The following is a 60,948-nucleotide window of genomic DNA, read 5'->3' on the forward strand; positions in this document are numbered from 1 at the left end:
AGGGTCGAACAAAACGCCGAGGTTCCTGACTGGCTTTGAGAGGTGGAGAGTGCAGCCTTGGATGCTGATGGTGTCAGCGCCTGAGGTGCGGAGGCGCTGACGTGAGCCAATCAGGAGGGCCTCGGTTTTTCGCACGTTGAGCTGAAGAAAGTTGTCTCTCGTCCAGGACTCGATGTCGGACAGGCAGGCTGTCAGGACATCGGTGGTCGTGGAGTTGAGAGTAGAGGAGGAAAGGTAGAGTTGGGTGTCATCCGCATACATGTGGAAGTTAACTCCATGTCTGCGGATGATGTCACCGAGGGGGAGCATATAGAGGGTGAAGAGGAGGGGACCGAGGATAGAGCCCTGAGGGACACCACATGAGACAGTACGGGGGGTGGAGGAGAAGCCATTCGTTGAGACAAAGTGAAGACGGTGAGAAAGGTACGACCTAAACCATTCAAGGACAGTGCCTTGAAGGTTGAGGTGGGAGGACAAGCGGTGGAGTAGGATAGCGTGGTCGACCGTATCGAATGCTGCCGATAGGTCGAGGAGAACGAGGAGACAGAGGGAGCCCTGGTCACAGATGGTCAGGATATCATTGGTGACCTTGACCAGGGCAGTTTCTGTGCTATGGGCAGCACGGAAACCTGACTGAAGGGGTTCGAAAAGAGAATGGGTGGAAATGGGTGGAAAATTCTCCTGGTCTCCCCTCTAGTTCTTTTACAAATTATTTCAAGTCTGTGTCCTCTGATTACTGACCCACCCACCAGAGGACACAGATTTAAAACAACTGGTAAAAGTTTTCCCCTTTCAACTCTATCAAAACCGCTCATAATTTTGAACACTTCAATTAAATCTGCCTATGTCCTTCTGCAGTCTGCTACTATCCTCCTCGCTGTTTATAATAAATATAATAATAATCCTGATCATCGTCTTTGAGACGTCTCAAAGTGCTTCACAGAATACACTGTAAAGTGAATTGACTGTATATTTTGTGGGTGAAACGCAGCAGCACATTGTGACACAAACAGTCACGGACTGAAACGTTTACTACTTTTGCAAGTTTTGCGTCATCTGCGAACTTTAAAAATTCGAAGTTAAAAAAAAAAACATGTTAAAGAGAGCAGTGGTCCTAACACTGCCCCTTGGGGGACACTGCTGTGTACCTCCCCCCAGTCTGAAAAACAGCCTTCACCGCCACCCTCTGGGATGTAATCCATCAGCACCAGTTGGACCACTTTGCTGGGCGGGGCGGGGCCGCAGGTGGGCGGGGCCGCAGGTGGGCGGGGCCGCAGGTGGGCGGGGCCGCAGGTGGGCGGGGCTGGAGTGATTGGCGTGCGAGTGGTGCCTGCTGGGATGTGTAGTTGGCTTCCGGTCGCACTACATCTCCCAGCACGCCCCGCGACAGGCGCCCTGCCGCTCTCACTGACTGGGCCTCAGGCGCGCGCCGACACACACACACACGCGCGCGCACACACACACACGCGCGCGCACGGAGCCGAGAGTGACCGAGACCCAGTGAGGGGGGTGTGGGGGCGGTGCCGCTGTCTGTGCCGCTGTGTCCAGAGGCCCGTGTGCAGAGAAGCCCTGGAGCAGAGGAGAGGAGAGGTGAGGAGGGCCGCCCGCTCAGGGCAGCTCCAAACAGGCTGACAGCCCAGGCTGTGCGAGAGGGGAGGGAGGGCAGAGGGACTCACAGGGAGGGAGGAGAGAGGAGAGAGGGAGGGAGGGAGGAATTAATAATAATAACACTTGCCTTTGATATAGCACCTGATCACGTCTTCCCGACGTCTCAAAGCGCTTCACAGCATAGACTGCTAAGTGAATTGACTGTATATTTGTGGGCGGAACGCGGCAGCCAATTGCGCACAGCAATGTCCCACAAACAGTCGTGCATTGAAAATGACCAATTTATTATTGCTTTTTGGTTTTGGAGGGATTATCATTAGGCTCTGTGTGGAGTAAGGAAACTTGCCCAAGGTTTCGCCCTGAGCCGCCGGGGATTGAACTCTGGTCTATCGCTCGCAAAGCGAGCGCTCTAACCACTGAGCTACGGGACTCCATGGGGGTGAGAAGGGGATGGGGGGCGAGGGAGAAGGAGTGAGAAAGAAGAAAAGGGAGAGAGTGATTGAGGAGGGAGGAGGAGGGAGAGGGTGATTGAGGGGGGAGAGGGTGAGAAAGAGGGAAAGGGAGAGCGTGATTGAGGAAGGAGGAGGGAGAGGGTGATTGAGGGGGGAGAGGGTGATTGAGGGGGGAGAGGGTGATTGAGGGGGGAGAGGGGGATTGAGGGGGGGGAGGGTGATGGAGGGGGGAGAGGGTGATTGAGGGGGGAGAGGGTGATTGAGGGGGGAGAGGGTGGCTGACACTCGAATACCGTTCTGGAGAGCGCTCCAGAAGATGCTGTCCTTCGAGATGAGATGTTAGAGAGAGAGGGAGCTGAGGAAATTTGGGTGCCCTGTGCATGTATGTGCTTAATTCTAATAATGATTCTTGTGTTGAATATAGTGCCTTTCATGGCCGGCAGATGTCTCCCAAGTGCTTCACAGGATTTATTGTAAGTGTACTGACTGTGGAGTCTCAGCCTAGATTGTGAGTTCAAAATCCTGCCGTCAGCCATAAACTCACAACCTCTGAGTCCGAGGCAAGAGTGCCACCAACTACCGTGTAGCTTTGATGAGAATAAAAACATACAGAAGTGCCATCCTTTGGGTGAGTTTGCTAAACTTAAGTCCCTGACTGCCTGTTCAGGTGGACATTTCAGATCAAACTATTCAAAAAGAGAAGGGAGCATCTCCTGGCCAACAATTGTCCAGGTCAAATTGTTCATTCAGTTCAGAGTTTCTTAGTTATCATAGCTATGTGCAAATTGACTGCCACGTAATTTTGCCTACAAAATACAGTCACTAGACTCAAGAGTACAAGTCCTGCAAAGTAATTTGAGACTTCTAGACAATGTGATAAGGTGCTATAACAAATGCAAAGTAATAATTATTATTATAAATGTCTCGAGAATTGTGAATGGTATTATTTGAATAAGGTTATTGTACAAAAGCTGACATGTTCTTCCTTGATCTGCTCAAGAGATGAGTCACTGTGGAAGAATATCTTGAAAAGACTTAGGCTGGTGGAATTCTGTAGTGGCAGTGTCTAGTGACCTGTTTGTTTCCTGAGAAGGCAGATGTTCTGTTACTTGAAATCTGCAGGGAACGTTGATGTGATCAGTTCCCTATTTTCAAATAAGTAACAGATTCTACATTACTGGGGAGTGTGTATGCAGAACTTGGGGTGGACTTGGCCAGGCAACAAATTTCCCTCATCTCCATCTTCCTTTTCCTGCCCCCTTTTTGGGGGCATTTTATAAACCAATATGTTTACATTTAAAATATCGTGTGCATGCATTTTTATTGTTTCATTCAGTAGTTCCTGATCTATAAATGAAGAGAATTAAGTGAATGAAAACTGAGCACTTAGGAACAAGGGCTCCCCCTGATGGAACTGCTGGTATTTTAATTGGCAATATCCTACCACAAAGAAAACAAAACTCCACTGTGGGACTCTCAAGCCAGGGAGTGGGGACAGTTAAACCGTTTTCCAGTTAAATGCATTCACAGCACAATTACAGGCAAATTTGTTAAAGTATTTTGGTGAAAACAGGTTTGCCTGTAGCTTGGACCTAGTGTGCGTCCACAACAACAACTTGCATTTAAATAGCATCTCGGGTCTACTATACCAGAAGCACAGTGCACCCAGACCAATAACTTGATTTCCTGTGCACTGTACAATAGGGTGGGGAATTACAGTGTGGTGTACACACCAAACCAAAAAGTTAACGTTCAGCAATAATAACAAACATCTCCTAATTCTAACCAGCTAAAACTGCATAGCATTGAGAGCACTGTCGGGCAAGCTTTCCCACTGTTTGTCCAGTTTGGAACTACCCTACCGTAAGGGCTTTGGCTTTCAGGGAGCTAAGTGGGAATGAGTGAGTACTGCATTACCAAACATGTCATCTTGAAGCCAGGTTCCATTTCTCTCATTAGACTCCTAGCTTTTTAAAAGTCTCTTGCGCACTGAAAATCATATCCTTGTATGTTTGTGCTCATCAACACTGGCCCTCACTGTTAGTGCATTTAGCTGTTTTTCATTCAATTTGAGCCAAACTTGCAAATTATTTCCTCAGATCAGGTACTGGATTCTTTAAACTGGGAGTTTGCCATTTGTGTGTGGGATTAGTAATCGAATCCCTAACTACTGCTCTAAATTTGACCAATTTCACAAGTAAGAGCAAGCACAGAAATAGGATTAACTTGTTTTAGGTTCAAATTATCGAACTGTTGGCTTCTTTAACTATGTAGTCAATATCTGCCTCTTTATTTTTGTGTCAATTGACCTGGGCCAGTAGAAAATTGCAGAAACATTTGCAGTGCATTTGACAAATTGAAATTGAAAATGCGGAGAAATCCGCAGCTGGTATTTCTATCGTGGTTCACTCATTAGTGGGTGAGTAGCGGAGGAGGTCGTGAGGAGGGAATTCCATGGACAAAGTGCGGCCGCACTTTTCTATTGGCCCTGTTTATGACATTTGGACAGCTTTTGGATGAATTAAGAGCAGAAGGGAGTGGAGGAGGGGACAGACAAATATGCACATTTCTTACTCATTTTTGTTGACCGTTTCACCTTATTGATAGAAGCAAACTAGTCCAATCCTTTTATATGTTGAAAAAAATCATCTTAAACAGAGCGCTAATTTATGAATTGAGACACAATACAGTACACTAATACAATTTATACTTATATAGCCCCTTTCATGTCAGGAGTATGTTTCAAACATACCTACAAAAGCTACTAAAGTGATGTCCTCAGACCATAAAGATGATTGTCCAGCCAGTAAAGTGAATTGTGCTCACAGCAACATGATAGCTGTACCTGTATTGCTCGCCTGCGCTCATTGCCATTGTCTGTTATGCTTGTGCACATCAGACATAAAAATTTAGAGAAAATTTTAACCTATGCTTCTGTGTAAAATATTTATTTATTCTCGATTTCATTTTTAAGTCTTAAATTTGGTGGAAGGTTGGTGGTTTAATGCATTACCAGGTGGTGCATTCGAATGCTGAGCACATAATTACAGCAACAGGTATCAGTGTAAACAACGTGTTACTCGAGTCATTACTAATTACTATCAATGTTTTTTATTTTATATTGTTAATCCACTTTTGTACACCACATATTGATGCATCCTCTTTCATTTACCTAGCAATGAGTTAATTGTCTACGGATACAGCTTTTGTGACTGCTAATCCTTCCTGTAAAGAGCTATGTGACTGGTTGTGGGTTTTACACAACAATGTTTGTTCAGTTGGTCTTGTGCCTGCTTATTTTCGACCTGGAAGGAATATATGTTCTTACTGCTTTAGAACACTAACCTTTAACTCCTGAAACCTGAGTTTGGATCCAGTGCATGTTGATTAGATAGTTAACTCAGTGGATGAACCAGGGCGTAAAATTTATTGATAATAATGATGATAAAACGTATAATCTTTGCATTTGCTGAAGTGCCTTATCAAGTCGAAACATCTCACAGTGCTTCACAATAAATATTATTGAATGTGTATTTGTAGACGAGCTGAACGGGGATAAATCAAGTAGATATCTTGCAAAATTGTAGCTGGATATTATGAGCAAGCACAAGCTGGTGAAATAGAAAATGTCATAACAGAGTGAATTGGTATTGCTAGAAAAGGAATCGGATTAGGCTTGAGATTCCTGTGAAAAGAATTATCCTTGATATAGCACCTTATCACGTCATCGAAATGTCTCAAAAGTGCTACAAAGTATTTGTCCCAGCTCGTTTGCCCTCCTCTGCCTACCCTCTCACTCCTCGCCCATCCTCTCCTCTAACGCCAACTGCGAGGAGATACTGAACTTCCTCAAAACCAAAGTTGAGGGGATCTGCTCAGCTGCCTCTGCCCTTCCGACTACTACCCTCCCCAACTCCCCCTCACACCCTGGCCCCTACCCATCCCTCCCTCCACACCTTCGAACCGGTCTCATCCTCCTCTCACCACCACTATAATCCGTGTGAAATGGACCACCTGCTTCCTCGACCCTTTCCTTACCTCCCAGCTCCTCCTCCTTGCCTGACTACTCACAGACATCATAAATCTCTCCCTGTCCACTGGCAAACCATTCCTACCCCTTTAAATATGGCCGTCATTACTCCTATCCTTAAAAAAACCTTCCCTAGAACCATCCCTGTGCTCAAAACTACTGCCCCATCTCCAACCTCCCTTTCCAAGGTCCTGGAACAAATTGTTGCTTCCCAGCTTCGCTCCTTCCTCTCCCGCCACTCCCTTCACAAACTCCTACAGTCGGGTTTCCGTGCCACCCACAGCACAGAAACACCTTTAGGTCAAAGTGACAAATGACATTTTGTCCATCTGCGACCAGAGCTCCCTCTGCCTCCTCGTCCTCCTGGACCTCTCTGCTGCCTTTGACACCGTCGACCACTCTATCCTCATCCACCTCCTCTCCTCTCACCTCAACGTATCTGTCCTTGAATGGTTCAGATCCTACCTCTCATACCGTCTACACTTTATTTTCACAAACGGCTTCTCCTCTAGGCCCCGCACCATCTTGTGCGGGGTTCCTCAGGACTCTGTCCTTGGTCTCCTCTTCTTCAATATCTATATGCTCCCTCTTGGTGAGATCATCCGCAGACATGGTGTCAACTTCTACATCTATGTAGATGCCCAACTCTACCTCTGTGCCTCCACCCTTGACTCCAGGACCAATACCGTCCTGACAGAATGTCTGTCAGACATCAAGTCCTGGATGAGAGCTAATTTTCTACAGTTGATCGTCAACAAGACGGAGGCTCTCCTGATTGGCTCCCGTCAGCGCCTCCACACCTCAGGCACTGACAGCATCACCATCCATGGCTGCACACTCCACCTCACTGAGCCAGTCGGGAACCTTGGGGTCTTGTTTGACTCAACTATCCTTTCTACCCCACATCCATGCCATGACCTGCTCTGCCTTCCCCCACCACTGCAGCATCACCTGGCTCCGCTACTGTCTCACACACAGGCCACTCATACACACAATCATAACATTCAGGTTCAATCACGCAAACTCCCTGCTTGTCGGCCTCCCCAACTCCTCCCTCCATAGGCTACAGATCATCCAGAACTTCGCAGCGCGCGTCCTCTTCCGCACCAGGCTCTGTGACCCTAACACCTCCATCCTCGCCTGACTCCACTGACTTCCCATCACACAGAGGATACAGTACAAAATCCTGGTCCCCACCTTCAAAGCTCTCCATGGCCGTGCTCCTGACTACTTCTACGACCTCCTAAGCCCCTACCATCCTGCCTGCTCCCTCCGCTCAGTGGACTCCAGTCTGCTTCACATCTCCTGCCTCGCCCGCACCACCGTTGGTGGGTGGGTCTGCAGCCACTCTGCCCCCACCCTCTGGAACCCCAACCCGCAGTCCCTCCGCCTCATCCCCTCCCTTGCCTCCTTCAACACTTGTCCCAAGACCCTCCTCTTCAACCATGCCTTTGGTCACCTTCCTTACCCCTCTGCCCTCCACCCTCCCCGATTCTGACCCCCAACTCGGGTCCAAAACACTGATTGTCCAGCGCCTTGGGACATCCTTCTCACATGAAAGGCGCTATACAAGTGGAATTTTGTTTGTTGTTGTCCATTTGTTGCTTCATCTAGAGTTGTAAATGTTCTTATTTTTCAGGATCGACCTTGGAGAGCTCCGACTTCCTTTGAAGGTTCTGAAGCAGTCCTCTTCCCATCAAGCATGGTAATCCTCGACAAACAGTCGCCACTCTTTCTACTGAGAATGTTTGGTTCCATTTGACTTATTGGGATTTGTTGAAAAACTGTAAAGATGGGTGACTCTATGTAATTGGATCAGCAGCAACAACAGCTTGCGTTTATACAGCTTCCTTCCTGCAGGGTTGAGTTTCGGAGCACTCAAATAAAACAGTCATTGACACATGTTAGCCAACTGCTGTAGCAGATTAGAATCAATGCCTTTTTTCCACTGTGTTTGACCTTGCTCTGAGGCAGGCTCACTCTTATCAGCAAACCAAAACTCAGTTTGCGTAAGTTGCTTCCAGCAGCAGAATGAAAAGGAGCTTCACAAGAGCAAAATAAGTGATGATGATCCAGGTATCCATGTAAAGGCCATGCTAACATCATATGTTTTGAGCACCTGTGGAGCATTTAAACGTTTTTTTTCTCAAACCCCAAATATGTAATGGAACCGAGTAAACATCCAGGAGTAAAGTTGCCCCTACCGTTCTTTCAATAGAGGTCAATCAGAATAAAAAAACCTTCCTAAGTTCTCACATGTGCAAAGTGAAAGATAATGTCTTGCCATTTACAGGCACAGAATGTAAAAGCTGAATCCCAGGGTTTCTGAATGTGCTATGGAGCAAAACAAAAGTTTTAGTGCCTTCACTTTCTGTCATTCTGGCACGATAATATAAAAAGCATCAATATTGCAATCTATATTTTAGAAAGTTTGAGGTGGTGTGAGAGCACCTGGGTTGGTGTGCTAGATATGGAGGCAGGCAGGGGAAGGAAACAATGCATTTGGGTCTCAACGAGAAACAAAATGTTGGCGTTATGTATTTTGTTTAAGAGGAAGTTAGTGTTTATCAGCTGTTTGGTACAATGTGAGAGGGGAAATCTCCAGGCAGACTTGTAGAATAATAATAATAATCCTTGCATTTGATATAGCGCCTCATCACGTCTTTGAGACGTCTTGAAGCACTTCACAGAATATAATGCAAAGTGAATTGACTGTATATTTTGTGGGCAAAATGCGGCAGCCGATTGCGCAAAACAGTGTCCCACAAATAGTCGTTGATTGAGTGACCAAGATAATATTTATTTGTAAGGGATTATTACCCCTGGAAAAGCGATCCGCCAATCGACTAACAACCGGGTTCCAACTTACTGTTAGGTAAACAGAGGCGTATGGAGTAAGGAAACTTGCCCAACATTTCGCCCTGCCCCGGAATCAAACCCAGGTCCTCTCGCTGGTGAGGCGAGTGCTCTGACCACTAAGCTACAGGAAACTGAGTCCAAAGAAGCATTAAGTTTTTCTTCTTAAATTGCAGTGATGGGAGGAGCGACGAACAGTAAACCTTTTACTGCAGTACCACTACAGTGTATATGTTCTACCATTGGATGTTCTTCATTTAATTGGTTTTAGCTGTGATTCCAAAATAAAGTTCTTTCACAGAAAGTTTTGTATCTGTTTTGCCAATGAAAAAGTCCTCTTATTTCTTTATTACAGCAAATATCTAGCTTCATTTTATTTCACATGAAATGCTGCACTAATTTGCTGCTCACCATATCAAAAAGAGAAAACTGACTACAGATAGACAGTTCACTGCTGTAATGTTGGAACAATCAATAAAGTGACCTAAAGTGACCCAAGTTGAAGTGACCCAAATTAACTGGACAGAATATAGGGATATGAAAATTCATTCCTGGCAAATGATATTGCTTAATTGAATTTGACCTAAATAGGTCAAATGTCTTTTAATCTCTGAAAATAATGTATAACTTATATAGCAAAGGATAATATATACAACATAAAAACTGACCTGAAAGGTTGACGGTCTACAACATTTATATTTCCCATAATTTACAGAAAATTTGAATCTGACTCGATCTTTGTTGATAACCTGATAAAATGAATTGACTATTTGTAAATCTTTATTTAGGTACTTTACTGACATTTATAAACAGTAGAGGAATTGTTTAAACTTTTTTTGCTATTTTCTTTCTCAAATATCAACAGGTATTTTCTACAGCCAAGAGACAACGGCAAGCCAGTGAAACCAGCTGATTTGGGTTCATTAAAGCTGAATATTGTTTATACTGACAACCATGTTTTCCTTTCACATTTCTGTGATCCTTTGAGAGATCTTTTATTGAAGTCTCCAGATGTTGAGGTAGGACTTGCTCTGTGACTAATGCATGCTTTCTAAACTTACCTTAGTGATCCTCTGTCTAACTTTAACTTAAAGTTGATACGCTTTGGAAAGATGCCTTTTGTATCTGCCCAAATGCATTTGAACTATGTGAAGATAACAGCATGTCGACACAAAGGCTAATAGCAAAGGATTTTAGCAGCACATCAGAAGCAAGAGGATAGTTAAAAGAGGGATAAGACCACTGTGGAGTCATAGTAAAGTAAGAGAAAATTCAAGTTTCTTAACTAATATTTACAGAAAAGGGGGTGAAGATGCAGATTTCATTTGTTACTTGGGACGAAAAAAAGTCCTGCTGAACGATGGCCAATAAAGTGTTCTTGTGGTTTGTTTTATCCTTTTATAGGTTATTTATATTTACAGAAATTGAAAGTTTCAGATTGCAATGCTGGAGCATTTAGTTTTTACTCAAGAAACAGATTTTTTCTTAATTTTAAATTTCTTAGAGTAAATGGCTTAATGCAAACTGTGTTATTGTTGTGCAGTGCTAGTGTGCTGCTGCCCTCTTCTGTTGGCACCTTAGTAATGGCACACATGCGTCCAGGAGAGAAGCTAGTCACTGTCACTGCCAAGTAATGCCTTCTTTAATTACAAGCCACAGGCAGAATACTGTGCTTATTGGTCACTGGTTTGTTTTAGATATTGATCTTAGTTTTCCCTTTCATTGTATCGAGCACCAACACACATACCCAGTTCTCTGCTGAGCCCGCCAACTGAGGCCGTGATTCTCCCTAGGGTCTAGGATCTGTGTGAGGCAATCCCTGGTTGGGCAAGAAAACTGGAATATAGTAGAGCTGGAGATTGACATGTCCTCCCGACGTGAAAGGCGCTCAATAAATGGAATGTTGTTGTTGTTGTTGATGCCACATCCCATGTCCGTGTGTGTGTGTGTCACTAACTCCTGACATGTCGTGCTGCAGCATCTCTACTGTTTTTATTGACGTGGCTTCTCCCATTCTTTCTTGCATAATGAGTGATGGACTGGGTGAAACCAAGGTGAGAATCTTTCTTCCCTTTTCTGGTTTGTTTCAGCCTGTTTCAGCGTCGCGGTGAAGTGTGCCGCGAGAAACAGGAGGCCGCAATGCCACTCGACAGATTCTTCTTACATTGTGGCAAGATTGTATCCTTTATTAATGCGATTGCCAATGTTGAAGTAAACAGGACGCTGTGAGTAAAAGATACACTGATTCAGAACACCATACATTTATGTGAAGACAAATCTTTGGATAATATAGCAACAAAGCTCCTTAGGAACAGCAGAATGTACAGAACCAGAAAAAGCCATTACAGTCCGTTTGTCCAATTTCACTTTCAAATACTATCTCAAATTCACACAACTTTGCCGTCGATTATCTCCAGAAAGTGCCCACGTTATCTGTCTCAAACTGTTCCACATATTAATAAAAATAATAATCTGTGTGTTTAATAATAGCACCTTATCAAATTATTGAAATGTCTCAAAGCTTTTCTCGGGAGTTACTGTAATTTGTGTAGGTAAATATTGACTACGTATTTTGTAGGTAAACGTGACACCGGATTTGCACAGAAATGTCCCACAAAGAGTAATGAAATGCATGACCAATTTTATCTGTGTGATCCGGACACAGGGAAATTGTCTTTTAGATAGTGTTGTGGGATCTTTAAAAGTTTATGTGAACAAGTAGAAGAGGGCCTTAGATTAAAGTCTTATCTGAAGGACAGTTGTGTATTCACTCTCTTCCATGGATGCAATAAGTAGCCATCAACTGGCAGTCAAGCAAGTAGTGTTGACAAGGTCAGAGTGGACTGAATTTCCAACTTGCAGGTATCTCCGAATTGATATCCAGGACATCTCATTGCCACTGACCCCTATGTCACTGACAGACATGGTTCCAATGGTGTTACTGGATGTTTGAGACCCCAAAGCGGGTGTCCAAGCAGGAATGATGCTGAACATCATGTTGTTCTGTTGGGTTTTAGAAGAATGGCTCAGGTCTTGGTGGGAGAGAAAAAAGTACATTCCTCCCCAAAAGCACACACTCACATAATCCTCTGTAAAATCATAGTCCAGCTCTTTTATTCTGATAATCGGCTAATTGTACATTTTTATCTGTTTAGGGACCCCAACACCATCTTCCGAGGAAACTCGTTGACCTGGAAGTGCATTGATAAGACTATGAAACTAGCAGGGATGCATTATTTACAAGTTACATTAAAGCCAATCATCGATGAGGTAAACCATACTACTAACCACTGGTGCTTTGAGTTAACCACTTAGTTTAATCCTCTGTTATACCTGTTTGAAAGCAGCAGAGAGAGCCAGGAGGACAGAAAAGGCCCTGATCAGAGAGGGAGGACGCCCTTTGTGACTTTGATGAGTGCTTTGTCTGTCCTGTAAGCAAAGCAGAAACAGGACTGGAGAGGCTCGAGTAAGAGAGTGGAGGGAGAGGTGTGAGCGAAGGTGGTTGGCCATAATGCATTCCAGGACCTCTGAAATGAAGGGCAAATTAGAAATGGGCTCGCAGCTGTGAAATTTGAAGGATTGAGGGTGAGTTTTTTGAGGAGAGAACAACAGTTTTGAGGGGGAGCAAGATGGTGCCTGAGGAGAGGTATTTGTTAACTGTCAACCAGCAGGGGCAGACGAGAGGGAGTTGAATGACCAGAAGCTGGATGGGAAAGGGGGTCGAGGCAACAGGTGAATGACTTCATATGGGTGATGATAGTTCAGAGGGAGAAATGGAGTGTAGCATGGGGGTAGTGGTAAGAGCAGTGGCAGAAATTGTGAGGGATGTAAAAGACATGGGAAGAGTGCTGGAGGACATCTGCGCCCAGGGTTGGTATTTGATGGAGAGAAAGTGGCTGTTGTACCTGGGGAGAGGTGGAATAGGAGACGGTTTGGATTTCAGGGAGGGAGCAAATGAATCGAAAATGGAGGAGAGACAATTATTTGGCAGCTTGAACTCAATCGGATACATGGTTTAGTAAAAATGCCAACTGAAGACATTTTTCATAGCAATTTAACAGCACAGAACGGGGTCATTCGACCCCTGGTGTACGTGCTGGGGCTAATGTACTCAATGTAGCTATCTGCTCAGGTCCCATATGTGTTTGCCAGTTCTGAAAGGGAAACACTTTTTGATAAAATCTCCTGGTCCTATGCATTTATAAACAGTGGCAGAGACATGCTCAGTACACCCCTAAAAGCACATCACAGGAATAAAAAATTAATTTGTAAGATTTAAGACTCACTACAACGCTGTTCATTCCTAGGTCTGGTTTGAATTAGCTGATCTCAGCTGGGGAGGCAATGGAACACTACGAGTTGGTCCACTCAATCACCCTAGGCTAAGAAGGGGGGGGAAATAATAGCACTGTCTCCCCCCTCCCCCCCAATTTCTGTGTTCGAAGACATCAAATATGGAAAAACAACCGGGTTTAGCTGGGAACACCTCCTCTCGTCAAAAAGCCTGATGACAGTCACTGGGATCAAATACGTGGCAAGTAAACTGGAAGAGTGTGTCACAGTGCTTGTGGGAACTCTGGAGTCCTGTAGCATATTGGTTAGAGCGAATAAGTAAGAGGACCCAGGTTCGATTTCTGGGCAGAGTGCAAACCTAGGCAAGTTTCCTAACTCCACACACTTCTGTTTACCTAGCAGTAAGTAGGAACCAGGTTCTTAGCTGATTGGTCCATTGCTTTCCAAGGATATTAATCCCTTAAAAAAATTATAATAATAATTTGATCACTCAATCCACAGGTTCCTGGTATTTTCTGCACCGTGCACTTTTGTCCCAGAGTGGAACAATCCACCCCTGACCGTAACTGAAAATAATTCCACGGGATCTTTAACATCCACCTGAAGAGGCAGATGAGACCTCGATTCAATGTCTGGTGGTGGGGCTAGTGGGGTAGGAAGGTGGGGGGAGGGGGGGAAATGGCCAAAAGTGCAGTCAAAGTGGAAGGACCTGAGGTAGACTTTGAAGGAAGTGAGGAAGGGGCGATGTACAGAGCCTCCAACAATGCAGCATACTCCCAGCACCACATTGGAGTGTCATCTTAGACTGTTTGGGTGCCAAGACACGATGTGGGGCTTGAACCCACAACCTTCTGACTCCGAGGCAAGAGTTCTTCTGATTGAGCCGTGCTGACTTCTCGCCTTTTCCTCACCTTGATTTTCTTTCTTTCCTTCTGGTCCTTACCTAGATTACTTAATTTATCTGATAGGAGCGCTGTGGCTCTCTATCATTACCCAGCAGTGCTTTTGTGCACAGAAAGGCAAACAGTTTCTCTGTGCCAGACTCCACTATTCTCTGAAAGTGTTGCAACACTACCAAGAGAGTTAGCAAACATAGCCTCGGTTTACTGTGAGGGTGATTTCCTCTGTTGGTTTGTTTATATACAGTACTTCAGCCACTCTGCCCCCACCCTTTGGAACTCCCTCCCTTGCCTCCTTCAAGACTCATCTCAAGACCCTCTTTGACCGTGCCTTCGATCACTCTCCTTCCCTCGTTGCTCTCCAACCTCCCCGATCTCGACTCCCAGCTCGGGTCCGAAACACTGACTGTCCAGCACCATGGGACAACCTCCCGACTTGAAAGACACTATACAAATGTAATGTTGTTGTGTGTTGTACTTTTTTAAAAAAGTTTCCGAGCATGTGAGTGGCCAATGGCTCTGCCCAGCTTTATTGTAATATTGACGGAGAGTAATGAAGTATTGCTATTGATGTTTTCAGACACCTGACCAGATATTTGAGCCAGGGAGGGGGAGGTATTGTGGCTTCTGTGTTGGTTAGGGGATTCCTTGACCACAGTTTCTAAAAATCAAGCAGTAAACATTCATAGCCATTGCCTGAGCTTTAGATGCTGCTGTTTGATAGGCTTTGATGACCGGGTATGAAGCCTTTTGTTTTTTTAAAATGTCCCCTGTGCATTCAGCAATAACACACACACACGCACTTCCCTCCCTCCCTCCCTCCCTCTCATATTCTTCTGTAATTTTGGATGGAAGACATTAAAGTCAACACAACTCTCTTGAGAGTTTTACTTTCTCCAGTTCTGGTGAACCTGTGGAGGAGTAAAATTACCCCCATTCTACCTTTGAGATCTTTACCACGGGGCGTGAAATAAACATTTGCATTAGGAACAAAGCTATAACTTTCCTTTGAAGAGACCTGAGGACATTCATCTTCACATCAAGTCGCAGAATAAATGTAACTCCTCTCTACTTGATTAAAGTAAGTTTAATCGTAGGTGGCCTCTGAAACTTATTGCATCAATGTAAGCCCATGTTCCTGCATGACAGTTATGTAATTGAATAACAGGGTTGTTCAGATAGCTCTTAGCAAGTTTTTATGCTTCAATTCTTTGACGTCAGATTTGGCATGATACACAAGGCTATAAAACCAATTACTCTTAGTAGCTGAATGCTGGTTGCGGTCAAAGGAGTTACTTTATGTTGATTTAGTTACACTGGAAGGGGCCACATTTTTAAAGAGTGTATTTTCATGGGGAAGCGTGTGGATTATGGAAGTGGAGAGCTAAATAACAACAGAAACATAACATGGTTACAGAGATGGTATGCTTAATTTTTTTTCCCCCACGAAGGTCAGCCCAGCAGACAGAAAAAGATAAATTAAAGCACAGCATCAAGTGATTCCTTGTTTCGAGTCAGTTTTTAAAAGTATAATCAAATAACATTGAAAAAATGTGCGTGCAGGAGAAATGTTATGTCTTCAGTCTTGTATGTCCTAGCCTTTCCTCCTCTCCTTCACATAAGCATTGATAAATCTTTCTCAGTTTTTGCTGCCTGAGAATGATTGAGTTTAATTTTCATTGTGTGTGTATGTGTGCACGTGTGTGAGTGAATGTTAAAGTTGTTCATGTGTTAAAAGTTTCACTTCCCACTATTGAATCTGTCAACAGTGAACATGTTGTAAACAGCGACATCTTTCTGGCTGGCTACCAGAAGCCTGGCTGATTGTTTGGTAGGGTTTTCAAGGTTTTCTCAAGCTCTATTATTCTGTGCAGTCTGAAAACACACTTTGCCAGACGGTTCTCATAGTGAATAAAGTGCAAGATCCCCGAAGAAGCAGAAGACAAATAGAATTAAATCAGTGGTAAGTCTCGGGTGTGATACCTGTTCTTTATGCCTCATTTCTATTTTGAGTGCAAGTTAACAGATATTATGCTACACATTCAGGTGCAAACACAATTTAGTATATCACAACTTTAGTTGTATAAGGGCTTGTTGTTTCATTTGCTATCTTCATGAGTTGCTCACCATGCAAGTGCTGGTAATCGAGTCAGTTCCAAAAGTTTGGAAAATTAATTGCAAATAATCTCTTTTGAGGGGAGAAAAATGTCATGACCCTAACGAGGTATGGATATGCTTAATTCTATAAGATCCAAACATGTAAAGAATAAACTAGGATTGAGGTGGTTAAAAAGGGAGGTTGTAGAGCTCAAAATAAATAAAAGTTAGAGGGTTTTGAATCCTATATGGTATAACAAAATGATGCGCCAACACAATGGTTTTGGTGTTGCACTTTCATTCCCCAAACATTGAAACCCCAGTCACAGTTGGAAGATCTGTGGATGTATCCATCTGTAAAACAGGAAGAGTTACAATAATAATAATAATAATAATCCTTGCATTTGATATAGCGCGTTTCACGTCGGGAGGACGTCCCAAAGCGCTTCACAGAACACACTGTAAAGTGAATTGACTGTATATTTGTGGGCGAACACGGCAGCCAATTGCGCACAGCAATGTCCCACAAACAGTCGTAGATTGAAAATGACCAATTTTATTATTGTTTTTGGTTTTTGGAGGGATTATTATTACAATGCAAATATCTCCCATTATTCAGACTGCAGCAACTCCTTAAAGAGCAATATTGCTTGCAGCACTCTAAGCCTCCCTGTTTTTTTTAACAAAAAGATTTCTTCAGGGAAAGAGTGCGCACACCATTCCAGACACAAGGAAATTTCCATATGTAGGTGGTGTACATACGTGGAGTTCTGCCTGGGTTGGATACTCTTAAGCACGTTCATGAGTTTCTGTGGCTGATGGATGGGGGGAGGGCCCAAAAAGAATTAATATAGAAAGGTATCCAGTTACTCTCACCTGGGGAGATGGTTATTAAATCTTATGGCTGGCATTGTACACAGGTTTATAAATCATTGCTAATAAAAGCCTTCGGAATGCTCCACATTGGTGCAGTTGGTAAATGCCCAACGTGTAATTGAATTGACTCACATGACCTGATCTCAGCTAGGGAAGCGATGTGGGTATTACGATTACTGTTGAAATTCATAAATTCATAAACTATGGAAAAGAAAAAATGGCCAGCATTTTCACTTCGCTTGGTCATTTGAGGACAGAATTGCGTTCATCTCTTGCTTAAATGAGGGGGAAAAAAGGAATCGAGGGGAACAACTAGGGACTTGTGTGGAGTAATAAAGAGCAACACAGACTAGTTGGCCTGAATGGCCTGTTTCCGTGATATATCATTCTATGTGGTGCAGGTATTGGAGATTGTTGTTTTGGAAACAACCCAATATTTACCTACAAAATCCAGTCAATAGACTTTACAGTAAACCCTGTGAAGTACTTCCAATGTGAAATATGCTATATCAAACATTATTATTATATGAGTAACAAACTTAAAAATAGGAGGGGTGCAAGGAGAATAGCTTTGTAATGTTATGATTTCTGTTGGTTGTAATCCGTCAAGTATGTCCCAATTTGGCAGGGATATCCCAGGCTCTACATTACACTGACTCAGCTCACCTGGCTGCCAAATAATGGCAATAAAGTTAATTGATTTTAAACAAATAAAGCCCAACCTTTTTTATTCAGGGAGGAGGGGTGGATCCATTAATAAGAGTCCTTGCAATTGATATAGCATCCTATCACATCTTTGAGACGTCTCAAACCACTTCACAGGATATACTGTAAAGTGAATTGACTGTATTTTGCGGGTGAAATGCATTATAGGTTATCACTAAAAATACCAGGCTTTTTTTATAATAGAGAAATGTCCTTGGCAATATTTCATTACAACTTTAAAACTCTTATAATGATGTGATAAATAAATTGCTAGTTTTAGCAATCGCCTTACGGTCAACTGAGTCTTGAGTAAGAGTTAAAGGCAGTAGTTATTTGAAGGATAAAACTCAAGGGAAGTGTTTAGATGATGTACTGCTCAAACTTTGCTCTCATGGATTAGGGTATCCTCTGAATCCCTCAATTAAACCCCAGCCTTGTTCTCCAGATCTGAATGTAAACCAGTGAGACTGGATGAGTATACAGTGTGCTATTTATAGCTTTACAGATGTCACTGCTGAAGTTCACAAGGTTAATATTAAGTTAGTATTGATTGTTTCTCGTGCCATTCTGAACATCTACCTCATGGAGTTGATTGTAGTCTCTTTGGTTCTTCTGAAGTCAATATTTTGTTAGCTGTTGACACTTTACCAGTAACGTCAAGGAATTTCGATGCGTATTTAGCCGGTAGTGCTGCCCGCTACTATGTAAATACATAGAGATATGTTGCCACACACTCAGTCCCCATATGTGAATGGAGGGTAAGTTATGTTAGTGACAGACGGTGGAGTGCTGACTTGACATTTTCAGTGCCGTTTCCATGGAAACAATGGAGGAGGTCCAAATATGGTAGCCTGTAAGAGTAACACTAGAAAAATGCCTGACCGAGAACCATTGTGTTTCAAGTACCGTGCAGGGTTCTTCAGCAAATAATGTCAGAACAAAAAAAAGGCAACATTTCGGGATTCTATTATATTGCTGCTTCAGGCATAAGAAGAAAGAGGATTACAATGTAATCACGATTAGCACCAGTAATACATAGCGATCTGTTTGATTTAATTTTTAGGAATCGTGTGGTTTTTGAGAAAAAAAAAATTTTTCGTGAACATCTTGGGTTTCTCTTTTGACAGTATATTTCCTCATTGAGCTGTCTGAGAGGAAGGAAAGGGATACTGCACGCAGGCTTCATTTTGTGCATGTAATGTGTGTGTTTTTTTTCTGAAAGCACAGGGTTGGTTGGTTTCCGGACATGATGTGGTTTAAGCTGTCATCGTAATGGAAATTCACTGTTGTAGCCATGGCAAATTGAGTTTCTGCTCTGCCCTGAATGCATTAGTTTAATGAGATGTTTGCAGCTGGAACGCTGGGCTGTTAGAGTCTTAGTTTACAAGGAGAAGGATTGCAAAGATTTTTTTCAGTTTATTGTGCATGTATAATAAATATGTTCCTGACTGGCTACTCTGAGGTTTGATGTTGTTGTCCAGCTAACCAGGTAATAAGAAGGATCTAATGGTTTGTCTAGTTGTATTTCATGTTTTTAAAAAGTAGTGTTTTAGCAAGGTAATGTGGTAATCCAAGCAGATTTTATTACTGTGCATAATTTGGATAAATATGATTGTTGATAGGTGCAGGTAGCTTCATTATGAAGCAGTGAAGGACTGACAATTATTTTAGAAATTGACAGAAGTAATTTCTTTAACATAGGGAGACGCTGACACAAGTGTAAAAGAGAGAAAATTTAAAAATAAGAATCTAACATGCATAACTAAAAACTTGTCAATTCGTGCAGTAAATTTTGGATTGTTTTATTCCCTCTCATTTCAATCCTTCTTCTTTTTGGTCACCGCTTCTTTTAGTTACCATCACGAAGAGTATTCCCTCACCACCACAAACTGAAAAGAACAAAATGCAATCTGCAATGAAAGTAGCTTCAGAGCACATGCCGGGGCGAAGGGGAAGGAAACCAGGAAGAAAACGAAGACAGGAACTCCTTCAATCAGCTTATAAACTGGCTGCCCAGAGCACCTCAGTTGCTCCGTCCAAATCCATCCTTCCACTGAAGATACCGAAAAAGAGAGGACCAAAGCCTGGAAGCAAGGTAAAAATCGGTGCGTTTCAGAAAGGCGGCAGCTTTGTGCTGTTAATAGTATTGATGCGATAAAATATATATAATAATAATCCTTGTATGTGATATAGTCTTCAAGAAGTCTCAAAGCGCTTCACAGAATATATTGTCAAGTGAATTGACTGTATATTTTGTGGGCAAATTGTGGCAGCCAATTGCGCAGAACAGTGTCCCACAAACAATCGTTGATTGAGTGACCAAAATTTTCTTATTAAAGAGATTATTACCCCCTAAAAGTGATCCGCCAATCGATTAGCAACTGGGTTCCTACATACTGCTAGGTAAACAGGTGTGTGGAGTAAGGAAACTTGGTTAACATTTCACCATTCACTGTGCATGTGCGAATGCCTGAATAGACAAAGTCACTCAGACATGTTCCCAAATTATCTGTGACTTTAGATTACGAGTTCCATATTGCTTTTTAAGAAATCCAGAATGAATGACCAAAGCGGAGATTTATAACACTTCCCTCCTTTTAAACCTGCGTCCAAGTGTTTTACATTTGTTGCACTTTGCGTCTTGCTTTCGTGGTGCTGTAAAATCACAACTCATGCTGTGATTAACATGGATTGCTCAGGGGATTACGTGTGCGTTCTGTGGGGTAACTCAGTTTATTCGAAAGCTGCGGTGAGGACGTTGTTGAATTATGATCCATTGATTTTCTTTTTGTTCCTGACCAAACGACATCAGTAGCTCAGGACAAGGATAATGTTCTCAGTATTCATTAGATACTACTATCATTATTATTTATTTGAAATTTAAATAGACATTCTTATGTGTAATATTTGTTCACACAATCCTGCCCCCTTCGAAATACTGAGAGATTCAAAAGCTGAATATGTAATATAAGGTGAAATAATAACTGCACTGTCTATGAACTCATAGCAGAATCTAGTGACTGAGTGACACAGACTAAAATATCAGTAATGACAGTGGAAGGGCTCAAGGCTTTACCATGATTGTTAGGCTTAGTACTGACTATGCTAAACATGGCAATAACATTTTTTCCTGTGTGTGCATATTAATGATCTCTCTCATACTTGTTACTAAGGAAACAGAGCATTTTAATTTTCATAGATTGTCGGCTTTAACCCCTCCAATGGCTCACCGTGTTTCTGCAGCAGAAAAAAGCTCTGAGAATGACACTAAGCTGAGGTTATTCCAATTTATTTATTTATTTTGTGTGCAGTCGTATCTTTCTACAACGTATTTTATCAACCTGGCTCTAGTTTTATTATGCATTTCATTCATAGATTGGCAACAAAAAAAAGACCCTTTCCCTTTGGTTTAAAAGACTTAATATGGTTGGCGATTATATATTTACACGGCCTCTAATGAGATCTAGGCTAGGATTGCTTTCAACTGAAGAGAATTCATCCTTTTTCCTTTTTGAAGATGATTTTGAATGACTTTTTTGTTTAAGTTACAAATGAAATTCATGCACCAACAAAAAAACACTGCTGGATGAATCTGTCAAATTAAATCTGCAATATTATTGATGAGAAAAAATGCATCGGAATTTTTAAAAAGTCTAAATATATATTTTTTTCTGTTAGTAGTCTTTAAATGTTCAGGTTTTTCTCCCCAGAAGCAAACTGACTTAACAGCACTACAATATAAGATGGAGAACAACAACAAAATTACATTTGTATAGCACCATTCACGTTGGGGGGACGTCCGAAAGCACGGGATAATCAGTGTTTCGGACCCGAGCTGGGGATACGGGAGGGTGGAGGGCAGGGGGGGGAAGGAGGGTGACTGAAGGCACGGTTGAAGATGAGGGTCTTGAGATAGGTCTTGAAGGAGGCAAAGGAGGGGCCGAGGTGGAGGGACTGCAGGATGGAGTTTCAGACGGTGGGGGCAGAGTGGCTGAAGGCAAGCCCTACCAATGGGGGGACGTGAAGCAGGCCGGAGCCTGCTGAGCAGAGGTAATGGGTAGGATGGTAGGGAGTTAGGAAGTCGCAGAGGTAGCGTGGAGGAAGTACATGGAGGGCTTTGAAAGTGAGGACCCGGAACTTGAACTGTATCCTCTGTGTGAAGGGAAGCCAGTGGAGTCGGGCGAGGATGGGGGTGATAGAGTTCTGGGTTATCTGCAACCTTTGGAGGGAGGCCGACAAGCAGGGAGTTTGCGAAGTCGAGCCTGGATATTGTGAATGCGTGTATGAGGGTCTTGGAGGCCTGTGGTGTGAGACAATGGCGGAGCCGGGCGATGTTGCGGAGGTGGGGAAAGGCATGGATGTGGGGTATGAAGGACTGTTGAGGGTCGAACAGGACGCCAAGATTCTATATTGGCTCCGAAAGATGTAGAGTGCATCCATGGAGGGAGATGCTCTCAGCTCCCGTGGTATGGAGGTGCTGACTGGAGCCAAGCAGGAGGGCCTCGGTCTTGTTGACATTCAACTGGAGAAATATAAAATTGAGCACAATAGACTGCAGCTCCTTTACAATATAGCACTCTGCTTTCCCTAATCTAATCAAAGATTACTATGGTGAAGTGGAGAAGTCTGTTGCAGCAGTTACTGTAATTTTTTATATCATTCATTATGTTGGAAACATTCCTTTAAACTAGGGATGTGCAAAGAGGCAGGAACTGTACTGGACTCTGTTATCCAGGGAATATTTTCACCTGAGCATGTTTAAAAGCTGTAGGCCCCAAAAATAGTTCTGCACAGATCCAGAGCACAGTTAATGCAACATTTGTGGAAATAGCTTTTCAATGTTTATTAAGTATGTGGTATGCAACCTTAAGTAAAAATGACTTAGTCTTGGTTTGAAATTAAATAATCATTATTTTCCAGCTGTTCTCCCTCATTCTTTTTGCTCTTTTATTCCCACGCTGACTTCTTTGCATCAGTTGAACCCTTTGCCATTGTTTCTGGAGACCATTATGTAACTGTGGAACATCTAGTCTGTGGGGGAAACTCAATAGAAGTGTGAAACTTTTGTGTGGAAAGTGTGGAAACTCAGCTGAGATGATTCTTGGCAAATGCACTTCAGGGTATGTGACGGGTTTGGTGGTTTGCATTCAGTTCTAAATTGGGAGTAGAGTAGAAGTAGTAGTCAATTAATTCAGATCTATTTTACACATCCCTACTTTAATTCATTGGAGTTTTCTATTTAAAGAAATCATACAATTGATACAGCACCTTTCATTCAAACATTTTTTTTGTTCTGTGAAATGCTTTGGGATGTCCTCCCAAAATGAAAGGAGCTATATCAATGTAAAAAAATGTTATTTCACATCAGGAGAACGTCTCAAAATACTTCAGAGGATTTACTGTAAAATGCAGTGACTGTAGCAAGCTATACACAGAACAATTTAGGACTAAAGTTACATTGCTGACTATTTTGGAAGTGGGTGTCCAACACTCATGGAAGTCCGTCACCATGTTTAAGAGTATGCAAACCAATGTATTAAGAGTTCCACAATTGTAATGGTTTCTGTTTGTTTGGTATGAAGTATTACTCTCTCCCCAGAGGGATGCACCAAGTTTGCCTAATCACAGAGAGTATAGACTCAGATTGCTAAGTACCAACACTTGGGTTCGAGTGTATTGGATTGCTACTGGAGTTTATTCAGCTAAAACAGTGCAACTCACTATTATAAAACACTGCCAAGTTTCCCACTGTTTGTCAAGCTAGGACCACCCTACTTGAAAGAGCTTTGACGTGAAGGGTTAACAGTGGCTGAGTGGGTAGAATCCTTACCCCCAGTGATTGGTCTGCCCTTCCAAATTCAATGAGCCAGGCTGTCTGGTCTATCATTACCATCTTGGAGTACTATCGCTCCGCCTGGCTCAGGAACTGGGCAGCCAAGACCATCACAGAGGGTTGACTCAATTCTAGTAGTCCTTTGCCAAACATTACATTGGAGCCAGTTCAACCCCAAAGAGACTCTGCTTACCTCCTCTTCCTCAGGAGCATAGTCATTAGACAACTCTTTGTGAAACTGTTTGAAGTGATGTACCCTATTATGATTGAAGTCATGCTGGACTCGTATCCCATTACGTATTCTATATATTTCATGGAGGTGACATTACATCACATATTAATCCCTGGAATGATTTCCAGGGGAGATTGAGTACAAACATACTAAACCCTCCATTGCTGCATTCATTTTGCTGAAAGTGCCTTGGAAACAGCACAGGCAGCTTCTGTTGTAGAAAATACTGTTTTAATAGTCAAATGAATGGACTATTTCTGGAAATGGACACCTTTGCTATTGCCTGGAGAAGGTTCACTGAGGCTGGCAACAACAAATCTATTTTATTGACGTGTGTATGGGGTGGGGGTGGCAATGTGCACTGCAGTCCACTTCCTGAGTTCCTGCAGCCCACAGGAGCCAAAGCATGTGACAACCTCCACCGTCAGTGACAAACCACGTTGCATTTATAGTGCTGTTGGAGACTTGGGTTTAAACGGTCTCCTGGTGGTGTGTGTGACCTCTGCGTAGGGTTGTTTTCATGTGAATCAGGGAACACAAGCATCATCGGGCTTCTATTTGCCAGTTGGCCACAGAGCTGCTTTTGGCAGCAGACTGCAACACAACTGTCATGAGAAAGTGTTCCAAGTTCAGTACGCCATAAACTCACAGAACATGGAGTCATTAAGATTGGCACTCTACAGCTCACCCTTAAATCTATCACTTTTAACCTAATTTCCTAATACTTTACCAAATTATTTTTTACACTCTAAACAGACAAAACGAAGGACCATAGGATATGATTTATAATCCGTAAGTAGTAGCTCCAGGAATCCACGTGGGACTTTGACCCCTGAGGTTTCTGTTTTCTGGCCAGCCTTACTTGTTGAATATAAATTGTATCCTCTGGGTCTCCATAATGTACCCTCCGTAATCAATACAGATAGGCTAATGGGTCCTTCAGAGCTATGAGCATTGTTAATCCTAAGATTATGTTTTTAAGGGGAAGATGTAAGTACTTTACACATCTCAGCAGCTGCCAACATGTCTCTCTAATTTATTGTGTCTAAAATAGATTCCATTCATGGAGGTGAAGCCTTTGCCAACGTAGTAATTCCAGGCAAAAGTAATTGAAAGGGATTGAAAGTGGCATCATTTGGTTGTTTATGTTTATTATTATTATTACAGAGGAAACCCCGTATTCCACAAAATCCTCCACCGATCTCACCAACCTTAAGCACTCCGGAGCCGGACACTGGCACTGTTCCTCAGGATGCAGCCACTGTTCCCAGTTCGGCCATCTCCCAAGCATTGACAGGTAGGGTGGCTATCAGAAAGCCAAAAATGAAAACCTCCGTGGGTCACCCAAGTGTAGTTTGTTTAAAAAATACAAGCCATTTATTGCAGTTATATGTATAGTTTATAAATATACTGTCATTCTGACAACCCCAAGTGAAGAGTGTATCCTTTGTGTTATAAATGTTGGAGAGATCTTGTGGATAAAGGGATTAATTGGCTGCCGCATTTCGTTCACAAATACAGTCAATTCACTTTGCAGCATATTCTGTGAAGTGCTTTAAGACATCTAGAAGACGTGAAAAAAACACTATATCAAATGCAAGGATTATCATTATACTAAGGGAAATGGGAATAAGGCGGATAGATGGAGTTAGATTAGATCAGCCATGATCTTATTGAATGGCGGGGCAAGATAGAGGGGCCGAATGGCCTACTCCTGCTCCTAATTCTTATGTTCTTATGAGCGAAAGAGGAAAAGGCACAAGGTTAAAACTGTGAATTATGGAATTGTAAGAGACATTTGTACTGTGATTGATAAACTGGGTCTGTTTATGGTCCAAGGCAATCTGGTAAGGTTTTATTTTCAGCTAACTTCTCACTTGTGACTTTGGTACTTAGGAATTAGTACAAAACTTAAGACATGTGTTTAATCCTGGGCAACAACATTTATAGAGCAGTTTTCACATCGGAAAAACATCCAAGGCACTGGACAGCTTAGGGTTTGCATCCAAGCTAGGGATTGGAATCAAGAGGAGTGGAGGGCAGGAGGGATGGGAAGCTGGTGTCGGCCAATTAATTGCAGTCAATGTGTTAAGCTTCTGGATGATTGATAAAAGTAGCAGTTCCAACTTCAAATCTGGTGTTTCTTCCATTGCTGCCTTGGAAGATGGAGAGAAAAGAGATATTTGGTGGTTTTCGTGCCTATTTTCCTCACAGCATGCTGCTAAAATTACTGTTGACAACAGTACTGAAGTGTAGGTGAGGTGGCTCACTTTGTGGTAGAGGATAAATCTTGTGTTGTTCCACGATGATAAGTGCTGGATGTGAACGCAAATGGTTGATTAATATGGATTCTGGTTCACTTACATACCAACATCAATATTTTGGTCCACTGCATAGGGACATCCAGTGTTTGTAGGTCTGGGCACTAGTTTTTATGAGTCCAGACATGACGTTGGATTTTATGGGTTTAATTAAAGTTGTCCTACTTACTGCAGGTGATGGCAATGCAACACCTGGTTCAGATGGTTGCCTGGGGAACATTTGTTTGTTCCGTATGTGATTTTCTCCATACCACCGAGTTCACACAAAGAGCCTGTTCTGCTGGAACAAAAATAATTCTGTGCAAATGGTGTCTGGTAGCTATATTTTTTTTTCATGGGCTGGTGTCAAGCGGGTTGCCCACTAACCTTTATTTAGAGATCACTATCACTGTTGAAAACAAAAACATCCTGACTGACATCTGTTAAAGATCCAATTCCACGTAAAATGTTTTGTGTGCTCTCAAATATGAATTCAAAGGTTTCCAAGATATATTTGTGTGTTTGTTAAATATTTCAGGCTGATTTTGACTTCCAGGCTGAAACATTTATACTTTTGGTCAAAGTGCAGCAATGACAGTAGAATTCAGATGACAAAAGCTTGTAAATTTAGATGCTGTATTTTTCTACCCCATCAGGTTTAGTTTTGAGACAAAGCAGATTGAACCGTTTACTGTAGGTTATTGTGCACAGTTGTCAGAATATCTTGTTTTACCATGTCCTTTTATTAGACAAAGCTGTGGATCAGAGGCAGTTTTGATGATACTGTGTAACGTTAAGTGTGTGATGTTACTTGCCCACAAAATACAGTCACTACACCTTACAATGTATCTTGTGAAGCACTTTGGGATATCCTCCCCACATAAAAAATGCTATATTAAATGCAAGTATTATTATTATTAAATAGCTTCATGTCCTTGGTCCACTCTATCTCTGTAATTTATCTCTTATAATCTTACTCCCCACGCCTGTCCCCTTCTCTCTGCTATCTCTGGCTTCCTTTGTGTCTTTCGCCTGCTGTATTCCACCATTACTAGGAGAGCTTTCAGCTACTTTACCCACACTCTCTGGAACTCGCTTCCAATATCCCTCTGGGTAGCCCCTCCTTTTCTGCTTTCAGAACCCTTCTTAAAAAAAGCTACTTCAACGGTGCCTTCAGACATCTTCCTTTCCAACTTAGGCTCTCATTCTGACTTTTTAATGTGCTTTGAGACATTCTCCTATGTGAAAAGTGCTATCAGTGTAAATTGTTTTTATATACACACATACTCTATAAAGATATACCTGCATATAAGATTGTGAGCCTTGTAACCATACGGAGACATTCAAATCAAATGTAAACATGCAGGCAATGCCCACTTACTTGAATCATTTTTATTCTGCAGACTGATCGATGTAAGCAGGAATTAGTCCTAAATGAAAATGTCATTGGCAAGAGATTCCTTTCCTGCTCTCATAAAACATGAGGTGGAACTCGCACAAATTGTGCTTCTAACACATTCAGTTTTAAAGAATAAAAGTTGCCCAACAGTAAAATAAAGCAAATACCAATTGTAGTTTTCAGAGTGAGAAGTAATCATTGAGTTGTCTCAGTTGGCAAAGATCGTGGAGTCCTGTTGCTCAGTGGTTTGAGCGCTCGCTTTGCAAGCGAGAGACCTGAGTTCAATTCCAGGAAGGACGAAACCTTGGGCAAGTTTCCTTACTCCACATGCCTAATAATAATCCCTCCAAAACCCAAAACAATAATAAATTGGTCATTTTCAATCTACGACTGTTTGTGGGACATTGCTGTGCGCAATTGGCTGCCGCGTTCGCCCACAAATATACAGTCAATTCACTTTACAGTGTGTTCTGTGAAGCGCTTTGGGACGTCCTCCCGATGTGAAAAGCGCTATATCAAATGCAAGGATTATTATTATTATATCTAATCTCCAGGTCGCAAGATTGTGAGCTCAGGCCCCACACGAGAATGACATTTTATAAACTAGGCTGAGGCTCCATTGCAGTACTGAGAGAATGCTGTCTTACTGGAGGTGATGTTCTACACATACAATGTTAAAGCGACGTCCCATCTGCCTGTTCTGTTGGACGCTAGTCACTCCACATTGACCAGTGCTCTGTATAAGAGTAAAAAAGATAGGGCATGTCTAGCGTATCTGTTGTACACTTAGAAGAAAATGGAGAGCTTACATCGTTATTTCTGGCTATGAATGGAAAATATTGTTGCAGTTCTCAAGTAATCAACAGTACAAAATTAATGTCAGGAACATGCTGAGAGTTGGGTAATAATGAACAAGATTATTGCAGGTATTAACACACCAGGGTTCAGTTTGGTGCTGTATGAAGTGAAAGTGAATATAAAAAATATTCTGTTGAGCGAAACCAAAATAAGAGATGTTTTAGGTCATTATTGCCCTCATACAACTTGCACTTATATAACACCCTCCATACAGGGTAGCGTCTCAGAGCGCTTAACAGTGGCGGAGACTCACTCCGAGCTGGTTGGAGGGGAAGATGGCTGTAAGCACGGTCGAACAGGCAGGACTTGAAAGAGGAGAGAGCGGGGGCAAAGCGGAGGGATTGAGGGCGAGTGTTTCAGAATTTGGGGTGTAGTGGCTGAAAGCGCGACTTCCGATGGTGGGGCGGAGAGTGCGAGGGACGAACAAGAGGCTGGTGCCAGTCGAGCGGCGGCACCGGGTGATGGATTGGGGGGTGAGGAGGTCGGAGAGGTAGGGTGGTGCAGGGAGTGAATGGATTTGGATCTAGGTGTGAGGATCTTGAAGTCGATCCGTTCAGTGATGGGGAACCAGTGGAGCCTGGCCAGAACTGGAGAGATGTGGGTACGGAGTTTGATCCGGGTCAGTTTGCAGGCAGCAGAGTTTTGAATGAGCTGGATCTTGTGAATGGTGAAGTTAGGGAGATGGGTGAGAAGTGCATTGGAGTAATCCAGGCGGGAGGTGATAAACGCATGAACAAGGGTTTCGGCTGCATTTAGAGTAAGGTATGATTGGAGGCGGACAATGAGGTGGAGGAAGGCGGTTCTGGTCAGGGACTGGATGTGGGGGAGGAAGGACAGCTGGAGGTCGAACCAGATGCCTAGATTGCACACTGGTTCGGTAAGTCTGAAGGAGAGCCCAGGAAGATTGCGGAGTTTAGATCCGCAGGAATGACGATATTGATGGGAGCCAAGGAGTATGGCTTCCGTCCTGTCCATATTCAGCTGCAGGAAGTTTGCACTCAACCAGGCTCTAATGTCTGCCAGACAAGCTGACAGAACATCAGTGGACTTGGAGTTGGTACTGGAGGAGGCAAAGTAGATTTGTGTGTCATCCGCATACATGTGGAAGTTTACCTCATGTTTGCAGATGACATTGCCCAGAGGGAGCATATAGATAAGGAAAAGAAGAGGCCCAAGGATGGAGCCCTGGGGTACCCTGCAGGTGACTGGCAGGGGCGGGAGGAGAAACCATTTGCTGAGATGGAATGGAGGTGGTTGGTTAAGTAGGACTCAAACCATGTGAGTGTGGTCCCACTAAGGTAGATGAGGGAGGAGAGATGGTGGAGGAGGCTCTCCTACATGGACAAGTTCATCCCCAACCACTTCCTCATCTCCCTCTCGTCCCACATCCCCCTGCCCTCTTGCAAGAGGGGAGGGGGATGTGGGGGGTGCGCTGTAAAGAATCTCCATATCATGGAGTGTGCCCTTCTTGTTTATGCAGTTTTTTAATGCTGTTTTGTTCCACTTGCTTTGAGTTTTTGACTGCTTCGCGTGACTTCTCAGCAGCAGATCTGATCTAGCCGATTAGTCTTGAATGCAGCTCTGTTTCTGTTATGGAGTTTTATCAAATGTTTGGCCAATGGGAATCCTGATTCAGACCCAGCAGGAATCTAATTGCCCAATCTTTTAATTATTCTGCAGTGAATCTGTTCATGTTTTAAATATGTTCTGGGGATTAGTTACAGGCCTGGACTATTGTATGATAATGCATTCCTGTAACTTTCATTTGTAGTGCAAGCAAGCTAGGAACTGTGCAGTTGTTACTTCTTTACACATATAAAAGGGTGAATTTTGATGTTTCAGGTTTAAACTGTAGGCCGGCAGAAAATCAGGCAGAGTGCCAGGTACGTGCCAAGGTGGCATAACCTCTCACTCTGCTGGAGTCTTCCCCCGAGTGACCTCCCCTGGCCAGAAGGGTCTGCAGATGCACATTGCAAGAGATTTAATATCAAAAGCTTAGGGAAACCAAGGAAAGTTTAAGTTTTTCAATTTGGACGGTCTTTTAGAATTGGCTACAGTTCAAATCACTACACATTGCAGACCTTCACACCAATCTCACTGGGTGATATCTGGAAGCAGAATGGAATCGATGTGCTTTTTACCTGATTCACAGTCCCTGCACCTTTAACTCCAATTTGAATAGTTCAATTTCAACAGTGTAGATATATTTTCACAGTCTAATCGAGGATTCAAATCCTACGTTAAGACTTGCCATTTTGACTGGGCCTCTGCCTCCCTCCTGCCCCCTCCCCTTTGTTTGGCATGGAGAATGAAAATGACATTGGAATGGTAGTAAAGTAACATTTGCATATGTCTCATCTTTATAAATCGTATAATACATTTGTAAAGCGTCTTTCACGTTGGGAGGATGTCCCAAGGCGTTGAACTGTCAGGGATTAGGACCTGAGCGGGGTGGGGTTTGGGATCAGGGAGTGTGGAGGGCAGAGAGGGTAGGAGAGTGGCCGAAGGCACGGTCGAAGAGGAGGGTCTTGAGGTGTGCCTTGAAGGAGGCAAGGGAGGGAGTGAGGCAAAGGGATTGTGGAATGGAGTTCAGAGGGTGGGGGTGGAGAGGCTGAAGGCCTGGCTGCTGATGGTGTGGTGGGCTGGGGATATGGAGCAGGCTGGAGCTTGCCCAGCAGAGGGAGCGGACAGGTTGATAAAGGGTTAGCAGGTAGGAAGGGGCAAGGCCATGGAGGGGGAGGAGGCAGGGTGGGACACGGAGAGGGGAAAGAGAAGTGGTGCAATGTGCTGGCGTGGAGGTTCTGAGGGCAGTGCATAACCTTAAAAGCCTGATATTTGGATAATGATGATGCAGCACAGAATTTGCATCACTGCTTATCAGCGATCCAGTGGAGGAGGTGAGAGAAATGGCCATTTTTCTAATTTTTGCGACGGCAGCACTAAATATCGTGTGATGGTAAATGTTCAGCGATTTAGCTCTAAAAGAACACTCATTGTGATGCAGGAGAATACGTTTCCAAGCTGTAGACAAAATAAGAGGATTTGCTGCAAGCAGCTGTGAGGTATTGCAAACATCTGCCTATAAGTCACTTTGTGATTCTGTCTTCATGAGCTATCTATTTGCCTCACCCAGGGCGATATGTATCACATCTTTCTGCTGGTCAATGCACATTCTCTAGTTATTTTACAGGAGTAATTTATCATGATGCTGGATAGTGAAATTATCCTTCGCCCCCATGAAATCCCAGCCCCCTCCACAAAATAAACCTGCACACATTCTCACCACACTGTGTACAATAGTGGTGAAGCATTAGTGTCAGATCATTGGACTAGTGCACGATCCTGAGTAACTTTGGAGCTGATTGATAAGATTTTTTTCAGTTCTGATTGCTTCATAATCATTCTCACCATCGCAAGAGATGAAGAGAGCAATTTGGCACATTTGACCTCTTCCAAAATAATCTTCCAGAATTTTCCCCCCATCAAGCATCAAGCTATTTCTTAAAGAAATCCAGTGTCCTTCCTCAGCCACCCTCCTTGAAACCTGTTCCAGTGTTAACTACCCTGTGTTTTTTTTAAAAAAATCTTCCTGGTTTCTATCCAAAGAATTACCCCATAAAGCCTGAACTTGTGACCTCTTTCCTGCTGCCTTGGGGTATCTGAAAGTAATGTTCTGCATTTGCAATTACGTTCTCTATCCCATTAAGCGTCCAATGTACCTCCATAAGTTTCCCTCCAATTAGACAATGGAGAACAGTAAAGCCAAACCTGATCTTGTGCTTACTCGCTGACTGTACATGCACTTTCAACAGGAGTTACTGGAGCAGAAACCCAGCTCTTCCGCCCCCACCCGCCTCCTGAAGCCAAGGGACACTCAGCACACTAGTGCTGATCACAGCCAAAGAATTCTGCCCCAATGTCAACCTCAATCAGCATGTTTGTTGCAATGTTAAATATTTACATAGCGAGAAATGTTGTAAACATTTTAATTTCCTGCAAGAAGAAAACTGCAAAAAAAGTTCCATCCCTGACATTATTTCTGCCCCAATCGTCCGCAACAGATGAATGGAGAGAGGATACAGACCTAAGTTGGTCAAGTGTGGCAGATATCAATTTGAAACAAGTGAAGCCGGATTCAAGATCACTCTCTTGATACTGAAATGGCCTCTTTATATGGTGCTGGTCATGACTTAGCACAAGCCTGCAGTCGGTTGACATTCTTGCTCAATGCTGTTTTTGGGGAAAAAAACTGAAAAATATGCTTACAAATGTTACTAAACAAGAATTCCTTTAAAAGCTAAGGAATTTTCATCTCTACAATTCTTGATTAAATGAACAGTGTGGCTGAAAAGTGCTCCTCGGAAAAGTTACTGACATCTTACTGCTCAGGAACTGTCATTTAGTTTCTCTTCCCCACTGTTCTGAGTCTGATGACTTGTACACTGACAGTCGTCCTCCAGTATCTTAGTGGTCTTTCTGTGTGTGCATGTCAGATTGTGATACGTCACAGTCTGGCCCCATCCTATCCTTGTTAATATTTGCACGAGTGGACTTTGTAGCAGAGACTTTGGATAGCACTCCAGCAATTTGGGAATCTTGGCTCGGCTGGGGACATCGATATTAATCTTAATGCCCCCACCACTGAAAAATGCTGCTTAGTATTAAACTGTGAAGATCAATTAACTCATTATCCAATTGTTTAATCTTTTCCCTGCTATAGCCATCAATAATTTAATAAAATCATGAATTCTTAAAAAGCATCACTGTCCTCCCTTTTATTCTGTTAGCTGTTTGCCTTCCAAACTCCCCCCCCCACCACCCCCGCCGACTTTCTCCTTCCCTTAGTTCAGTCTAATTCTTAGCCAGGCAGATCCACAATATTCAAGGGCACTGCTGATCTGCATTAGGCTGAGTTTTCACTTATTTCCCAGTCTGGCTCATTGGCAGAACTTGGATGGGCAGACTGGGAGCAGGGACTCTTCCCACTCAGCTCCCGTTCACCCTGCAAGCCAAAGGGCAGAGCTGTCTGTGAGGATCATTGATCTGGATTGAATGACTCTTTGACTTTCCCGTCTTGACCTCTGATTTTCCTGACCTCACCTGCGCCTCTCGATGAGATTGGGACCTGGTCATGTGGGAGTTGCATGTGTAATCTGATGGTGTATTATTGCCCCCACACAATACAAAATGCTCTTTAAACCTGAGCCATTACACATGCACAAAGTTAAACATTTTTAAAGCTATTTTCAGAAAAAGAAGCATTGCTTGTTGTATGATAAGATCGTTGAACCTTTTGACTATCTGTTATTGTACAGTAATGCGAGAGAAACTTCAAACCAGTAAAGCACTATGTTCATTTCACCACATCCTGGTAGGAGTGAGTGTCTCCTCGCATCTGAACTCTTCACGTGTACCTGATTACTACTCGATAAAACCTGTAACCATTTCACATAAACACTACATCTGTTTATGCAGAAAAAAAGAAATGAGAGACAAGACATGAGCTACTTGTAAAATGTTTATTTCCTAAGCATCTGTGCAGAGCTTTTCATGCCTCCCCCACCCACCTGCCTCCCTCACCACCCCCCCCCCCCCCCCCCCCCCCCCCCATGTGGTTTAACACAGCTTTTGTGCCACTTGTTTTTGTTGGAGGCTGAAAAAAAATCATGTGGTTTCCTTGGGTTCAAGTAAACAGAAAGACCTTGATATGGAAAGAGAGTGACAAATGTCTGTCTGAAAGGCTAGCCACAGTTGCAGTACAATATCTACATGGGAAGCAGTATCAAGACTCTTGTCTTGTTTATACAGGTGCTGTCATTATTATAATAATAATCCTTGCACATAGCACCTTATCATGTCTTCGAGACGTCTCAAAGCGCTTCAGAGAATATACTGTAAAGTGAATTGACTGTATATTTTGTGGGCGAAAGGCGGCAGTCAATTGCGCACAGCAATGTCCCACAAACAGTCATAGATTGAGTGACCAAATTATTTTTAAAATTTATTTTGAAGGAATTATTACACTTGGAAAAGCGATCCCCCAATTGTGGAACAACCAGGTTCCTACTTACTGCTACGTAAACAGAGGTGTGTGGAGTAAGGAAACTTACCCAACGTTCTGCCCTGCCAGGGATCAAATCCAGGTCTTCTCGCCTACGAGGCGAGTGCTCTAATCACTAAGCTACAGGACTCCTTAGGATGAGATCTTAAACTGAGGTCTAATGCGCCTTGGGACGTCCTCCTGACGTGAAAGGCGCTCTATAAATGGAATCTTGTTGTTGTTGTTGTTGTTGTTGAGGTCCTGTTTGCCTGTTCAAGTGGCTTTTAAAGATCTAATACCACTATTTGAAAAGAGAAGGGAGTTTCTGCCGGTGTCCTAGTCAACAATCCCTCATAAAAAAAATTGGTGATTTGCTTCATGGTTCTTTGCTGTGTAAAATTGGCTGCTGGTTTTGCCTTTAGATGCAGTGTCACTACAATTTACAGTAAATCCCGTGAAGGACTTTGAACTGTTCCCTTGACATGAAGGTTCTATATCAAATATTATATAGACATTGGAAATTATTTCAGATTGTCAGGTTGGTGCTGACATCAATTCCTACGTTGTGCATTCGCAGCACACAGAAAATGGCACTGGAAGTCAACTTTTAAAAATTAAATTGTGAGATGCGTCTGTGTATATGGGGAGGTTTTATGTATGTCAATGGCTGTGTTTTAATTAGGCTCCACTGTATGTGTGAGTTGTTTGTCAGGAATATTGCTAATACACCTTGTACTGTCTATGAAATGGTAGAAGAATCCATTTTAATCTATTCGCTTCATCCATTCTTGAGAGTGCCAAGGTTAGGAAAAGTTCTCTTGGTTGAGTGTCTTTCTGTAAGGGTAATTCTGTAATGCACGCTGTCCACAAGTATTCCTAGGAATTGTCAGCCTGGACCAGCAGTACAACAACAACAATATTCCATTTATTGAGCGCCTTTCACGTCGGGAGGACATCCCAAGGCGCTGTACAGTGGGGTCAGGACCCGAGCAGGGGGGAAATGGTCAGGGGGAGGGAAGGGAGGGAGCGAGGAGGAGGTAGAGAGTCGAGAGGGGAGCTGAAGGCACGGTCAAAGAGAAAGGTTTTGAGACCGGCCTTGAAGGAGGAAAGGGAGGAGGCGGCGAAGGCACTGGGGGATGGAGTTCCAGAGCCTAGGGGCTGAGAGGCTAAAGGCCTGGCCACCGATGGTAGGACGGATGGGGCGGGGGATGTGGAGCAGACCGGAGCGAGAGGAACGGAGGGTACGGGCAGGTAGGTAGGGGGATAGTAGGTTGGAGAGGTAGGAGGGAGCAAGGCCGTGAATGGCCTTGTAGGTGAGGAAGAGGATCTTGAATTCGATCCTCTGGGGGATGGGGAGCCAGTGGAGGCGAGCGAGGGTGGGAGTGATGTTTCCCAAAGCCTGGTGCGGGACAGTACACGAGCTGCAGAGTTCTGAATGACCTGCAGCTTGTGGAGGGAGGTGCCGGGAAGGCCGACGAGGAGAGAGTTCCCATAGTCCAGCCTTGAGGTGATAAAGGCGTGGACCAGAGTTTCAGCAGCGTGAGGGGTGATGTAGTGCCGTAGTCTGGCGATATTCCGGAGATGATGGAAGTCGGTGCCAGTTGTGGTGCGGATATGAGGAAGAAAGGACAGCTCAGGGTCGAACAGAACCCCGAGGTTCCTGACTGGCTTTGAGAGGTGGAGAGTGCAGCCTTGGATGCTGATGCTGTCAGCGCCTGAGGTGCGGAGGCGCTGACGCGAACCAATCAGGAGGGCCTCAGTTTTACTGTCTCTCGTCCAGGACTCGATGTCGGACAGGCAGCTGTCAGGACATCAGTGGTCGTGGAGTTGAGGGTAGAGGAGGAAAGGTAGAGTTGGGTGTCATCCGCATACATGTGGAAGTTAACCCCATGTCTGCGGATGATGTCACCAAGGGGGAGCATATAGAGGGTGAAGAGGAGGGGACCGAGGACAGAGCCCTGAGGGACACCACACAAGACACTGCGGGGGCCGGAAGAAAAACCATTTGTGGAGACAAAGTGAAGACGGTGGGAGAGGTACGACCTAAACCACTCAAGGACAGGGCCTTGAAGGTTGAGGTGGGAGGACAAGCGGTGGAGGAGGATAGCGTGGTCGACCGTATCGAATGCTGCCGATAGGTCGAGGAGGCAGAGGGAGCCCTGGTCACAGATGGTCAGGATGTCATTGGTGACCTTGACCAGGGTGGTTTCTGTGCTATGGGCAGCACAGAAACCCAACTGAAGGGGTTCGAATAGTGAATGGTAGCACTCTTGCCTCTGTGTCAGAGGTTTGGGTTCAAGCTCTAAGTTAGCACTTGAACTCACATAGTCTAAACTGACACTCCCAACGAAATGCTGGGGGTGTTTTTTTTTTGCAATGTCAGAACTTACTGTTCTTCAGATGAGGCATTAAACCAAAGCTCCATCTCCCTCACACAAAAACAAAAGTCGCTGGTACACTCAGGAGGTCAGGCAGAATCTATGGAGAAAGGAAAGTGAGTCAACGTTTCGGGTCCATGACCCTTCGTCAGAATCATCTCCCTGTTCAGGTGGATGTTAAAGATCCTGTGGCACTATTCAAAAAGAGAAGGTTGCTGCCAATGCCACTTCCTATGTGCTGTGGATACACAATGTAGGAATTGATGTCAGCACCAACCTGATGATCTGAAATAATTTCCAATGTCTATATAATATGGTGTGGTAGCCAACAATCCCCCCACCCCAAATAAAATTGGTCATTCACTTAATAGCTGTTTGTGGAACGTTGCTGTGAGCAAATTGGCTACCGTGTTCACCCACAAATACAGTCACTCCACCTTACAGTAAATGCTGTCAAGTGCTTAGGGTTGACCTCATGGCATGAAAGGCGCAAATGCAAGGATTATTATTATCATTATTATTGATCAGGCGTGAAAACACTGGAAACGTTTCCCCTTCCCTAACCTGGAGGTGCTGAGGCCAATTATCGGATCCTAGGACACCCAAACAGAGATCCAATAACTCCGGAGTGCCCAGATTTTGAACCTGAGAGCTTTCTGATCTGTAAGGTAACATAGCACAACATGGATTTAGCCACTGAGCAAAATCATGAGTCACCAATTTTTTTTTATTGGTTTGTAGAGTGGCAATATCCAGAGGTCAGTCTTAAAATTAAGGGTCAGTCTATTAGAACAGAGTTGAGGAAACATTTCTTCACTCAGAGGGTAGTGAATTTATGGAATTCACTCCCCCAGAAGGCTGTAGATGCTCAGTCCTTGAACATTTGCAAGGCTGAGACTCATAGATTTTTTTTTAAAAAAAGAGGGATTAGGGGATATGGGGATAGGGCAGTAATTAGAGTTAGGTCAGAAGATCAGCCATGCTCTTATCGAATGGCAGGGCAGGCTCGAGGGGCTGAATGGCCTACTCCTGCCCCTAATTCTTATTAGGCCTTGTTCTTATTAGCAAGGCCAATTAAGGAATGCAATTTTAATAAAAATTTAAAGGAGAGTTCATCTAATTTAAACAAACATGATGCTGTGTTGATTAACAGCGATGTGCATTTTGGAGTGTTTCTGTGCTGTTGGAGTGTGCTTTCGGTGAAGGTGAACACACCCACACTGAAAGAGTCTCTTTCCGTATTAACACTTACACGCTTGTGTGAATCAGGCCAATGCAGCACTCCCACCCCACACTCCTCCCCCCCCACCCACTGCAATAACTCAAACAAATTATAATGATAACTTTAAGCTAAGCTCTAAAGGGATACTCGACGCCGAGCAGTCTCCCTCTCCTCACAGCAGCTAAGTTGACAGTATTTCTACACTTTCAAAGAGTTGTGGGGCGTATCAAACATATCTGCAAGACGTGATTTAATTCTGCCAAGTTCTTGCTGTTTAGCAGCTTATGTTCCCCGAGGTACAGAATGACCACTGGAATAGAAAATAATGTTTCTTTTCAGTTAAAGGAATGTGGTGAAACATTCCTTCAATAAAGCAAACTGAAGCGAGAGATCAAATGGAGTGATGTGAGTTCATAATAATAGGAAATGATGAGTGTGAGATAAATGTACTTCCATGAGATCGTCACCCCAAGTGCTAGGCCGCATCACCATTGTTTGATCCCTGGTTCTGGCTGTGATGTTCAGGATTGTTAGGGTAATATGATTGAATCTGAGGATCCGGGCAAGAGTTTAAATCTCAGGGATGAAAATTCGATACCTTTTACTCTCACTCCTGGAGAGCTGAGCAAATGTTAATAATTAATGGAAGTTTAAAGAAAAAAATTATTCACGGGGTCTTGAACAAACCTCAGCATCAACAAAGTTCTAGTTGAAATCTCCAGCAGGATATCTGCACTGAACACAACAAGCACATGGTGTTCTCAAGAGATTAGACCTCACAGAGAATGTGGCAGCAATTCCTTTAGCTCTGTGTTACACAGTATTATAGTGTTATGCTACTTTGCCCCTCAGTCTATGCAGTTGACTGTAGAACTATCAAGTTTGAGCTTTGATTCATTTGAGTAGTGCTAAGCACTTTCGCATCTGAGGCAGAGAAACTCAGCAAACATTTGGCATTAGGAAAACACAAAATACTGCAGATGCTGGAAATCTGAAAACAGAAGTCGCTGGGAACACTCAGCAGGTCAGGCAGCATTTATGGAGAAAGGAAAGTGATTCAACATTTCAGGTCCATGACCCTTCGTCAGAACCCAGTTCTGATGAAGGGTCGTGGACTCGAAACATTGACTCACTTTTCTTTCTCCATAGATCCTGCCTGACCTGCTGAGTGTTCCCAACGACTTCTGTTCTTGTTTTCATTTGGCATAAGGACTTTGACATAAGTGAGGTTGAGGTTCTGGATAGGCTCAAGAGGCTGAAATCCAACAAATCCCTAAGATTTACATTGAAACAAACCATTTGGCCCAACTAGTCTGTGCCAGTGTTTATATTCCACATGAACCCACACACCTCCTATTCACCTCTCCTGTATCCCTCTATTCTCTTCTCCCTCATGTGTGCATTAGTTTCCTCTTACTGATGTTGATGCTTTCTGCTTCAGCTATGGCTTCTGACAGTGAGTCCCACGCTCTCACCACTCTGCGCAATGTCAATCCTCTTAAACTCCCTTTCAGATCTATGACCTACTATCTTATATTCATACTATCATATGCAGTATATTTATGAGATGTTTGAATTGTCCCCTAGGGTACTTAGGGAGACGAGGCAGAACATTTGTGAAGCACCACCAGATATTATGAGGGAGTCGATCCATACTGGTGAGGTTCCAACAGACTATAAAGCAAGCAGTGTTCCCATACTCAAGAAAGTTGACAGAACCATAGCTGACAATTACAGACCCTGTTCTCAGAAATAGGAAAATTGATGGACTCAAGTCATCAAAAAGAAAATGGAAGAATATTTGTATGAAAAATGTTTACATTTATATATAGTGTCTTTCATATCACAGCACTTCACAGTGCTGGATGGGCACCTGACTTGGTGTGGGAGCTGAAGGGGTGGGGAGGGGAAGGACTGCGGGATGGAGTTCCAGAGGGTGGGGGCAGAGTGGCAGATGACCCGCCTGCCAATAGTTGGGCGAGCAAGGCGGGGGACATGAAACAGGCTGGAGCCCGCTGAGCTGAGGGAGCGAGCAGGATGGTACGGGTTTAGGAGATCGCAGAGGTAGAGGGGAGAAAGACCATGGAGGGCTTTGAAGGTGAGGACCAGGATCTTGAACTGTATCCTGTGTTTGATAGGAAACCAGTGGTGTTGGGCGACGATGGGGGTGATAGGGTCGCGGAGCCTAGTGTGGGAGAGGACACGGGTTGCAGAGTTCTGGATGATCTGCAGCCTATGGAAGGAGGAGTTGGGGAGACCGACAAGCAATGAGTTTGCATAGTAGAGCCTCGATGTAATGAAGGCATGTATGAGGGTTTCAGCAGCCGGCGGTGTGAGACAGTGGCGGAGCCGGGTGATGTTGCAGAGGCAGGGGAAGGCAGAGTGGGTGATGGTGCAGATGTGGGGTAGAAAGGATAATGAGGGTCAAACAAGATGCCAAGGTTCCAGACTGGTGGAGCTTTGTAAGGTGGAGTGTGCAACCATGGATGGTGATGCTGTCAGGGCCTGAGGTGAGGAGGTGCTGACGGGAGCCAATCAGGAGAGCCTCGGTCTTGTTGATGTTCAACTGAAGAGAGTGAGCTCTCATCCAGGACTTGATGTCTGACAGACATTCTGTCAGGACAGCAGTGGTCCTGGAATCAAGGAATCAATTCAAGCAATCCACCAATCGACTAACAACTGGGTTCCTACTTACTGTTAGGTAAACAGAGGCGTGTGGAGGAAGGAAACTTAAGGTTTCACCCCCATCTGGGAATCGAACCCGGCTCCTCTTGCTTGCGAGGCAAGTGCTCTAACCACTACGCTATGGGACTCCATATGTGGTTGTTGAGCCCATTCGCCAACACTTCCAACTTATGTGATACAACTGTATGTAGTCACGAGAACAGGTGTAGAGAGAACAGCTCTTTTGGAGAGAAATAAAAAGTGTTACTATCTGGGAATGTTTACAGGGAGGTTTCATGTTGCTTACAACATTCATTCAGTTCCTAGTGTACTGAGACATCTTGTTCACCTGTACCATGATATTTAGGATCCACAGTAGATTCAGTTCTGACTGGTACCCTATTACTCACTTAGATCTTGCATTGTGAAAACCATCTTACATCCAGGTAAATAGCAACTCCTAAAATGATACGAGAGGCATGATTCATAATTTTTTTTAAAAATAAGGCTTTTACCAACTAGAATTGATTAGATACCATTAAAAATGCATGCAGGCTGAAAATTATTGAAACCGCTATCCAGGAAGACTCTAGAGAGCCATTGGAGCTGCCTTGATGGCTCAGTGAGTAAATGCATTGCACAGTGTGGTGTTTAACCACACTGATTAAGTTCTATCTTTGCCCAATATTGATTTCGCAGAGCACAGTTGATGCTGCTACAATGAATCACCATTGAGCTCAAGAGGGGGATAATGAGCCAGGTTTTTTGCTTTTTTGTAGTGACCCCATCCAGTAATCCCAATGACCATTGAGTCTCTTGCATATGTTGGGATCTGAAAGGTAATAAACTATGGCTGGGCAGACAGAAGCCAAAGGAATATCGGATGGTGACAAGATGTTGGATAGCAGTGAGGACAAGATCAATCTTTTCCCCAAGATTTGATAGCTTGCCCACACTCCTAGAGGTTTTATGTTGCTTATAGCATTCATTCAGTTCCTAGTGTGTTGAGACATTTTGTTCATCTGTTCCATGATATAAGGTCTTGAATAGCTGCTGGTGTTTCTGGAGCTGTACTCCAGCCTACATCACCACCATTTGAGCAGGAGGGCAGACAATAATAATAAACGTTACATTTAATATTGGGCATTCATGTGAGAAGGACATCTCAAAACGCTTCACAGAATTTATTGTAGACGAATACAGTATTTGTGCATAGCAAAGTCACACAAATCTGGAGGATTGTTGGCCAGGACATAAGAGAAACTCTCTTCTCTTTTCAAATAGTGCCATGGAATCATGAACATCCTGAACAGAGACATGGTTTAATGTCTGAAGGACAAAATGTGAATAAAGAGGAAGCTGTTAGGAAAGAGAAGCTGTGAGACAACATGCTCATTAGGAACAATATTGTCTTCACCACAGGACAAAAGAAAAATTAAATCCACATGCAGGTTGATTCCCAGATAGAAATAAATGTTTCACAAAATAGTAGCACTTCTGTTCCAGGGCAGAGAGCCCTTAAAACCCTTTGTCAGGATTTGTTGTGGTGTGAAGAACAACAACTTGCATTTATACAGTGCCTTCCAGGTGGAATAGTGTCTCGGAGCACTTAACACTGGTGGAACTTGACACTGAGCATGGAGAGACAGGAGGTAACCGAAGGCTTGATAAAAGAGGAAGGGCTTCACATGCAATCTGAAAACAAACAATAAGGCAGCGGGATTGAGGCAGGGAGTTCCAGAGTTTTGGAGTTAGTGGCTGAAATCATGGCCACTGATGGTGGAGTGCAAGGAATGAGGGATGAGTAGAAGGCTGGAGCCAACTGAGCGAAGAGGGTAGGTAGTTGATTTGTAAAGTTTAGTATCTGATTTTTACCAATTTTAAAGGTATACTCTCCCAGCTATTAACAGGCAGAGTAAAACTTGGGTCAGGATTGTTCATTGGTATATACCATGCACATTTGAGAAAACAAGACTTAACTTAAAAATGAAACGATGATAATAAAGCTTGCATTTGATATAGTGTCTTTTCAGGTCAGGGAGCCATCTCGTCACTGCACAGGATTTACTGAAAGGATAAAATATTTGCTAATTTTATGAGAATCCAGTTGTGAATACAATGACATGAACTTGTATTTATAAAGTGCCATTCACTCTGTGTAGTGTCTTGGAGCACTTTTAAGCGAACAAATGTACTACAATCACCAGAGATCTAAGAAAATGTCAAAGCCGCTGAATGGTCTATACCTGTTCCTGTTTCTGTTCTTGGTTTGATTGGAAAAAGCATGTCAGCTCATAATACTTCTGTTTATAGGAGACAGAGAGAGGCAGGGGACTAAATTAAGTCTAGTGGCTATAAAGGGATTATTGAGAGATTACTGAAAAGGTAAGTGCAATTCTGGATCATAGGTAGAGGGGTGTCTACTTATGTGAATTGCATGCACATCTTAATACAGGATAAAGCTCTATTATGTGCCTTGCTAGTGTGAAAGCTCAGATATAACACGGTTGCTGGCTTTCTGGCCAGTTACAACAACAATTTGTATTTATAAAGCACCCTTCTCGGTGCACTTAACAATGGCAGAGCTTGACACCAGGTGGGGAGACTGCTGTCAATTGCCATTTTGCCAAGATTACACTGCAGTAGGTGCAGTATCCAGCGCTCCGGGACACTACCCCGCGTGAAGGGCGCTATATATATGCTTGTTGTTGTACCTGTACAGTAAAGAAGGTTAATGTCTTTTTGAAAATTGAGATTCTATACAAATAGAGCACAGCAACAAAATAGTAATATGATCAAATTAAAGGGACTGTTGATTATAATTTTCTATATATACAGGTCAGACAAATATTGTTTAAAAAGTTTTTAAAAAGTTAATATGATCAATAAGCGGATCTACCGAGCAGCAACCTATACGGACTGCATGGCAGCTCACACCCAGGTCTTCGCGTGATTTAACACGGATTGACAAGTGGACTTGACCACACGGTACAGAAGAAATTATTTTTTGAGATCACAGTGGGTTTACAGGAGATATTGAATGACAGGGTTTTACAGCACAGAGAGGTCACTTTGTCTATTTTTTCTTTGCTGGCTCACTGGAAGAACCATCCATTTGGTTATCCATTAAGATCTTCGAGATGCTGCCCTGCCCTTTTAGTTTGCTCTTTTCAAAGAGCCGGCACAGACTCGATGGGCCGAATGGCCTCTTTTCGTGCTGTACGATTCTATGATTCTAAGAACCCTATATAAATGCAAGTTGTTGTTGTTGTGTCACTCCCCTGCCCTTTCCTCACACCCTTTTGATTTTTTTTCAATTATTTGTTCAATTCCTTTATGTTAACTATCAATGATTCTGCTTCAATCACTATTTTTGTGACAGAATATTACAAGTCGTCAACACTCTGAAAGTATTTAAGTGATCGTATCTGAAGGCAAATGAACAGATTATTGCTCTGTCATTTGGTCCTGTTTTGAATATAATTGATATGTCTTGTACAATCTGCTCTTTTGCAGTATGCATTTATGTCAATAAACACGCCTGTGCTGGTCCACACCTTGACAAAAAGAAGTTGCAACTGCTTCCGGATCATTTTGGACCTGCAAGAGCATCGATGGTCCTGCAGCAGGCTGTTCAAGCATGCATTGACTCTGCCTATCAGCAAAAAGCTGTCTTCTCATGTCTCAAGCAAGGGCATGGTGGGGAACTGATATCAGGTGAGTGATTAAATATGCTGAAAATAAATTGTGTGAGGTACAAATAAGCATTCATGGTAAAAACAGAGCCTTTCTTATGCTCTCAGGTCGAAGACTGGGATTAATTTGTGGTTTTAGTAAAGATTGGATTGGGGTCATGTTATATCTGAAGTGCTATCACAGTCTAGGGATCTGTTTTACTAACACTTAAAATTTATTTGGGTTTTTAAATGAATCCTTCCTTGCCTCTGTGAAGTAAGAATGTTATGTGTATTGTCTGGGAGACAGTACAGAGTTTGACTCTGCCTGGTGTTGGTCTGATCTGTCCCACCCGATCCGCTACCGTAAAGAGGGGACATTAAAGGGCATATTCACCTACAAAATGCAATCATTACACACTTTTGTAGGTTCAATAAACCCCAGACGGAATCGAGAGAGACACAATATGACACAATATAGAAGTTCAACAGGTTTACTTCTAATCTTGTGAACCTACGATTTTCTGACCCAAAGGCAAGAGTCGAGCTGATATCTTGTCTTGTGACAAATGCAAGAAAATGTTTTAAAAATATGTCAACATTTATTGCATGACGCAATGAGATTGCCTGTTTTACAATCCAACAAACATAACAGATCTTCCAATTGACATCAGAAATTCTTTGCTTGCTTTAATGTTTCTATTGAAAGCACATGCGTAGATCGCCATCTAGGGTTAACACATGCAAACTGCACAAAAGCCACAATCATATAGTCTCATCCTGAACCATTTGCTGGTGGTTGTGGTGGTGAGAAGAGAAATTGATAGACTGCAATTCATTTCAGTAATTTGGAATATAATATTTGTTATTATTGTTGTGATAAGTATATTGATGTTTACTTTTTAACCGGGTTATATCTGGCTATATTTTGAGTGATTATTTCATCAAAAACAGGTTTACAATATCCTGTTAAATATGTTATTACACAGATGTGAGTGCATATTATACTGGTCAAATAATTTCGAGCAACAATGGGAATTAACCATACCCAAGTCACTAATCCCTCACTATAAATGTTATGGTGAGGGACACTATGACATATCACTGTCATAGTGTCAAATGTCATAAATGTTTATAAATCTAGTGGAGTGCTGTACCTCAGTGGTTAGAGCACTCACCTCACAAGCGAGAAACCTGGGTTCGATTACCGGCAGGGCGAAGCCTTGGGCATGTTTTCTTATGCCACATGCCTGATAATCCCTCAAGAAAAAAAAATAATAATTTAGTCACTCAATCCACGACTGTTTGTGGGACACTGCTGTGCGCAATTGGCTGCCACGTTTCGCCCACAAATATGCAGTCAATTCACTTTACAGTATATTCTGTGAAGCGCTTTGAGACGTCTAGAAGATGTGAAAAGTGCTATCTCGAATACAAGGATTGTTATTATTATTATTGTCCATTAATGACATAGAGCCCACTACTATCTGTCTTCCACACTGACAGCAACAGCTTCCAGCACACACTCAGGAATTGAACAGAGTAAAATAACAGCAATAAATGAAAATTGTGTGCATGTATGTTACAACACGGAAGAAAACATAGTGTAGAGTGATTTTTAAAATTAAATTTAAGGGGAATTTGACAAGGCAAATTTCCACAAATTAATGTGATGAGTTTGATACAGTAGTTATATAAGCAGTTACAGTGGTAACCACTTCACTAATTTCTGTTAATGATGCAAAAAACAAAGATTTTTTCCCCCTCAGTGCCTACGTGCCAATAAAAATAAAGTTATTAGACAAGGTACAGCATCAGTAACACATCTGCCCCATTGTGTGGTGGAAGAACCAGGATTGATGTGTAATATCTAGTACCTGGGGTCTTCTTGTTAACTGTACATAGACTAACAATAAGGTACATGCCTGTCCATCACTGAATGCAATTGCCAGATTGTCCGGGCCCTCCTTCTGGTTATATTTTGGGGTTATGTTTTCCTGTCCACTAACTTACACCCTTACTTTAGAAAACATTAGCTGTATTTTAAGCAGTAAAATCAAGTTGTCAAAAATGTGCGCAGTCAGAATCTCTGCTTAGTGGTCCTTCACATCCGGTTCTGTATGCCTCTTGTTCTTTGTGTCCTTCTCCCCTCCTTTTCTCTCCGGCTGGGATAGAGTTCCCCATATTGCAGCAGGTACTGCTGATTCCTTCCCCTAGTGCTCATTCTTTGTGTGTGAGCTCAGAAAGTGAGGTTTGGCGAGCTGCTCAGCTCGGGGAGGAAGAGTGATGGATGAGAAGGGTAGGTAGTTCGCAGATGAGTCTTGTCCTGCCTCACCTGACATTCAACACACATCCACTTTCCACTGGTAGTTGGGGGGGTGGTAGGGGTTGAGGACGTGATAAGAAGCAGGAACCTTGGAATTTTTTTTCAGGGACATTTGTGCCGCTGTTGTCCCAGCTGAGATCAGCACTGACATTACAGTCAAGTACCTCACTGTCTGATGCACTGCACAGACTTCTTATTCTGATTTGGTTTGCTTGACACAACTGTTACAGCACAAAGGTCTTACATTGGAGAAAATGGAAGTGGAAAGTCAGCTCATTCAGTGTGCACGTACCTAGAGGCCAGTATGGGAAGCGTTGACACAGGGGAAACACATCCTCGAGCTAGTTAAGACATCAAACTTAGAAAAAGAAATGCCAGAGAGACTAACTGTACAAGGTTGGAAAGATACGAACGTCCTGAGAAACTGAATGAACAGCTGCACTGGAAAAACACAGGGAATAGAAGAAAACAATAGGCAGCACAGTGCCTGATGTGACAACTGTATGTCTCAGTAAATAATAATAGCAATAATAATCCTTGCATTTGATATAGCACTTTTCACGTCTTCTAGAGTCTCAAAGCACTTCACAGAACAGACTGTAAAGTGAATTGATTGTATATTTGTAGGCGAAATCGGCAGCCAATTGCACACAGCGGTGTCCCACAAGCTGTCGTGAATTGAAGTGACCAATTTATTATTGCTTTTTTTGAGGGATTATTATCAGGAATGTGGAGTAAGGAAACTTGCCCAAGGTTTTGCCCTGCCGGGAATCAAACCCAGGTCTCTCGCTTGCAAAGTGAGTGCTCTAACCACTGAGCTGCAGGACTCCAAATGTACTGCTTGTCATCATAATTGTAAATGCTATTAATAATAATAGTAATTTTAATCCTTCTATTTGATATTGTGTCTTTTCACGTTGTCGAGACGTCTCAAAGCACTTCACAGGATATACAGTAAAGTGTATTTTGTGAGTGAAACCTGGCAGCCAGTTGCGCATAGCAATGCCCCACAAACAGCCATGGAGAGAGTGACCAATTTTATTTGGGGGAATTGTGGCCAGGACACCGGGAGAAACTTGTCTTTTTAAAGAGTGGCTTGGGATCTTTAACATCTACCTGAACAGACAGACTGGACCTCGGTTTAATGTCTCACCCAAAGGATGGCACCTCCGACAATGCATTGGAATGTCATCTTAGACTATGTGAGTCCCAAGGTGGGTTTTTAACCCACAGCCTTCTGACTCAGAGGCAAAATTGCGGAGCCAGGCTGACACACACATTCTATTAATTTCTAACCAGGAAAGGGAAACTGGAAGGAGATCTGTGTCAGGATTTGAATGACTTTCAGGCACTGGAGTTTTCAACTTTGCTACGTCTGTTCCGCTTAAGTACATATCCCTGTAGCGCAGCACATTGGTCCTCAGAAGGCAACATTTCCATCCTTCATTTCTATGGCTAGGAGGTTCTGTTGTGTCGGTTGTACAATGAGGATAATTTTGGTGTTTGCATCCTACAATGCTTCTCTCATAGTCACAAATGTGGATCTGACTGCCTCAGTATTTGTGACATGATGTGTGTGGGCAGTAGGATGTTGTAGTTATAATATAGCATCCACATCAGTCAATCCATTTGTCAAACTGAAAGTGCATGGTGATAGATTTGATGCTGTTTTTGCTGTCAATGAAAGAGTATCAAGGTGTGAAACTAAGCCACTATGAAACACTATCCCATATCTTAGTTACACATATCTCTTGTAGGTGTCATTGTTACTTCCGTTCACTTTTCCTGATAACATTATATTGTGATTGTTTGTGAGGTGAGTTTGCTCTCATCAAAGTGAGGGATGTTAATACAGAGAAGTTACAAAGAGTTACCATGAATGCACAGCATGAAAACAGGTGCCATCGCTGTCTTATATTTGTCTCCTGATTACGGACTCCCCAACCAGTGGAAACAGCCTATTTATGTTAACCTTATCAAACCCTTTTATAATTTTAAACACTTCTATTAGTTTCCTCCTTAAACATCTCTTCTTTCATGAAAAAAGCCCATCTTATCCTGTCTATTCTTATAGCAGTAACCTGCCAGCGCTGATATCATCCTTGTAAACCTATGATGTGCTTTTTCAATTGCTACTATATCCTTCTTTAGCGTGGAGACCAGAATTGAACGCAGTGCTCCAAATGTGGTCTAACCAATGGTGGGAGATGCAGTATGTTTCAGGGAGTTTGGACATCAACCATTCCTAGGTCAAGTATAACAGTCAGATACAGAAGAAATGACTGTTACTCTATCCCAATCTCAGACCAACATTCCCCACTGAACCTTTTCCGCTTTCCAACATACTTTGTCCAACAGGCAGGGTGCTAGCAGGGAAATGTCATTCAAAATTGAGTTTTATGAATGTACAGTTGGATTGCAACTTTTTTGTTGAGAGAGATTTTGCAGGTTAATGCCAATGTTTAAAGATGTTCAGTGTCGTGCTTTCTGTTGCATTAGCTACCTTTGATGGCGAGCAGCACACTCTGAGCTTGCCAGCTGTGAACAGCATTGTCTTTATCCTGCGCTTCCTGGAGAACCTCTGCCACAGCCTGCACTGTGACAACCTGTTCAGCAGCCAGCCCTTCACCATATACAACACAACTTTGCACACTCCTGTGGAATATGAAAACGACCGGATGCAGGGAGGTAGGTCACTGGAAATGACCCTTTGTTTAAGCTGACCTGCCCTGTCATTGGGCCTTAGACTTGTGTTGCTACTGATTGTTTCTCTTCAGGTCACTGAAAGGACAATAACACTGCCCAACCAATTTCTTCCAATGAATTGGAGGTACATCCTGAGATATGCTGTCCTTCCGAGAACATGTTGTTTTCCTGTAGTTTCCTTAACTGTGATATGTGACACAAGATCATGAGAGGTTGGGATGAAAAAANGCTCTTAGACCCATTTCATCTGCTTTGATATTAATAATACTGTCTTCCTGTTACAGCATCAAGCAGTTCAATAAATGAGCCCAGCTCTCAATCCTTCCTAGTAACATGTTAATTGCACTCTATGTGCATGAACTACATAGAAGCCCCTTCCCCTCACCACATGTACCACAGCATTCAGTTCATCAGCCTGTAGCTGCCATTACAATGAAGAATAGTTTTAGTTACACACAGAATTGGCTCCACCTCCTTGGCCCTCTACTCACAGCACTATTCCTGTCCACTAGCACGATTCCCACCACTCTAAAAACGGCCATCATCACTCCTATCTCAATAAACCCTCCCTGGACCCATCCCTGCTCTCAAACTACCACCTCATCTCCAATCTCCCTTTCCTTTGCAAGGTGCAAAATACTGCAGATGCTAGAAATCTGAATCAAAAACAGAAGTCGTTAGGAACACTCAGCAGGTCAGGCAGCATCTGTGGAGAAAGGAAAGTGAGTCAAAGGGAAGTTCTGATGAAGGGTCATGGACCCGAAACGTTGACTCACTTTGCCTGACCTGCTGAGTGTTCCCAGCGACTTCTGTTTTTGTTTCCTTTCCAAGATCCTGGAATGAGTCGTTGCTCCCCAGCTTTGCTCCTTACTTTCCTGCCACTCCCTTCATGGACCCCTCCAATCGGGTTTCCTTGCTGCCCACAGCAAAGAAGTAGCTTTGGTCAAAGTGACCAGGGCTCCCTCTGCCTCCTCGTCCTCCGTGCCCTCTCTGCTGCCTTCAATACTACTGACCACTCTTGTCTTCCTCCACTGCCTCTCCTCTCACCTCAACCTTCATGGTTCTGTCCATGAATGGTTCAAATCCTACCTCTCATACCGTCTCCACTTCATCTCCACAAACAGCTTCTCCTTTAGCCCCCGCACCGTCTCGTGCGGCGTTCCTCAGGGTCCTTGGTTACCTCCTCTTCAACATCTATATGCTCCCTCTTGATGACATCATCCTCAGACATGGGGTCAACTTCCACATGTATCCAACTGTACCTCTCTGCCTCCACCCTTGACTCCAGGACCACTGCTGTCCTGACAGAATGTCTGTCAGACATCAAGTCCTGGATGAGAGCTCACTCTCTTCAGTTGAACGTCAATAAGACCGAGGCTCTCCTGATTGGCTCCCGTCAGCGCCTCCACACCTCAGGCACTGACAGTATCACCATCCATGGTTGCACACTCCACCTTACTAAGCCAGTCCGGAACCTTGGGGTCTTGTTTGACCCTCAACTATCTTTACCCCACATCCGTGCCATGACCCGCTCTGCCTTTCCCCACTCCAGGCCACCGAAACCCTCATACGTGCTTTCATTACATCGAGGCTCAATTACGCAAACTCCTTGCTTGTCGGCCTCCCCAACTCCTCCCTCCATAGGTTGCAGTTCATCCAGAACTCTGTAGCCCGTGTCCTCTCCCGCACCAGGCTCCGTGACTCTATCACCTCCATCCTCGCCCGACTCCACTGGCTTCCCATCACACAGAGGATACAGTTCAAGATCCTGGTCCTCACTTTCAAAGCCCTCCATGGCCTTGCTCCCCTCTACCTCTGTGACCTCCTAACCCCCTACCATTCTGCTCGCTCCCACCGCTCACCGGGCTCCGCTCTGCTTCACGTCGCCCACCTCGCCTGCCCCACCTTCTGCCCCACCTTCTGGCCTTCTGCCACTCTGCCCCCCGCCTCGCCCCCTCCCTTGTCTCCTTCGAAAACCATCTCAAGACCCTCCTCTTTGACCGTGCCTTTGGTCTCCCTCCTTCCCTACCTGCCCTCCACCCTCCCGATCCTGACCCCCAGCTTGGGTCCGAAATTCCGATTGTCCAGTGCCTTAGGACGTCCTCCTGACGTGAAATGCGCTATACAAATGTAATTTTGTTGTTGCTGTTTAATGGGTTCCCCTCTGAATAATTTTAGACATTGGAAAAGATTATGAAATGGGGTGAGGGAATAATTTTAACCTTTCAGTCCCTATCTCTTTCACAAGTTAATAGTTCATAAAGCTTTTCTGTAATTCTTTATATTAAAACACACTCAGAGCCCGTATAAGCAAACCAGGTCTCCTACTGGTCTCTCCTGGTCTATTAGCAATATACAATATAAAAGTGTGGAGGCCTTAAAAAGCTCTGTCTCTTTTGGTAAGTGGCAAGTTTAACTTTTCTGACATTTGTACAGTGCACTTCATGATGTATTATAAAATAGGCAATAAGCAATTGAATCAAATATGCAATACAATTTATATTATAACGCCTTTCACATTCAAAGAACATCTCAAAGCATTCAACTCTGCAGGCTGAGCACTCGAGCTGGGGCGTGGAGATATAGATTTAGGGGACAGAAATAAATCTGAATAATTTAGCGAGGATGTACAACACAAGAATAGAACAGTCGGTAAGCAAGAATAAGTCAAAAGACTTTAAAATATTCTTACATAATATTCAGCAGACCCAAAGAATTAAATATTCTTAAAGATATTTGACAAATTAAAACCCAGCAATGATAAGCCATTGACAATGCTTTATCTCCTGGATAACAGAGGAAACACTTGTTTTTGAGTACAGAAAAGCTTCTTTTGAAATTCCCTTTCTCAGGGTCCAGATAAGAATTAATGTATCACTTTTGATACAGCTTGTCCACACTTAACTCAGATCATAAAATTACATCAACACACAAACCTTCAAATTTTGTTCCAATTGGTGTCAATTACCAAATTCCAGGACCTGGTTTTCCAATCTTCCTTCAACGTTCCTTACCAGCAGAAAGCAGACCTGTTAACCCTGCAAGCCAAAGCCGTGACAGATGAAATGGTTATAGCTAGACATGTGGTAGGAAACTTGCCAGACTCTGCTGTCCATGGCAAGCTATGTACTTTTAGCTGGTTTAACTCCAACAGTACCCCAGTGTACACTCTGGGGTCAATAACCCTTGACTCTCGCTAACCTGCGCTTAATGCGTTTCAGACGTAGGTGATCAAGGTAAGAACCTCCAGGGAGAGAGTGTGCAGTTCATTCCAGACACAGAGAAATTTCCATTCATTCATCGAACTATCTTAATAGTTTGATGTGGATACTCTTATGGTGATGGGGTTCTGTGTGTGTCAGACACTCGGCTGACCAAAAAGAATGTCCTCAAATCTTACTTAGGAATTGATTACAATAATAATAAGAATTATTGTAACCTGCCTTCTTCAGCTTTGCAATCTACCACCTTTATTAAATTGGCGTCATTTGCAAACTTAGCCACTGTGCTTGGGACTCCTAGCTCCTAGATCATTTATAAAAGTATTAAACAACTGAGGTCCCAAAACAGACCCTTTTGGATTCCACTGATACCATTTTTCTCATCTGATGACTTTCCCTGTACCACCACCCTCTGGGATTTTCTGGTCAACCAGAGAATAAATAGTCTACCAGGGTAAAGGTTTCTGCATGACTTGGCCATGAACTGCTCCATGGAGGTTGCTGCCAATCTTGTCTTAGTACCATAAATTAGAATAGACCAATATCCTACAGCTTCCCTCTGGATTACATTCTAGATTCCCATTCTAAGTGAGGAAGCAAAACTATGGTGTTTAACCTCAGTATCGACCATTCAATCACTGACTATTTCAGCCAGCAGGGGGCACTGTGCTGACTGCAGGGACGATAGCACTGGTCCCTTACGGTCCTTTGTCACATCGTTGAGACGTCTCAAAATAACATTCTACATCCAGACATACTTATGCTCATGGTGTATCTGAACAAAGGTCTGTACAAATAGCTGAGCTGACGTTTAAAATGTAAATGATTTTGGGAAGATACAGCTCTCAATTTAAGCTGTGCACTGAATTAGAACCAAAATGAATGTTATGAAGGAAACAATTCAGTTAATGTGCACCAGCAAAAGCCAACAAATAAGATGAGTGGTTAGTTTAATTAGAATTTTTGTTGTGAATTTGGGTGAAGAGAAATGAAAGAGGTCGCTTCATGTCTCCCTGGATTGCACAGACAGTGGTAATGTTAGTATACCAAACGCTCAGCTTCCCTGTATTTCACTGTGAACCACAGCACTGTGCTGAAGTAACTAAGAACAAAACACACCAGATGCACAGACTGAAATGGAAAGTGGTTTAATTACTTGACTGAGGAGTGGATGGAAGTGAGTCTAGTATACACATACCAGTTATATCTTCGAGGACAGCTGAGCAGTGAGGTGAGGAGCTGGTAATTTGAGTAAAGGTCATGCCACGTGTTCTGCTTTCACTTTCTAAGAAGAAATGCCACATCGCTTGGCATTATGAGACATGATCAGCATAATTGTAAAACAAAATCTCAACCAACAACAACTTGCATTTTATAGCGCCCTTCACGCGGGATAGCATCTCGGAGAGCTTAACAATGGCGGAGCCTGATGCCGAGCCAGGGCGGGCAGGAGGTGAATCTAGACATATGAAACCCATGTGAAGCCCACCATCTGTTGCCTTGACTCCCTCCCCACCCAGCTGCTGGTCAGCCAATTCCCCCTCCTCTGCCCCTGGTGGATGACACAGTTAATGTGGCCCTCTCCTCAGGCTCCATCCAACTCAAAAAACACTTGTCACCATTTCTCTCCTCCAACCTGATAAACTACCAACCCATTTCTAACTTGCCTTTCCTCACTAAAGTTCTGGGACTTGTTGTTGCTTATCAACTTCGCTCGCACCTCTCCCTCCACTCCCTTCTCGAGCCTCTGCAGTCTGGGTTCCGCCCTGCTCACAGCACAGAGACAGGACACATTTTATTTGGGGGATTGCTGGCCAGGACACTGGGAGAAATTCCCTTCTCTTTTCAAACAGTGCCATGTGATCTTAACGTCCACCTTAACAGACCGAGTAAAACTTTATTTTAATGTCTAATCCACAGTGCGGTACCTGCAACGATGCAACACCCACCCCCAATGCGTTGGAATGTCAGCCTGGACTGTGAGTTCAAAATCCCGCGATGGGGCTTGAACCCACAACATTCTAGCTCAGAGTCAAGATTGCTGCTGAATGAGCCAGGTTGACACCTAAAAGGGTCACACCTGGGTTCAAGCAGGTCAAACAGTAATAGGTCTACAAACTCTCTTAGCCAGCGTCACATTTCTGTACAGTGCTTTCCTAATTTAGAATTGAAGGCATTGCCGGCTATGTGACTTGTGTCTTGGAGTCAGTGTGATTCACCCGAGGTGAAAAATGCTGCTAAAATCTGATGAATAATCAATGGCAAGATATAGTTTTGTCTTACATTTTGGAACATGACTCTTTAACAGGTTGGAAAACTGTATGCTTCTGTGCAAATATTGTCAATATAGAGTTTTAAACGTAATGGGAATATACCCCTGATCAGTAAGGAGAACGGAAGCCCACAATAGGATTTCTTTCATATATTGAGTAAATTGTTTGTATTTCCTGAATTGTCTGTGCATCTGTGCAGCTGAAGCTGGGATCTCAGAGGATGAACTAATGGAACCAATAGAGCACAGGTACGGAGTGGATTCAATGGACTCTCCTCTCCACTCAATCAATCCCCCAAGTCCATCAAGGCGTAACTCTGGAGAGTACAGGAGTGTAGGGAGCACCTCGTACAGCTATCGCTCATCCTTCCAGGCTGCTTCTGGACCTCCCTCCGCAGGCTTGCGCCGACTTTCCTCAAATCCCAGTGGGGGGGGAAGCTTTTACGAAGGGAAAGGGAACAATAACACAGGTCAGTTCCACCTTGTGTTGATCACTCATGACACTTCTCATTTGAAGTGCAACAACATAATAATAATAATAACTTGCATTTGATGTAGTATCAACAAAACATCTCAAGGAGCAAGGAGACTATTTTTATTGGTAGGCAAACCTAACAGTCAATACCAGGACCTTCGAGAACCCCGGTTTAGCATCTCATCCGAACGATGGCACCTCTAACAATGCAGTGCTCCCCAACATTGCAATGGAATGTCAGTCTGGACTATGAGTAATCCTGAACATGTGTTGGAGCAATATTTATTTGATTGATACTACAAAAACTCAACCGAGTCAAAGCCCACCACCCTCTAGAACTGACTGTGTCAGCTCCTTCGAATCGCCCCCATTCTATCGTGTCTTTAAAAGTCACATAAACACCTACTGTGCCCTATGGTAATCTCCCTCTTTTTCCCCCTCCCGCTCAGTGTCCAGCACCGTCTTTATATACTGCTCTCTATGTAAAGGGCACAATATAATTGCAAATTGTTGCAATTTGTTGTTTAACGTATATAGATTGGTATAGTTGTTTAACGTATATAGATTTGAATATACTTTAAATTAGTATATCCCTCCACCACTCTGTCTCACCCTTCTCCTTATCTGTCTTTAAATTCCACCTGAAAAGCAAAAACGATTGTGGTCCTCTCTCTCTCGAACCAACAACATCCAACCCTGTTTTTGGAAAGAGTTGTGAACATCATCCGTTGTGAATGCAAGTTGTTACTGTGTTTATGCAAAATATTGTAAACCCTTTAGTGATGTACCATATTACTTCGGGTGGATGACAAAGACTTTTGATCACAAGGTGGGAAATAATCAGTTCCAAATTGTATGAAAATGGGACCAAAAACTATTTCGTTTTCAGTACTGTATTCCTGCTTAATAATAGTAATCCTTGCATTTGATATGGCACCTATAACATCAAAACATTTCAAAGCACTTCACTGGGAACTGCTGTCAAATATATCAATCATATCTGTAGACAAATAAAACAGCCAATTTGTGCGCCATATGTCTTAGAACAGCCATAAAGTGAATTACTAATTTATCTGGAAGATTCTTGGCCAAGACACCAGGAGAAACTCGCTCCTCTTTTCCAACAGTGACATTGGATGTTTAATGTCCACATGAACAGACAGGAGGCACCTTGGTTTCATGTCCCTTTTGAAGGACGACACCCCCAACAGTAAGGTTTGTGCCAGTATTGCAATGCATTGTCAGCCTGGATGTGAGCTCAAATCCCAATGTGAGGCTTGAACTCGCCACCTTCCAACTGAGAATGCTACTGAGCCAAGTCGACCCCTGTTTGTTCATTGAGAATGCCTTGATCAATTTTTATTTTATATTTTGTTTATATTGCCTCTTGGCCTTGTTAGAGTAATTGTACTAATTTTCCTGCTTTCTTTCCTTCCTCAGCGTCTAATCCCACTGCAGGCTCTGAACGACATATGCTTCCTCCAGACCTGCTACGGTCAATGAGCAGGGATCCCTCAGCCTGGACTGTGGCAGACGTGATGCGCTTTGTCAGGGAAGCAGACCCACAGGCGTTGGCCCCGCATGCAGAGCTTTTCCGAAAACATGTAAGTGTTGGCTCCTGGATGAGAAATGTTTCTCTTTACTGATGTAACACAGCGTTGAAATTCCACTCACTCTTAGCCTGAAGCACCACATTGTATTAAAATTTAAATATCATGCAAATTTGTAAAAAAAAACTTAAATTCAATCTTAATTTAGATGTCATGTGTACTGAGTTCTGAGAAAGAAACCAGTTTCAATATTAAGAATGAATTTCAGCAGTTTCCATCATTCTGTGCTGTCTTACATTTTAAGACAAAGTCTTACAGCCTTAGAGAAGGGTGGAATTGTGGGCCTAGGTTTTGCTAATTCACCTCTGTGGTACTGGTCGCTAGTAAAACGACCAGCTAATTAAGATTAATCTTAAGAGCCTGAGATGTATCCTTAAAACAAATGGCAAAATACTGCAGGTGCTGGAAATCTGAAATAAAAACAGAAGTTGCTGAGAATACTCAGCATCGATGGAGAGAGGATAGTGAGTTAACGTTTCAGGTCGATGAGATGTGTTCCCAGCGACTTCTGTTTTTATTTAAGATGTATCCTTCTTGTCTTCCAACCACTTGCCCCTCAGAATCCTTGAACATGTCAGCGATTTGCCTCAGCCACCAATTGTGAGCAGAGACAAGTGCAGGGTTTTAATTCTTCCTCTGAAGCCTTTGATGGAAAAATCTAAACTACCAAATATATTCTAGCGACAGACACACTTTCAAAGCAAGAAAGAAAATCTTTTTACTGCAATGTATGTTCCACCAGTGTTTAAGACCTACTGAAAAAATAAGTCAGGGTAGTGTAATACTTAATCTTTTATCAAGATCGACAATAATAATAATAATCCTTACATTTGATATAGCGCTTTTCACGTCAGGAGGACGTCCCAAAGCGCTTCACAGAACACACTGTAAAGTGAATTGACTGTATATTTGTGGGCGAATGCGGCAGCCAATTGTGCACAGCAATGTCCCACAAACAGTCGTAGATTGAAAATGACCAATTTTATTATTGGTTTTGGTTTTGTAGGGATTATTATTAGGAGTGTGGAGTAAGGAAACTTGCCCAAGGTTTCGCCCTGCCTGGAATTGAACTCAGGTCTCTCGCTTACAAAGCGAGTGCTCTAACCACTGAGCTACAGGACTAACCACTGTGCTACAGGTCTAACCGCTGAGCTACAGGACAAGGTGCGTATTGCACTCTGTATCTCAATGGAGGATCAAAGAGCAATATTCAAGCCTATTATCAGACTGCACTGAGCTAACTGTCTCTGGACAGATTTGTTCTGACCAGATTTTGTGAGATGTCAATGTTGGTTACTCCCACAGACATTTCAAAGTGGCCTCATCTCTATTAAAATCACATTTGGGACCTTTGTTTGGGAGAGAATGAGGGCACATTTAGCAGAAAGACATGCCATCCAAAGACAATGATATTGTAGTACAGCCTAGGGCAAGGCATCACGTGCTTACATCAAAGGTGTATTGGGAGGCATCAAGAAGGATGGACTTGGTGTGTCTGTTCCAGGCATTGTTGATAGAAAATCTGGAGATTTTTCTATTCGTAGATGATGTTGGGGGACTCACCTGGGATCTTACAGGCTGCACTCACGATCTTGAACATGAAGTGGGACATGGTCATGAATGATAATAATAACAATAAAATCCTTGCATTTGACACAGTGCGTTTCACATCAGGAGAACGTCTCAAAGCACTTCAAAGGATTTATTCTAAAGGTAGCAGTGGGATTTCTCCATTATAATCACTCATCACAAAGGTGCTACCTATTAACACCAACTGGGTTTTCAGCCCGATTCTTCCAATGCCATGAATTCCTATAATGGATTGACTAAATTCAAATCCTCCAAGAAGCAAGAGGGAGGGACCTTATTTACTGAGACTGTGTAAAGGAGGACGCAGTTTTGCTCAGAAGTACCAGCAAGGGTCTTTTGAGTAGCATGCTTAATGATAAACTCCTGGGAGAGGGTTGAAGGTAAAATAGGGTCTCCCTGGGATGGAAGTGCTCCAAGGCAACACACCTGCCTAGCCACGAAGGTCCGCAGCAAGCAATCCAAAGTACTGCTGGTGACTGATCAACCTGATTGCCTTGTCAACAAGACTTTGAGGTGCAGACGTGCCCTCAATCCTGTGAGCCAAAGCTCTAACTGGTAGGATGATCCTAGCCAGACAAGGATTGTGTTATGCACTCCCCAATATTGTTTGTGTAAACTAACTTTCCATTGCTGTCATGCTTCCTTCTCCCCCTCTCCCCTTTCTCTTTCAGGAGATTGATGGGAATGCTTTGATCCTGCTGAAGAGTGACATGATAATGAAGTACATGGGACTGAAGCTGGGTCCAGCCTTGAAGCTCTGCTACCACATTGACAAACTGAAACATGGCAAATTCTAACTCAAGGTGCAGCAGTTTTGCAATGCGAGCTGCTGACTGTTAAGCCAAACCTTCCCAGGTTGTGTGAAGGAGCACCAGCACTCGAAAACCCCTCTCTTGCTGTCCTTCAGTAATAATCCGGTGCCTGTGGTGGAGAGGAATTTGAAGGAATTTTAGAGGTACCCAAACTCAAGTGCTAGTTTCTGGGCAACTTCACTATTTGCCCTTTGCACACACTTGGACACACATACTCACACTCTCACACGCACACAAATACTTTCAGAGCAGTATTGGTCCTGAAGTTTTAATCACAGGTGCTGGAGTGAAAGTACCTGACAGTATATATGTGTTTGACTTTGCATCTTATCCTCTCCCTGTGGACTACCCTCTCCTGAGTGAGTAGAATCATTGTATAGACGTCAGATAGAAAGAAAAACCAAGCAGTGACCATTATGTAGCATGTACAGTACCGCACCAAGAATTTATAGTCATAATGTAATTTTAATTCGAAGTATGCGTTGCTTATTTTTCATTAAGAAGTCTTATTGAGAAATGTAAATAGGTGTATAATTCTCTTGTGCCACTGAAAAGATTGCAAAATTAACTCTTTTAAACCTTGTATATAATTACTGACTTACAGGTCTGTTAAAGTCCAAAAGTTAGTGTGAGACTGTATGCAGGACAGAAATAACACATTTCTACTATTTTTAGGGGTGCTCTCGTGACTGAAGAATTATGTTATATCATGTGTAATCAATCGGATTTGTTGTCAAATCTGCAAAGAATTTGGTTGCTCACTGGCTATGCAGTTGAACTCGATAACGCATATACTGTGGCTTCATGTAACAGTGAACCTGGGCATGTGCACATTGGTGGCAAGGTGTGGTTTGAAACTGATTTAGGTGATGTTTACAGGCAATTCTCTGGAAACTCTTGTAACATTTTCCAATCAGTGCACTCTTCAGTGGGATCTAATTTCCGTGATTCACAATAGCAATGGTTATATCGACTCTCAAGTCTAAGTAGGGAATTCTATCAGGAAGTGAGAGTGCTTCACACCAACCCCTGGGAACTCGGCCACATTCAGCAGAAAGACACAATGATTTCAGCACAGCTTAGGTCATTATGTCATGTGTTCGCAAACAAACTAAAGGAGGAATTCCGATCACCTTTTTTTGACAGAACAAAATCCTCATTGGTTGGAGTGGTACAGCTGCTGCAGGATTCCCTACTTAATCTTGTAATCGAATATTAGTGAATCCTGTTAGGAAATCATCACAATTTGGCCTGAGTGTTGGCCCTTGATTACCCCGATCTCCAGCTTAAATTTGCTAGACATCTCCTCTATGTAGAAATTGCTGTTTGAAACTAACACGGGTTAGAGATGACTCCAGTGCAGCTCACCTGAAGCTTGCTGCTGCAGTTTCTCATTATGTCAGTAAGAGCTAACAGTTTGCTTGTGCAACACATGGCGATGCTGATACTGGCATGGGTTTGGGAGCATCAGTCACCGTGATGTTTACTCAATGCAGCAACATGTTGAGCGGTTTTGCTCA

At 43.2% G+C, this 60,948-nt stretch overlaps 1 protein-coding gene and 1 non-coding gene across 3 annotated transcripts; one reads left to right on the forward strand and one right to left on the reverse strand.

The window, feature by feature from the left end:
- Positions 1–2,548: 2,548 nt before the first annotated feature.
- Positions 2,549–59,907, forward strand: LOC103189818 (polycomb protein SCMH1-like). 2 transcript variants are annotated; one of them, XM_007910341.2, is made up of 13 exons: positions 2,549–2,688; positions 7,730–7,795; positions 9,812–9,965; positions 11,037–11,171; positions 12,102–12,216; positions 16,013–16,101; positions 19,670–19,911; positions 25,049–25,178; positions 44,259–44,459; positions 49,242–49,430; positions 55,142–55,411; positions 56,857–57,020; positions 59,288–59,907. In XM_007910341.2, exons 7-13 carry the CDS (start codon positions 19,720–19,722, stop codon positions 59,411–59,413), a joined length of 1,272 nt encoding a protein of 423 aa, XP_007908532.1. In that variant the 5' UTR covers positions 2,549–2,688; positions 7,730–7,795; positions 9,812–9,965; positions 11,037–11,171; positions 12,102–12,216; positions 16,013–16,101; positions 19,670–19,719; the 3' UTR covers positions 59,414–59,907. The 2 variants fall into 2 exon arrangements, with proteins under 2 accessions (XP_007908532.1, XP_007908533.1); XM_007910342.2 differs by lacking the exons at positions 2,549–2,688; positions 7,730–7,795; positions 9,812–9,965; ... (1 more) ...; positions 12,102–12,216; positions 16,013–16,101 and adding an exon at positions 19,047–19,305.
- trnat-ugu lies at positions 58,077–58,148 on the reverse strand. The gene has a single exon. It is a non-coding gene; the product is annotated as a tRNA-Thr (tRNA).
- Positions 59,908–60,948: the final 1,041 nt, after the last annotated feature.

This window comes from Callorhinchus milii, unplaced genomic scaffold, assembly GCF_018977255.1.
Source record: "Callorhinchus milii isolate IMCB2004 unplaced genomic scaffold, IMCB_Cmil_1.0 Scaffold3, whole genome shotgun sequence".
NCBI lineage: Eukaryota > Metazoa > Chordata > Chondrichthyes > Chimaeriformes > Callorhinchidae > Callorhinchus > Callorhinchus milii.

Bases quoted from the DNA above. Each gene is read 5' to 3' on its own strand.
- LOC103189818 (XM_007910341.2), top strand. From the start codon at position 19,720: ATGCAATCTGCAATGAAAGTAGCTTCAGAGCACATGCCGGGGCGAAGG. The intron at 19,912-25,048 runs GTAAAAATCGGT...TTATTATTACAG, and splicing joins GACCAAAGCCTGGAAGCAAG to AGGAAACCCCGTATTCCACA. The intron at 55,412-56,856 runs GTCAGTTCCACC...TTCCTTCCTCAG, and splicing joins GAAAGGGAACAATAACACAG to CGTCTAATCCCACTGCAGGC.